Genomic DNA, 71,164 nt, shown 5'->3' on the forward strand with positions numbered 1-71,164 from the left:
ACCAGGGACCCACACCCTCAGATGAGTCCCAAACACCTGAAGGTGGGAGCTGTTCTTTTCCCCAGTTTATGTCTGTCTCCCTTAAAAAGTCGTCACGGTTGCCACCATGACGTTAGGTTTCCACAGCAACTGCGATGCGCAGCCCTGTCCTCCACACTGAAATGCCTCCTATGTTGTGGCCATCATTTGCAGTCTTGAGAGGCTGCATCCTCTCAGCCACACAACACCACGGGTTCTGTCATCTGCATGAGGAGCTCTGCACTGGGACATAAAAATCTGTGAATACCCAGCACATGTTTGACACATCCTCATCCATCCATCTATTCATCCAGTTAACAGGCATTAAGACCAAACTTTACACGATCTCTTTGGTTGAGTTTTAGGCTTCTCCAGAATGGAAACAAGGAATTAAAGTGTGGAAAGGCAGGAGTGGTAAGCTCAGTTGTTAAATCTAGGAAGAGATGGCTCCTTCCCATTAAGATTTCAACCTGCTCAAGTTTCTTATAATTGATGATTTTAAAATATGCTTCAAGCCCTATCCCCCCTCCACATCTCTAGTTACTGTCCTCTTTACATAGATTCTCCCCTCGCACCGAAGTTCTACCAAGAATTCTGCACACTCAGTTCACATCTCCCTGCACCTCCCTCCCAACTCTGTCTTCATCCCTCATCTAACAGGGCTGTGTTCCCCGACGCTTCCACTGACATTACACTTGCCAATTCAACCACCACTTATTTGTCACACTTATACTGTAGATCCAGAATGTGGAAATAATTTTTCAAATAGAGACAGATAGGTATTTCCTCAAGAGGAAAGGATTTCCCTTCCACAGGGCAGAATTCAAATACTTGGGTACAGACAAGGAATTACATTACAGGGCAATCAGTTACCGAAAAGTTCAAGCTGTAACATACCTTCCATGGAGTTAGAGTTAGATAACATGAAGGCTGTGCTTTTGACAATTGGCTTTCAAATGACGCACACATTTTCTCGGACATATCTCATAATTTTACTTCATTGAAATGGATTTTGCAAATATGTTAAGTGAAAGTTAGCAATAATTATTTTTATGGTCACTTCAATAACCTTTGTTTTATCTGTTTCTTTCTTTCTCAAGGGATTACCAAGTATGGAATAAAATTGTCTGAAATTATATTGTTGTTCCAGGCTCTGCCATGAAAATATATTGTCTGAAAGCACTGTGTGATATGCCATATTTGGACAATATATTGGTAGGTATAGGGAACTCTTTTGCAGTTTCCTGACTGATAAGTCAAAATTCTCTTACTGCATTGTAGAAATTATGATGCTTGACTTTCTTTTGGGATGTATCCATTAAGTAAGAAAAAAAACAACCTACAGAATCCATATACATCAATCCATGTGGATATCAATAAATGTTTGAATTAATAAAGAAATGGGTGATGAGAGTAACTGTGTTTATCAAACAATTCCAAATAATACATGGTGATAGCCTGCCTCTGTGAAGTGAACCTGAAATCTGCCTTCCACCTCTGAGAGTAGCGCAGACTTAGTGACTCACTTCTGAAGAACAGAGGAGGAAAATGGAAAACAGTTACTGTACACTGGAGAAACTAGGCAAACAGCACCTTAACCCACTGATGAAGGTCGACATCTCCAGTGACCCAGTGATGTCACGTGTGTACCATGTCCTCCCAGATATGATGTGACGGGAAGGGCACTTCAACTCTGTGGTATTCTTTCTCAAAACCCACAACCACAGGCTAATCACAAGAAAAATAAGACGCTATGCCTGTACTCCTCAAGACTGTCAGGGTCATGAAAACAGTGTGGCAGTTCCTCAGATGGTTAAACAGAGAGTCACCATATGACCCAGCAATTCCACTCCTAGGTACACAGCTAAGAGCAATGACAACATATTTTTACATAAAAACCTGCACACAAATGTATGTAGCATCATTATTCACAGCAGCCAAAAGTGGAAACAATCCAAATGTCCACCAATTAAAGAATGGGTAAATAAAATGTGGTGTACTATTTGGTAATAAAAAGGAATGAAGTACTGATACATGCCATAACATAGATGAACATTGAAAACATGCCAAGTGAAGGAAGCCAAATATGCAAAAGACCGCATAGTATATGATTCTATCTATATGCAATGTCCAGAAAAAGGCAATTAGTATAGCTGTACCCAAGGAATTCCCCGCTTTACACCCAGACTTCCAAAAGGCTCTTTGTTGTGGCTTTTTGCCACAGCCCCTCCCTCCCACTTTCCTGTCCTGCAATGTTCGAGTTGCAGTTCAGGCTTCTGTCACCAGGTGGCACTAAACCGCCATTTGCAAATTTCTTACAAATAAGTTTATTCAAACAGCAACGAAAAATACAGTACCTTCCCTTAACATTCAGCCTATGAATATATGTACAGAATGATTCTAATTCTGTCTGAAAACACTGGTAGGTGTAAATGAAGATTGTGAAAGCATATACTCCAGAGCTTGCACACGATGGAACACCAAGTGGCAGCAGCGAAACTTGTCAGTTGGTGGGCAGGCAAAGGGCAGGAAGGAGGTGACTGAGAGAGGATGGGGCTTTGGATCGTGGTGTGGGCAGCCTGCACAGTAGTGTTCTGTGTCCTGACAGGGGATGACAGAGTGTGTGAGACAAGGACTAGGCAGCCTGTACAGCCTGTAGGGTTATGGGGGTTAACACGTGTTCGCTGGTAGGAACCCTCTGTAGAGTCCACAAAGTACATCAGCAGACATTAATGAGGGAAGAGATAAATCAGTGCACGCGACATAGATTTGCAGTCAACAGCAGATGGAACTGCTTCAACATAAATAGAAATTCTCCGAATAGAACTGCTATCATAGTAAACAGTTTCATATTTTACTCTTTCCAAGTACACGCTTTTTCACTTAAAAAGAACAAAAATGGAGGTGGATATGATGCCACCTGACATCTGTCATCTTCCTCACCCAGAAGGGTTGCTGAGTGAGTACCCGCGGGGCCACAATAGCAGGGAATGTGATCCGACCATTTCTCCAGCCCTGGAAGCCCATCTTCTAAAAGGGAGGCTGCTCTGTGTCCTCTAGGGCGGGTGAGGGCAGGAGCCTCATCCCGTCCTGCCACTTACTGGACAGGTGACCTAGGCTCTGTCAGCCTGAGCTTGGGCATCTGTGACAGGGGACTCACGATACCTGTGTCACAGAGCTGTCCTGAGGGGTGAATGAGAAAACCTGCCCAAAGTATATGGCATACTGTAGAACTTCAAAGGCTCTTTAAAAAAGTCAAGACTCAGTAGCAGGGGCTGGCTGAGCCTTAGGGCTAAGGCAGGCACTGTGGAAAGGTGTTTTTCATTGTTTCTCCTAATGAGCATATAGATATCTTTATGAAGGAAGCAAATCTCTCTTTGGTATGCCTTGAGTTCAAAGTTTTAAAGACAGAAGGATCTCTAGCTTCTTGGGAGACTCAGAAGCTCCTAAGAGCTGCCCAACATCGTGCCTCTGAGCAGACCCTAACCCAGTTCCCCACGCTGGGAAGACAGGCTTGCCTTTGACTCACCTGGTGAGCTCAGTGAGAGATGGCACCAGGGCAGCAAGCCGTAGTGTTTGCCTAACTGCTGCTCCTGGACTGCTGCGCATGTTAATACGTTTATAGGAAAATTCTGAATCCGACCCACAGCCACCAGGACAGGAGTCCTCAGATCATGTCACCCCAGAATTTCAGCCACCCGCTGCCTCCCTGAGAGTCAAAAATCCAAGAAGTACTAGCGTTGTTGGACACAATTGTCCATTCTTTAACTATTAATAACTAAAAATTTATATTATAATCCATCCTGTTTATTGAAAGTGTTTCATTAACTCTATTGTGAAATAAGAAGGTAAGAAGATAAGGAAGGAAATGAACATGTAGGAAAATTCAAGGGTTAAATCTGAGATGAGATTGCTCCTTCATATTAAATTTTAAACTTGCTCAAACTTCATGGCGTTGAAGATTCAACAACAACAACAACAACAACAACAAAACCCTGTTAGGGCCCCTAATCCTTATGCAGACACAGGTGTCTCTCTGTCCTTCTCTCTCTCTCCCTCTTCCCCTTCAAAGTATAAGTTCCACAAAGAGAAATGATTAAGCTTAGCGAGGAAGGCATGTGAAAAGGCAAGACAGGGCAAAAACTAGGCCTTTTGTACCACACAGTTAGTCAAATTGTGAATTAAAATGAAAACTTCTTGAGGGAAATTAAAAGTGCTACTCCAGTGAACACACAAAGGACAAGAAAGGAAACCAACCTTATTGCGGATGTGGGGAGAGTTTTAGTACTCAGGAGAGAAGATGAAAACAGTCACAACATTCCCTTAAACCAAAGCCTAATCCAGAGTGAGGCTTTAATTCTCTGCAATTCTATGAAGGCTGAGAGAGGTGAGGAAGCTGCAGAAGAAAAGTTTCAAGCTGGAATGGGTTGGTTCATGAGGTTTAGGGAAAGGAGCCATCTCCATAACATCAAAGTGTGAGGTACAGCAGCAAGTGCTGATGTAAAAGCTGCAGCAAGCTATCCAGAAGATCTAGCTAAGATAATTAATGAAGGTGCCTACACTAAACAACAGATTTTCCATGTAGACAAAACAGCCTTATATTGGAAGAGGATGCCATCTAGGACTTTCATAGCTGGAGAGGAGACGTCAATGCCTGGCTTCAAAGCTTCAAAGGACAGGCTGGCTCTCTTGTAATGGGCTAATTCAGCTGGTGACTTTAAATAGAAGTCAACACTCATTTACCATTCTTAAAATCCTAGGGCCCTTAAGAATTATGCTAAATCTACCCTGTGCTCTATAAATGGAGCAACAAAGACTGAATGACCGCACATCTGTTTACAACATGGTTTACTGAATATTTTATGTCCACTGTTGGGGACCTACTGATCAGAAAAATAAAGAATTATTTCAAAATATTACTGCTCATAGACAACTCACATGCTCACCCAAGAGTTCTGATGTAGAGGTATAGTGAGACTAATGTTACATCCATGCTGCAACCCATAGATCAAGGAGTAGTTTTAACCCTCATGTATTGTTATTTAAGAAATACATTTCATAAGGCTATAGCTGCCATAGACAGTGATTCCTTTGATGGATCTGGGCAAAGTAAATTGAGAATCTTCTGGAAAGGATTTACCATTCTAGATGTCATTAAGAACATTACTGGTTCATTGAAAGATGTCAAAATATCCACATTAACAGGAGTTTGAAAGAAGTTGATGGATGACTTTGAGGGATGCAGGACTTTAGTGGAAGAAGTAACTGCAGATGTGGTGGAAAGAGCAAGAGAATTAGAATTAGAAGAGGAGCCTGAATACGTGATTGAATTGCTGCAATCTCATGATGAAACTTTAACCGACGAGGAGCTGTTTCTTATGGATGAGAGAAGAAAGTGGTTTCTTGAGGTGGAATCTACCCCTGGTGAAGATGCTGTGAAGATTGTTGAAATGACAACAAAGGATTTAGAATATTACATAAACTTAGTTGATAAAAAAAGTGGCAGGCTTTGAGAGGACAGACCCAATTTTTTTTAAACATGTTTATTGGAGTATAATTGCTTTACAATGGTGTGTTAGTTTCTGCTGTGTAACAGTGAATCAGCTATACATATACATATATCCCCATATCTCCTCCCACGTGCATCTCCCTCCCACCCTCCCTATCCCAGCCCTCTTGGTGGACAAAAGCACCGAGCTGATCTCCCTGTGCTATGCGGCTGCTTCCCACTAGCTATCTATCTTACATTTGGGAGTGTATATATGTCCATAGCACTCTCTCACTTCGGCCCAGCTTACCCTTCCCCCTCCCCGTGTCCTCAAGTCCATTCTCCACGTCTGCATCTTTATTCCTGTCCTGCCCCTAGGTTCTTCATGACCTTTTTTTTTTCTTTTAGATTCCATATATATGTGTTAGCATACGGTATTTGTTTTTCTCTTTCTGACTTACTTCACTCTGTAGGACAGACTCTAGGTCCATTCACCTCACTACAAATAACTCAATTTCGTTTCTTTTTATGGCTGGGTAAATATTCCATTGTATATATGTGCCACATCTTCTTTATCCGTTCATCAGTCGATGGACACCTAGGTTGCTTCCATGTCCTGGCTATTGTAAATAGAGCTGCAATGAACACTGTGGTCCATGACTCTTTTTGAATTATGGTTTTCTCAGGGTATATGCCCAGTAGTGGGATTGCTGGGTCGTATGGTAGCTCTATTTTTAGTTTCTTAAGGAACGTCCATACTGTTCTCCATAGTGACTGTATCAATTTACATTCCCACCAACAGTGCAAGAGGGTTCCCTTTCCTCCACACCCTCTCCAGCATTTAGTGTTTGTAGATTGTTTGATGATGGCCATTCTGACTGGTGTGAGGTGATACCTCATTGTAGTTTGGATTTGCATTTCTCTAATGATTAGTGATGTTGAGCATCCTTTCGTGTGTTTGTTGGCAATCTGTCTATCTTCTTTGGAGAAATGTCTATTTAGCAGACCCCAATTTTGAAAGAAGTTCTACTGTGGGTAAAATGCTTTCAAACAACAGTGCATAGAAATCGTTTCTGCCAAGGAGAGTCCATTGATGCAGCACACTTCACTGTTGTCTCATCTTAAGAAACTGCCACAGCCACCCCAACCTTCAACCACCACCACCCTAATCAGTCAGCAGCCATCAAAACTGACACAAGACCCTCCAACAGCAAAAAGATTATGGCTCACTGAAGTTTCAGATGATTGGTAGCAACTTTCAGCAATAAAGTATTTTTTAATTAAGGTATGTACATTGTTTTTTAGACTTCATGCTATTGTACACTTAATAGTCTACAGTATAGTGTAACCATAACTTTTATAAGAAATGGGAAACCAAAGCACTTGTTTGACTCACTTTATTGCAATATTTGCTATGTTGCTGTGGTCTGCAACCAAGCTCACAATATTTCCAAAGTATACCCGTATCTATAATTGAGGCAAGGCTGAGTGAATCAGTAGGAAGAGTAAAGGCCTCGGGTTCAGAAGACGTGGGTTCCAGTCTGGAATCAGCCAATGAGTAGGAGCATGACATGGGGCAGTGTGGGACATTAAGGTCCCAAACCTCAGGTTCCCCATCCCGGGAGTGAGGATTCTTCCCCTCATAGTGTCCTTGTCAGGATTTATTGAAATCACAAGACAGTGAAGGTCACAAAAGTGCCTTAGTCTCAGCCAGGTCTGAAATCTGAGGCTCGGTTTCCTTATCAGTAAAGAATGAGTCACAATATGGAGTTTGTAGTCATGTCAAAAGGATTAAGTGTTATGTGTAGATTAAAAGATAAGCCAGTGTCCTATTATGCACATAATTAATGAGAATATAAAAATGATGATAACTCATCCTGGGTTAATGGAACGTTTTGCTTCCTTCCTTAATTTTTCTTTTACTATTTTCCAAATTCATTTAAATGTTTTGAAATATATTTAAGAGTATTCCATGCAGCAAATTATTCAGAAACTTTCAAACCTGGAATTTTACCTCTGGAAGGTTCATTTGGTCTTTGCCATGCAAAACTATGCCTGCTAAAAATCACAGCCTCTCGTTGTAGTACTCTCATGGGCTCTTGTAGAGGAAGGAGCATCAATCCACAGCCTCCTCAGCTTCTCTGAACTGCACGTTCCAATTGCTGTCTGTGGAAGAACTCTGCATTTCCGTTGCTGAACTGACCTGTGTCCCCAGCATCCCTCTCAAAAGTGGCAGAGAGAATCTGAGGCAACTCTTCAGACAAGATATTTGAAAATTTCAGCATCTTAAGTCCACTGTGTGATGCTACAGCCTATGAAACATTGTGAGCTCACAGTCTTTGGTCCCCTTTCACATGAAACATGTGTCTGGAGATGGTAAAGGTGGTGGAGTTACTAGATGCCTCGTGGTAATCACACCAGTAGGGTATGTCTGAGACTTCTCACGTGAAGTGAAGTTTAAGCTGAGATCTGAGCCTAAGGAGGCTTTAGCCAGCAGAAGAGGAGAGGGTGGAGACTAGCCAGATATAACAGGAAGGAAATACCCTGTAACCTGGTTCATCCATTTGGAAAATCCAGAGTGGCAATCCCTTACCCAGAAGTTTGTCACGCTGGGAAAAACTTTGTGAAACTTAACAGGACAGTTGTAGAAAGTACCTGAACCCCTTCTGCCCTCCTTGCTCCCACCTCAGGCCTTTACTGACCACCAGCCCTCTAAGAGGAGTCCTATATTATTACTATGATTTCTATCTGTGAAACCATAGAGAAGAAGAAAGTCGTTAGGTAAAACAATTTGAGTATGATTTTATTTTACGTATTCTTCCACCACTCACTATGCAAGCAACTTTTAATAAATTTTTCTTTCCTCTTCCCAAATTTTCCACTGGAGGAAATTCAGAAATTGGCGGTCCATGATAACTGGTGAACATATTGTCAACCAAGAAATGCAGAAGGCTGCAAATAAGAAAAATAGTTTTTACTTAGGGTCTTATGAATTATAATTTGTGAGGCACTGATTTGAGTAGCAACTCAAATGTGCTCATAGGGAAACAAAAATGGCAAGAGTTTATAAAGGTGACATATAAAGACATTCCAGAGAAGTTATATAGGTTATCTTTACAGAACTATGATTGGTGCTGGCAGGCATTCAGTCACTTGAGGCACCAGATTGGTCGCCATGCTCTGGTCTCCAGGGAATAACGAAAACAAGTTCCAGTCGGTCTCAGGTTGGCCAGGTCAAAGGTTTATGTTGCATTTGGGGGTAGAAATATGTAAGTCCTACTTCCTTACTAGCCTCCTGGCTCCATTTTCAATCCCTTTGACTTAAGTAACCACATTTTGTTGTCCATGGTCCACGTGTCTAGAATTGCAGCTTAGACATCACTCAGCAGGAATCTTTGGAAGGATGGAGGGAGCCAGTTCTCATTCAGAGTGACATTTCTGGAAGATTTTGTGGCAAATGAAGCATTAAGGGTAGCCCACGTACATTAAAACTAGTGGCAAAAACATTTCTTCTGCCTCTCCCTCCCAACTATGATGGGCAACCTATATGTGTGTAATTGAGAGACAAAAGTAATGTGAAAAAGCATATAGATGTAGAAATATACCGTTAATCCACACACCTATTATTTTTGTAGTGAAATTCCCAACCAGGTATGTACTACTATGCTATAAAATTTTACATCAGTTATTTTTCTGATTTCAAACTGCTATCTTTATAAACTAATGAAGTGCAAGAATGTGTATTAGAGAAAATATTTTTCTATATTATTTTCATCTTGTTACAGAGCAAGATGTACATCCTTGATAGTTTAGTTTATATTCCCCAGATATATTTCTCTGTGTACAGTACTATATAAACAGGTTTACATGATATATATATTCTTCCAAATTTTTCTCACAGTATGTATACACTTTTCCTCATGTTATGTATGTTTATGTGCATATGTAAATATATGTACACACTTACATATTTTTGTAATTGTTTTTTTACTTGTTTAATCTTTATATGTTTGTGATGTATAGATCTTACTTAATTTTTTTCGATAGACTTTGAAAGACACTCTTACTACTAATCAGATTTATTTATGTACGAGAATATTAAACATTTGCCTATAAAATATTTTTCCTATAATTTGCATTCCTTTCTATGTGACATGTTTGTTTGGGATTGACAAGGTTTTCTTTTTCTAACTTCCCTTCAATTTCTCAAATAAATTTGTAACAGATAAAAGGTTTTTTGGGTCACATATGCAGTTTTGAATTCCCCTGGTGTCAATGCCACGCAGATAGGGTACTCAAACAACCCTCTCACCCATGTCTTGGTCTTGGAAGTTCATGATGGAGATAAAATACCCTCCCTTAAGCCTGGAGTGCCACAGGGATTGAACTGTCTGGGGGCGGGTGTGCTGGGCATGTGGGGCCCAGGTAGAAGCAGAGGAAAGTTAACCTCCATGGAGGGGAGAAAATGATCCCCTCCATGGGATCCCCTCCATGGGAGGGAGAGGCAGAAGAAATGTTTTTGCCACTAGTTTTAATGTACGTGGGCTGCCCTTAATGCTTCATTTGCCACAAAATCTTCATTTGCCACAAAATGATGACTTACAGAATTATTTTAGGCCAGAAGCACTTTACATGGTATCTCCTATAAGCAAACATATGTTCAAATATTTTGGTCTAAAGCCCTTTTCCATTGTGCCCTGAAACTCTCAAGGATTTTTTTTTTTTTCGGTACGCAGGCCTCTCACTGTTGTGGCCTCTCCCGTTGCGGAGCACAGGCTCCAGACACGCAGGCTCAGCGGCCATGGCTCACGGGCCCAGCCGCTCCGCGGCATGTGGGATCTTCCCGGACCGGGGCACGAACCCATGTCCCCTGCATCAGCAGGCGGACTCTCAACCACTGCACCACCAGGGAAGCCTTGTTTGTAGATTTTTTGATGATGGCCATTCTGACTGGTGTGAGGTGATACTGTCATTTGCTCTTTGCCATCTGTATGTCTTCTCTTTTTTTTTTGCGGTACGCGGGCCTCTCACTGTTGTGGCCACTCCCGTTGGGGAGCACAGGCTCCGGACGCGCAGGCTCAGCGGCCATGGCTCACGGGCCCAGCCGCTCCGCGGCATGTGGGATCTTCCTGGACCGGGGCACGAACCCGTGTCCCCTGCATCGGCAGGCGGACTCTCAACCACTGCGCCACCAGGGAAGCCCCAAAATTTCAATTTTTGACTTGACAGTTTATCTGTGTGGTATGTGCATTTCTGTCTTACACTTCTTTTACCCCCAAATGTTCACACACTTATGTGCAGATTTTTCTTCACCTCTCTCAGTGGCTGGACTTTTCTCAGGGCATAGAGATCCAGGAAGGGATTGTGGACATGGTGTGGAAAATTCCAGAAAGTAGTGGAAAATTCCAGAAATGTCTAACTGATGCACTGGAGCCCAATCTCCTCTCTCCTTCCCTCTGCCTTGAAACCTCTCTGGTCTGGAACTTTCAGAGCTACAATTCCGGCTCTGACCACTAGGAGTATCTATCTACATTGAGGACATTTTTTTTTTTTAAAGGAAAATACATGATTTGTTTTCTTTTACTGTCATTACAGTGACCCACAAAACTCTGCTTGCTATTTCGATTATAGTTTTCAGGTCTGTTCTTTGTTGTTTGGTTCTTGTATTTTTTTTTTGTTTTTTGGTATTATCTCTCTGAGGTGGGCTGAGGTTAATTCCAGCCATTTGACTATTTTCAGAAAATTCTGTTACTTTGTACTAACTTAAGACAATCTCCCACACTACAGCAATAACTTAGTAAATCTGTGCTTGGAGAAGTCATCTTCCATTCCGTGGAGCTCAATTTCAGTCTCTGTTTCCCCAGGTAGCATCTGAATGACCCTAGACAAGCTCCAGCACCTCAGTAAGCCTCAGCAACCTTGGAAAGTTGGTGATTCTGATATCAGAGTCCCCTTGTGAGGAATTCATGAAAGAACAGAGGCAATGTAGCAAGTACAGAGTCTGGTCTACAGCTGGCACACAGAGTTATCTGGGTTTGCAGAATGAAGGAACACAATGTAGTGTAGCTGATCCAGAGTCTGGCATACAGAGCTCCCTGTGTTTGTAACCAGAAGTATCAAGGTCCCCTAAGCCTCCTGATTCCAGATGGCCTCCTCTGCAAGGGTGGTACAGTTGGAGAGAGTGCCCTGGGTGTTAGGCTGGTAGCAAACTCAGGGGGCAGTAATTACAGGAAGTTAAGTCTCCTCTGGCCCCCAGGGCTCTCCTCCTCTGTGCCCTTGGGGAAGGGACTTCCTGTTAGGACTCCATCTTGTTTGTGTGGCTCTGACAAAGTGGTTTGGGGCTTGCACTCTCCTTCTTCAGAAGCCCTTCCTGATATTCTCCAAACCTCCAGCTCCAGACCCACAGATTCTCTTCACGAGCAGCCTGTGAGGAGGGTGGTGACAGATCACTGCCTTCAGGCCACCCCATGGGTGAGTTGGTCAGCATGAGACCCTGTCCTCAGATCCCCACAGGGCAGGAGGGGTTCTGGGTTCCCTCCCTAACCCCAACCCCCAGGACCCCCAACAAGCTGACCCCCCCTTTAGAGAAGGCATGCAGAGGGCTCAGGCTCACTATTTCCCACTCTCTTGAGGAAATGGGCCAGGTGGGCTCTGACACACCCGTCCTGATTCCATGTGGAAAACCTCCCCTCTTATGGAAATGGCCATGGCTGAGGTGAATTATTTCCCCTGGCTGAGAAAAAGGCACAAGTCATGTGATCTTCTCAGGTCTAGGATTTGGAGAGTAGGGAGGGTCACCTAGGTGGGCGTGGGATTGTGTAAACTAATATCCCTTGGATTTATACGAGGTGGGGGAGGGGCAGAAAACCCACCATTACCATTGACTATTACATTAACTAGTCAGGGTAAATTGTATTAGTCCATAGAAGCTTACTGAGGCTTGCTTTGTTGCCCAGCATATGATCTATTCTGGAATGTTCGATGAGTAGTTGTTATGTGCATTGTTCTATGTCAATTAAATACATTTGTTAAGTAACATTTTGAAACCTTCTCCCTCTAGCTGAGTTTTTGTCTGCCATTTTGTGCATCACTCAGTGAGCTGTGTTAAAATTTCCCACTGTGACTGTGAATTTGACCATGCTCTATTTCTGTTAGATTTTGCTTTGCATATTTTGGCTCTATTTTAGGACATGCATACAAATTTAGAATTTTATATTAATATCTCCTTATTGCATTGAACCTGTTATCACAAAGAAATCTCCTTCTTTCTCTAGTGATGCTTTTTTCTTTAAAGTGTACCTTTTCTTTTACTAATAGGGTTATACAAGCTTTCTGTAGGTTACTGTGGAAAAGGTATACATTTTGCCATTTTTTTATTTTCAACTTTTCTAGATGATTAAAATTTGCATGTGTCTCTTTTCAGGAGCATTTGATGGAAGGTTTCTTGTCCAGTCTGATAATAGCTGTCTTTCTGTTTGGAATACTAATCTGAAATTTTTAATGTAAAAGTAGATGTAATTTGGTTTATATATACTATCTTACTGTATGTTTATTTTTGCCCCTTCTCAGTTCTTTTGCCTTTCCTCTCCTTTGAAATGATTAACATTTTATAACTATTAAATTGTTACCTCATGTGGCTAGGTAAACATTCTTTTGCCATTCTTGTAGTGTTTACCCTTCAGATTACAATGTACATTTTTGCCGTTTCAGTCTAATGTTAGTTAATTAGTTCTTTAAAACTCCTCAGACAATTAGGGGACCTTGAGACACTTTGATTCCATATACCCTCCAAATTTATTGTCATGCATTTTCCTTCTCTCTGTATTTAAATCCCCAGAAGAAATTACTATCATTGTGTTATATAGTCAACACTCATTTAAATTTGCCTACGTATTCACAAATGTCATTAGTCTTTCTTTCCTGTATCTATGTGCCTCCACCTGGGAGGATATTTCTTCTGCCCAAAGAAGAGCCTGTAACATTTCTTTGAGTTTGAGTCTTCTGGTCACATATTTTCCGAGTTTTTCTTACATGATGATGAAATGAATGCATATTTTAGGACTGTTTTTCCTTAAAGCATACTTTATCTCCTATTACAATAATACTGTTACACTGAGTTGATATCTTGTTACTTTTGGAAACTTCTCAACCAAGATCTCTTCAAATACCACTTCTCCACTCTTCCCTCCTGTTCTTTCCGGGACTCACATTAACCATGTGTTAGGTATGTTCACTGCATCTCCTTTAATTATCTCCCCCTCGCTTTTGGTATTCTCCATGTTATGTCTCTCCAGGCTCCATTCTGGATCTTTTCATCGGACCTATACTTCATATGTCTAATTCTTCCGTCAGGCAGGGAGGTCACCTTTGACCCTTGAACCATCACACCAGGGTAGATTTCAGGGTAGGTTTTATTGTGTCCCAAGAGCCGGGCAGAGAAGAGAGACTTAGAGATGAAAAGCCACTTGTCCCAGGTCACATAACCGGATCCAAGCAGAGCAGGGACTAACATCACAGACTAAACCCTGGGTCCAGATCCTTTCCTCTGAGCTTATTTTCTTCTTGGCTGTGAATGCTGCCCACCTCTCATTTCCTGAGAAGCAGAAACACAGTGAAGTTTCTAAGCCTTGTTTTAGCACTGTGATACATTTCTCTTTAGATTATAAAGCCAGTGATATTTCTTCATTAGCCATGAGAACTTTCCCAGGAATTTTTCTGGTACTGGGCCCATTGATGTGTTGTTCTCAATTTCAGAGAACATTGATCAAGTGAACACTTTACAAAGAAAAGCAAGATGCCGGGGTATTTACCGAAGGAGACACAACTATTGGTCTCAACAGGCCACTTCCCAGCAGCAGCAATATAGAGAATCACTAAGAAGTGATGCTCACGTGGACATCCAAGCAAGATAGTAAGTGACGAGGCAGCATGGCTGACCAGTATCAACCAGTGAAAAACAAAACCTTGTAGTTAAATATGTCATTCTTCTCTCTAACCTGGAAGAGTGAGGAACGATGGGATCAGGTTAACGGTTGAGCAGTCTTTATTGTAGCTCTGCTATCATTGGCGAAAATGTAGGGAAGACTTCCCAAGACTATACGGACCACATTCTTCTCTCCACTTCCCCACAGTGCTCCCTATGCCATTCCATCCTGTCATCGGAGAGGCAATTTTCAGGAACAAGACGAAACCCATGTTAGCAAGGAGACAGAGCAAAAGCCTCCAGAGAGAAGAATGGAGAGAAGCAGGCAGGATGAGACCTTGGGGAGCTGGTTCAAGATCAGAGTGAGTGTGCTGGCTAAATGGACTAACATGTAGAAGAAGATGACAGAGAGAGTCATGTTGGGCGCGTGTAGAGATGCTGGGAACTTTCCTCTCGTGGCAGTGGAGTTGGTAATCTGTCTTGTTATTCCTAGGAGTTAACTTCCTAGATCACGTGAGGGCAGGTTCAGAGAAGCAATATAAAGGGAGCAGACTGACTGCAGGGAGCATGGGAGAGGCTGTCTAAAAGCAAAGGAGGAAACTACTGCCAAGGAGATGGAGCAACTCCACACCAGAAGACACAGTTTGGCTCAAGCTGAGTGCGGGAGGAGTTTGAGTCTCTGGGGTCCTCGTCAGAGGGGCGGGCCAAGTCTGCCTTAGGTAGGATCTCTTAGAACTTTATAAAAGTAAGCACATGTGAAAGATATGAAGTCGATTATTTCAGGAAAAGTATTTAAATGGAAAGAAAGGGTATTTAGGAAGTCCTTGTCTGGTGTAAAAGTTAGCGATAACAGATATTGTCCTATCTTAAGAAAGTACCTAAAGCCTGAAAAAAGGTCCTAAAGCAAGACACAGCTGGGTCTTATCTTAACCTTGGATTCCATTGTATCACTTTTCTTTCCCCAATTATTTCTTTGGCTCCTAGATTCCCTTCGGTATTAAATATGATGAGAAGTGGCTGCTGAATTTGATTCAGAAGCAATGCAGTGTCCCCTTCACCCCAGTCGAAGTAAGAGAGGACATTGAGGCCGATGAGAGGAAACGGGGTAGATGGCAGGCCCAGATGAGAAATGGCTCTGGTCTCATACTGTGCTTCTCTTGTCACTCTCCCTACAGTTTCACTATGAGAAAATGCAGGCCCAGTTCTTCGTTGAGAATGCCAACATTGCCTTCGCACTGAAGAATGTCAACGGCAAGATTTACAATGAGGCTAATGAAAGGGTATGTATCAAGGGCATGAGCAGGGCTAGCTGGGGGCAAGAGGGCAGGACAGGGGCATGGTCTTGCTTGATCCCAGGGCTCAGATTTCCTGGAGCTTACCCAGCCCCTCTTGTGTTCTCAACAGATATCTATCTTTGTTGATCCCTGTGATGCACCCCACTCTGTGCTGAAGGAGCTGAGGTCAGAAAAGGTGGAGCAGATAAAGGTAATGCAGACTCAACACAACCTGTGCACTCACAGCCAGACCCACCTATTGCCCCCGATCACCACCTCAGACTCAGAGCCCCTGAACCCCATCCCTAACTCTGCAGCTGCCCGTGAAGGAACAATATGATGCCTCCCAGCAATCTCTTGACATCCAGAGAGTCCGCTCTGACCCTGGTATGGCTACAGCAGTAATTGTAGAGCAGGTGAGGGCAGAGGGGTCTAGCTGGAAAGGGATACTCAGGAATGGTAACTCGGGGAGGGGTTGGTGCTGGAGCTGTACCAGCCAGGAGCCTCTCAGCCCCTGTTTCCCTCCTCCTGTCTTCCTGGAGACTTGATGACCCGTGATACTGGAATGGCACGAAACCCTAGAACTGGCGTGGCCGCCTCCCTGCAGATCCATCCAGGGAATATGCCCAAGGTGAGGACCTTAGACCCAATGTTGGGGCAGGTGGTGATGGTGGGAGAGATTAGGTAGAAGAGGCAGATTTGTCTCAGGTATCCCCTGCTGGGGTCCTCACTCTAACTCTTTCCTCATCATAGCTTTTGGCCTTGGACCTGAGCAATAAGAAACCCTACCAGCTACACAGCCTGTCCAACACTATGCCGAATGCTTCCAACACCAAGAACTTGAACCTCTCCAACACTGAGGTGAGGTGTGGTACCCAGATCCGTCTTTGAAGGGAAAGTGGGAAGGCGCATGTGGTGGTGACAGAGGAAGGGAAATGGATTTGTAGGAAAAGGAAGCGACTAGGGGTGCACGGCCATCCTGGCTCTGTTTCTCTGGCCCATGTGGTTCCTCCTCATAATCACAGGTGGAGTCTGCAGGGGAGATGGACAAGGGTGAGCGGCTGGAGCCAGAAGGGATGTGTGCAGACAGAAACCCCCTGTGCACCACCTTCCCTGATATGTCAACCAACATAAGGTCAGATGCATCCTCTGTTACCCGGTGGCAGCCTGAGCTACTCCCGAAAGTGCCCGTTTGCAAGGGGCAGCTGACGTGGACCTCAGGGAGGACTACAGGCCCTATGCTCTCCTCTCTGCATCACAAAGCTGCCAAAGTTTCAACCAGCACCCAGTGGGCCCCCAGCCCAACATGTGCATATTTTACATTCTTACGTGCTGTGTCTGAGCCATTCTGGGGCAGGTGAAGAGCTGCAAATGGGGCGCCATTTCCCCTTTCTCCTCTCTTCTTCCCTTACCCTCACCACGGGAAAGCTTCTTTCCCTTCCCTTTGTTTTCTCTCTCTCCCTTGTGTCTAGGCCCATATGTCTCTCTCATCTATCCCCTCGTACCTTCACTCCCTTTCTGTCTTCATCCCCCTCCATCTCCCTCCCTGAGCCCCACCTCACTCACCTCCCTGCCCCAGCACCCTGGGCCATCCAAGGGGGAAGTCCAGGTCTTGGTCCAGGTCTTGGCAGAGTGCTGGACCGCCAGTGAGGTAGCAGAGCCTTGGGCACACACCCCATTCCCTCTTCTCTCCACAGCCTTCAGTGGGGCTCTGGAGGCAGGAAGGGAGGGGAAGAAGCCCTGCAGCATGGGTTTGAAATGCTGGTCCCTGTGGCACTGGAGAAGAGAGTCCAGGCAGTCTGCGGGGGAGCTACCCAGGGGAAGGAGAGGAAGGGAGGGAGGGAGGCGGGGAGGGAGGGAGGGCCTGCCCTCCCTCTGTGTCAGTCGATGGGGGACGTGTTCAGGGCCCTGGAAGCCTGGGACGCTGTGGTGTGGGTGTACTTGCTCCCATGAGGAAGAGGGTCACCGCCACAGTTTCACTGACTTTTCTGTTTTGTCTTGATATTGGCAGCTCCATCCTGGAATTGTTCCCCAAGTTACTAACCTTGGTAAGTGTATTCCTTGTTCACTGACTCCTCTAACTGGCACTGACAGCACCCACATACTACTCTGAACCCCATTAGGTCTTGCCCCAGTTACAGTTTTGAAACTGACCCTTCAAAGTCCTGGGCGGAGGGGGATGGTACAGTCCCTGTGGGAACCTGACAAACGCTCTGGATCTTCTTCAAGCACATTCTTCATAGGCTTTGGGGAATCCACGGTGATGATCCAAACTGTAGTCCTGCCCATGGAATTTCCAGGGCCCTTTCACACCTGACCTCTGACCCTCACCCTCCTGGGCCCATCCTTTTCCCTGATCATCTAGCACCACCTCCTGGTCTGCACTGCTGACATTCTGTTCTCTTCCCCAGGATGACCAGGAGACATCCCCACTTGCTAAGTGTGGTTTTGAAGCCTGCAAGCGCTTACCAACCTGCAAGGTGAGGATGGAGGATCAAGCCAGGTTTTAAGTGGTGCCTGAGAAGGGGGTGTCAGCCATGGTCCTGAGGACTGTTTTGATTCCAGGGAAGCTACTTTGGATCTGATGAGCTGAAGAGCCTAGTCCTGCAATTCCTGAAGCAGTAAGTATCTCTGGGAAGCTGAGCAAGGGGGGCAGGTCTAGGACAGGTGAGGCCACCTAAGCACAGGTCTGCTCAGGGGAGTTTTCAAGTCTCATTTGAGGTCCAGACCACAGAGATAGACTGTCCTCATTGCTCCCCCTCAGGTACTACTTGATCTATGACTATGGAGACAGACAGATTCTCGCGGGTGCTTATCACGAGGAGGCCTGCTTCTCCCTGACGATTCCCTTCCACCCTGAGGACCCAGCCCCGTGAGTATCACAGTACAGCCTCTGCTCCCGGACCGTGTGGCCCCCCAGCAGACACAGGCCAGCTCCTGCAAACACCCACCACCCACTGTTGCTCTTTGTCTCCTAGAAGCAGCTTGTGCGAGTATTTCAAGGACAGCAGGAATATGAAGAAACTCAAGGACCCCCGTGAGTGTGTCATGGGAAGACTGGGTGGGAAAGGGCAGTGAAGGGGTCAATCATAGGGCCCAGGGCGTGGCAGCTCCTGACCTTCGCTCGCTTCCCCTCCCCTCAAAGACCTGCGGGTCCAGCTGCTGAAGCACACAAAACGTGTCATTGTGCACACTCTCTGTGTGTTGCCCAAGACTCAGCATGACTTCAGCTCCTTCGTGGTGGACACGTGGTTCCAGACGGTGAGCGCCTGCTTCCCCCCTCGGGCGGGGCCAGGAAGCTGCAGGTGGGTGGGAGGTGGAGGTGGTGACTGGGCGCCTGGGCTCTTCCCTTTCAGGAAACGATGCTCTGCTTCTCCGTCAGCGGGGTGTTCAAGGAAGGTGAGTGTGTGTAGACCCCCAGCGCAGATGTCCCACTGCTGCCTCCCCCTGGCCAGGCTCACACCCAGAACCACCCAGCGTCCCTGACCCCTTCCCTTCCCTTCGCTTTCTTTCCCCTTCCCTTCCCTTCCCTCCCCTTGTATTCCCTTCTGTTCCCTCCCCTCCCCTCCCCTCCCCCCGCCTCCCCTTCCCCACTGTGTTCTCCTGCCCTCAGGCTTCCCACAGACAACCCAGGTCTGAGCTGTGTCCATGCCTGTTTGCCCTGCACACCCTGGGCGTTGGGGACACAGGCTGTGGATTTTGGTGGCTCTCATCCCAGATCCTTACTCTGAGAACTTGGGCCGTTACTGAACCTCTCGGTTTCCTCATTTGCAAAATGGGGTAGTAGTATCCACCTCTTGGGCGGCTGTGAAAAATGCACCCCGTGAACTTGTGTGGTGGTCGTCAGGGGCCCTGTCACTGGGTGCAGACTGCTCCTATAGTTGCGCTCCCCATACCCAACACCCTGGCCCCCGTGAACAACTGCCCTCTCAGCATGAGTGTCCAGTCACACCCTGACTGGGGACCGCCATGTGAGCGTGTACAGCACGTGCAGCTGTAAGGGGTACTGTGGTTTGTTTGCTGTTGAAGTGGAAGGAAGTTCTCAGGGCTGTTTGCGTGCATTCACCCGGACCTTCACCGCTACCCCTGCCAGCTATTCCAGGTGAGAGCCCTGTTGTGGGTGGGAATGTCCATCCCAGCCTGGGCTCGGGGGCGTGGGAATGTGGTGGTGCAGATCTTAGGTTTACTCGGTATTGTGGAAAGCCAGCAGGGGGATCCCAGGAGCAGTGTAGCCTAGTGGTTAGGAAGAGCGTGGGCTCTGGAATCAGCCTATGCGTTCACTCCTTGACCCAACACTCACTCACTGTGTGACCTTGGTCAATTCCCATGACCTCTGTGTGACTCAGTGTCTTCTTCTGAGAATGGGGATCAGACTGTCCACCCCTTGCACTGTGGTAAAGGGTAAATGCGAAATTGCCCCTGGGTTGGGGATGAACCTATAAATCAAGTGAAGGTGGTAGACAGTCTCTCCAAAGGTGGGCTCTGTAGGGAGGGGCAGAGGTACCAGTCAAGGAACCTGGGAGACAGACACAGGAGGGACGTGGAAGGAATCTGGTTGCTGAGTGCCAGTGGGAGCAGAGTCAGTTTTGGGGGTGTGGGTGTGCATCCACCAGTTGTCTGAGGGCCCATTTTTCCTTCAGTCTGTGCATCGTGAATGACGAGCTGTTTGTGAGGGATGCCGACCCCAGCGAGACCCAGAGTGTGTTCTCCATCCCACTGTCTACACCCACCTCCAGCTCCATGCACCCCTCTCCCAGCAGCAGCAGGACATCATGCAGGCATCCTCCACCCCATCTGAGGTGAACCTCTAGTGGTCTCAGAAGTGAGTGCTGGGGTTGCATGGGGATAGGAGGGAGCTGGGAGGAGTAGAGGAGTGATTAATGGGAATTTTCAGGTAATTATTTTAAATCTATTTTTTCTTACAAACGTTTATTTGTGAGAAATACCCTAATTTCATACTAATACATTTCCATGTATTATAAAATACAGGTATCCTATCTTATATACTGTTTTGAAACTTCTTTTATTATTAGTGCCAGCATAGTTTCTTCTCAGTATATGTGACGCTACATTATTCTTTCTAAGATCAATATATTAAACAATTGAATTCCAGGAAGCCATAAGCTATTATTGATAGGCATTTAGCTTTTCGCCTCTTTTTCAGCATTACATGCAGTGGCATCTGCTCATTCTGGTACATACATGTTGGTAAACTTGAAGGCTTGCTCTTGTAGCATAGATGTAGCAGTGAAGTTGTGTGGTCAAGTGTCTCCAGTTTGGTCCTAAGGGAGGTCATCTATCCTCCCCCACTAGAGGCGCTTTCAGTAAAATGACTAGACTATACCAGAACTAAAAATTTCTTTACTCATCAAAAAGTGAATTCTGAGAATTCAGAGATAAGAAGAAATAGACGTCTAGGGTTTCAGGAAGGTGAAGGTGGACAGAAGTCAGGTGCCCGGGGGTTGACACTCACGGCTGCTGGCTCTGCTGACATCCCAATTCTTTCTCTTTACTTTCTTCAGTCCAAGGGCAAAATTCCACATGTGACCCTCATCCACTGACCTGGGATCTTGAGAACAAAACTCTGCAAATGAGCCTTTAGATGTCATTTTCATCCTCATCATATTTGTCACCTCTCTTCTCTTAACTGAAGCCATATCCATGACTAAGCTTGCAGTCCAGCTAATCAGGAAGCCATTGTTTACCGTGTAGGCCTGCCCGTTGTTTTATATTTTTCCAACGCATGATCCTTGTTTATCTTTATATTAAAGAGTAACATTGCACATTGTATATTGTGTGTCTTGGATTGCTCTTCCCCTGACCCAACCATGAGTTAGTGGGGCCAGGACCAAAAGGTCCCATCTCCCACATCATCCCTGGCAGTCTCTAGCATTTATATCCGACCTACACAGTGCTTGAAAATTATAGAGTAAGGACTCCATTCCTGGACAACCCTAAAATCCAAGCTTTGCCTCCCGATAACCTTCTCCCCACCACTTCAGTATTCACAAGTTGCGACCGTTCTGATGTTCACTTCTATAAACAAATATAACGTATTTAGCAAGTAAAGTACCATATTTACTCCATTAATTATGGATTTCTTAATTATTTAACAGGTCTAAAACTGTGTTAACATATTTATTAGGTTCTTAGGTTCTGTACCTAAGAGTATTTTCCCCACAACTCCAGTGTTTTTTTAACTATTTTATTTTGAAATAATTATTGATTTACCAAAAGTTGCAAAAAAATGTGTAGAGAGGTCATGTATACCCATCACTCACCTTCTCCTAGTGATAACACCTTGTATTACTTTAGTACAGCGTCGAAACTAAGAAATGGACATTGGTACAATCCACTGAGCTTACCACAGTTTCACCATTTTACATGCACTCATTGGTGTGTTAGAACACCTGTGCATAATACTTATATATATATAATTTCATGCACTTTTACCAGCAGTGTAGGTGTTCTAACTATCACCACAAACAAGATCAAAAACTGTTTCATCACCACACGTTTCCCTCATGTTAGCCTTTATAGCCACACCCACCTTCTTCCTGATCCCACATCCCTAAACTCTGTCAAACACTATTATAATTTCCTAAATGTCATAGAAATGGAATCAAATAGTACACTACCGTTAGGAATGGATTTCTTTCACTCAGCATAATTCTCCTGAGATCCATCCAAGTTGTAAAGTGTGTCTATCGTCTGTTCCTTTTTATTGCTGAATAGGATTCCACGGTGTGAATGTACCACAGTTTGCTTACCCATTCCCCCACTGAAAGACATCTGGGCTATTTCCACTTTTTAACTATTGTGAGTAAAACTGTGATGAACTCCATGTAAAGGTTTTTGTGTAAACATAAATTTTCATTTCAGTGGGTAAATTGCCCAGAGTGCAACTGCTGTATCATTTGGTAATCTCATGTTTCGTTTTGAAAAACCTGCCAAATTGTTTTCCAGACGGCCTGTACCATTTTGCATTCCCTTTGGCAATGTGTGAGTGACTCAGTTTATCCAGTGTTGCCTGCATTTGGTTTTGTCACTGTTTTTTTCAGCCATTCTGATAGGTGGGTTTAACATTTCATTGTGCCTTTAATTTGCATTTGCATGATGGCTAAAGATGTTGAATAGCTTTTCCTAAGCCTGTTTGCCCTCTGTTCATGTCTTTCATCCATTTTATAATTGGATTAAGAGGCAAGAAGTTACCTCTAGAGAGCTGCCCTGGCTCTGGCTAACAGGCAGAGTAAGAGAATGTGAGGCCCCTCGAGACTCACTTTTCTTGACAGGGAGGGCAGAAGTGGGGCTGAAGCTATTAAATGTTCCTTAAATTAGGACTGAACTTGGATATGGAACAGGATTAAGAGGTGGGGGCATCTCTGGGTCCATCTGTGGAGATCTGGATAGGGCAGAAGAAGAAGGGGGATATGGGGTAGAGGAAAAACAGTGGAAGGAGGGAGATACGGGGGGATGCCTTCTAAATGATGCTAGATTCATCACTCTCAGCCTGCTCAATGGAGTGCAAAAAACTATTCTTCTAGACATGTGGTTTTCAACTCTGGATATCCATTAGGATCCCCTCGAATGCTCAGATTCAACCAACTGAATCAGAGCCTCTAGGGATAAGCCCAGTCATCAGTATCTTTAAGGTTCACCTCAGTTGTTTCTAATGAGCTGTCAAACTTGAAAACCTTATCTGATGGTGTATTAGTTTGCTATGGCTGCCATAACAAGACACCACAGGCTGAGTAGCTTAAACAACAGAAATTTATTTCTCACAGTTTTAAAGGTTGGAAGTCCAAGATCCAGGTGTCCACAGGTTTGGTTTCTTCTGAGACCTCTCTCCTTGGCTTGCAAATGGCCTCCTTCTTACTCCTTCTTCACATGGCTGTCCCTCTGTGCACACACCCTGGTTATCTCTTTATGTGTCCTAAACTCCTCTTATAAGGAAACCAATCATATTGGATTGGTGTCTACCCTAACAGCCTCATTTTAATTTAATCACCTCTTTAAAGGCCCTATCTTCAAACACAGTCACATTCTGAGGTACTGGGGGTAAAGCTTCAGCATATGAATTTGGGTAGGACACAGTTCAGTCCACAACAGATGGTATGAGAAATACCTTGGTCTGAGAAATTCATCTCCCTTTTAGCCACCTTCCTGGAACTACTATACAACACTTCTGCCATCACCTCAATAGGTAGAAGTCGGTCATGTGACCATTCTTGGTTGCAAAGGAGGCTATAAATGTGGTCTTTTACTGGAAACATTACTGTCCCAAACAAATTTGGGATTCTTTTATTAGGAAAGAAGGAGAATAGGTATAGAACATATGCTACACTTTCATACCCAAGACAGCTAGAAGCACTACCTCAATTATCATGTCCTTTCTACCCAGTTTTCCAACCACAGTTTTCATGGGTTTAAACAAAACTGCTGCTTCAGAGACACCTGAGCTCACTCTCCCATCCTCCCAAATCCCATGTCCCAGACTATGCCTGAGTCCTCACTACTTAGCATACGTAATCTACATCATTCACTCACTCAGTCATTCATTCAACAAATATTTATTGGTTACCAGTGATATGTGAGGCACTGTGATAGGCACTGGAGATAAATCAGAGAACCTGACAGACAGGGTCATGGTTCTCATGGAGCTCACATTCTACAGGGGTTGATACACTCAAGATTTGAGAGCCATTAAGAAAATAATATGGGAAAATGTGACAGAGAATGACTAGGGTGGGGAAGGCAAGGAAGGATTTTCTGAAGACGTAACTTAGATTTAATATTGAAATAACAACAAGTACACAGTCAGCAGTGGGAAGATATAGGAGCTGAGCCCTTGAGGCAGAGGGAAGAGCAAGACGAAAGGCCCTAAGATATGGGCAAGCTTGGCAGTTTTAAGGAACAGCTTGTATGCCAGTGTGTATTGGGAGGACAGTGTTAGAAAATGAGGTGAGAATGGTAGGAGGGGCCCAATAACAGAAGGTCCTGTGGGCCATGGGAAGGACTCTGGGTTTTGTTCTTATTATGATGGAGCCATTGGATTCTTTCTGAAAGGAAGGGAATTATTATTATAATCTACCTTATTAAAGCTCATTCTAAATGTTCCTTGGAGGACAGACTGAAATAGAGCAACTGTAAGATCAAGAGACAAGATTAGGAGGCTACTACACACATGACAGTGAGAGGTTACAGTCTCGTAGACTACAGTCGTAGCAATGGAAGGGGTGAGATGGGGTTTGAGATGAGATGTATCTTGGAAGTACTGAACTTGTTGATGAAGTCCACGTTTGTGGTAAGGATAGAGAGGAATTAAGTGTGTCTCTTGGAATTTGGATTTTTGCAGCTGGGTTAGGGTGGTTTTCTTCGATGGGGAAATGAATGGAAGACCAGCTTTGGTGCAATGCCAGGAAACTGACCGTTGTGTTTTGACCATGTCGTTTGTGGAGCCTATGAAAAATCTGGGTGGGGAGCATGTGGTTGGATGTATAAGTCAGGAGATCCTGAGAATATTCTTGGCTGTGGCAAAAAAAAAAAACCCAAAAGAAACAAAAAAAACAAGCATGCAAGCAAGCAAACGAAAAACCCAACTGTACAGTTCAATCTGAAAATACAGGTTGATTCCACATATGAGCATGACACAGCTCTAGATTCTGGAAGGGATACAAAGACATATTAAGTCCAACTTCACTGAGCTATAATTTGTGTTCAACATAATGCATCCATCTTTTTTTATTATTTTATTTTTTGGCTGTGCTGCGTGGCTTGCAGGATCTCAGTTCCCCATCCGGGGATCGAACCTGGGCCCCTTGCAGTGAGAGCACCGAGTCCTAACCACTGGACTTAGTTGTAAGCCTAAGGCTCTGACCTGCCAGGGGCTACGAACTGTCAGACAAGAAAGATGTATGTGTGGAATATAAATATCATTCATCCACTTATTCATTCATTCATGCACCTAGTGCATGTCAAGCGAAGTGCTAAGAAGGGAAGATAGGACCAGGAAAAAATTCAGACAGTGTCTCTGTCTTCTGGAAGATTAGGAGTCAAAATAGGGAACTGCACGTGGCTCTGGTTGCTAAATAGTAAGGGAGGTATTTGGTGAGATAATTGGGGCCCCAAAAGGTCTAACCCCAGTGCACAGACACAACTCTTCCCCTTCTGCATGTCTCATTGACAATGCTGTGGCATGACCTAGAACATAGAGCTGTTAGAATAGAATGAGCCTGAATATTCTGTGCATAAATGGCTGAGGAAGCAGCTTTCCAAACCTTCCACCCAGCAATCAGCCCTGATTATGTGCAGAAGTAGATCTCAATTTCATTTAATTCTCACAGTTGGAGTTGTATGACTAATTATTTTTTCTCTGTATCTAATTAAGAAGCTGAGGTTAAGAAGGGTCAAGTATCTTGGAAGAAAATAGCAGATCTATTGATAAGAGGAAAGTGTTAGATTTTAAGCTGAGCTATTAACTAGTGTGGAATACTAGTTCCCATCCCTTAGGTCCAGGCTGAGGTAGTAGCAATGCAAATTTCTCAGTCAAATGCCTGGGATTCATTGGCCATTTGAGAATTTTAGGAACTGGAGAAGCTATAGGAAAATGAAAGCCTAACATACCATCCTCCTGCCTGCTCCGCATCATTGCTCCTGCCTCTGCTCTCTTGTTTTCTATGATAACGTCATCTTAACATTAGGTTTTGTTATTGACTGAACTGTGTTCTCCCAAAATTCATATCCTGAAGCCCTAACTACCAGTGCCTCAGAATGTGACTGGATTTGGAGATAGGACCTTTAAAAGGTGATTAAGTGAATTTAAGGCTGTTAGGGGATACGTTAATCCCATCTGACTGGTGTGCTTATAAGAAGAGGAGTTTAGGACACACAGAGAGACAGCAGAAGTGTGTATACAAAGAGGGACAACAAATTTCTGTTGTTAAGCCACTTAGTCTGTGGTATTTTTGTTGTGGCAGTCTGAACAGTCTAATACAGGCATTATGAACGTGTTTCAGTAGTTCATGAAGCAGGTAGAGTAGACTGTCAGAAAGGATGAAAATAAAGTGATGGTAAAAAATACCAATGATCAGTAAAACTGAAAGAAACGTGGTTAATTTGTATTACTATCAGGCAAAATAGACATCAAGCGATTGCAACCAAGAAGGCTACTATCAAATCATAAAAGAAAATGTATTAAGAAGATAACAAATTCTGAACTTACATTCACCTGATAACATATCTTCAAAAACATATATAGCAGTAAGTAACAAAGTTACAAGTAATAGAAAGTAAAATCCACTTTTGTGTATACGATAAGGAAAGATACTTGCTTATATAACTGAGAGCCCAGAGGTAGAGGAGACTTTAGGTTAGTTGATCCAGTGGCTCAAAGATATAAAGACTCAGGCCCAATCTTGAACCAATGACTGTGACTAGGGACATAGGATTATTGCGTGAGATCTAGAGTAACTCTGGTCTCACCCTTGGAACTAGCAGGCAAATTCCCCCCAAACATGTGACTGTATGAGGGAGGAAATGCACTAATGAAAATTTGAGACCACTTAGGAATGTATATTGCATAGGTAAAGAAAAATATTCACCTTCAGGCACCATTTGAAAGCACAATTATCAGTATGAGCATAATACCCACAGTACTCAAGCTCAAATGGTTTTCAACTACTATGTCTTTCCAGGTAACAAATACTTCTATTCAGGAAATACCTACATTGAATTAGTGAATGGGGAGCTAGAAAGCACTAGAGCTCTCACCCCTGCAGTAAGTTTAGGAAGGACCACAAAGACATCCATGGTAGCGTACTGAAATCTCTTTTTCTTTCTCAAATTTTTGGCAAAGCTTTCTCTTTACTATCGTACTTTGATATTATTGTGTCAGGATAGTTTGACTAGAAGGGAATGGATTCTTTATAGTTACAATTTCATCAAGTATTACCATTCTGTACACATACAACACAGAGTTCATAAAGGTATGAAAGGTGAGAAGCAAGAAAATTGTCAACATTTATGATCAGCAACAATTTTCTTTAAAGAGCACCATTAAATTTCAATATGGAATATCTTTAAAAGCTTCAAGCTTTTAGAAGAAATTCAGTCTCATGAAAATGTAATAAAATTAAAGAACATCTTCTGTTAATGTACATATTTGTAAATATGCAAAAAGGAATAGTCCTCTGGGAACACTAGCCCAAGAACCACCGCAGCCCTGCCGCCTGGCATACCAGGACCCAGCCCATAACACCAACAGGCTGGCACCAGCTCTTCACGTGTAAGTGGTCTTCACGTGGATGGGATTTTCAAAGTGTATCAGAGAATCATACCATCACAAATGACATAGTTTATGAGCAAAAACCCTGTAAGGAATCCCTGCCTTCTCGCCCCTTTCCATTCTTTGTCCTCAAAAGAAGTTTTCACGGTGGATGTAATTTTCTGTTTCCAGGCTGTGGTACTCCCCATGAATGAGCTCATCACCTAGAGCTGTTAAAATTTACACTGTGCTGGGGGAAGGGAGCACACTGAGTACTCTGACAGGGAGCACTACCTACAATTGTTTCTCTTCTTTCCCATTGCTTGACACTGACAGTAAAGTCACTTCTAGTTAATTAATGAGCTTCTTAAAGGAACAAAGAAAAACATGTTTCGATTACCATTTCTATAAAGGCACAGCAATATCTCATAAGTTCTCTTGGGTAATGTTACCAGATTAAGTCAATTTTACTTTCTGAAAGTAAATTCACATAGGATCTCTACTTGAGTTGTACATATTTGTGTTTGAACCAAAAGCATTTGAGTATTTGTGTTTAATTTAGCAGCATCACAAATGTCTGCTATTCTCCTTTCCCAAGTCTCTGTGTTAAACAAAGCCACTAGCACTGACCTCCTAAACGTCCACCCCAAAACAGAAATATAAACGAGTAAAAGTTGTTCCCAGTAAACCTTGCCAAACAACATTCAAGAAGAATAGCTTATCAGCCTGCCTCACCTAAACAGACACAGCACCTGATACATGCAGTGAGTGCCGAAACTGCCTAGCTCACATAAGCTGTGTTCATACAGGTGTTTACCCATAGCCTTAGCATCCCTTCCCCAATGTATGTTATAAAGAGCTGACAGGCACCCACTGGTGTAACTAAATATATTTTTTAATCCTAAAATAACGCCTGATAATCATCGCAGGGAAAGAATAAATGATACGACCATTAGTTCTGGCAGGAGAATATCTGACCCTTCCCAAGAAAAGTTATAATTAGAACTCCAGGGTTTGTCTTTTGGTTAAAGAAGTTGACCTCAATCACCATTAGTGGATTTGTCCATTAGAGAAACTACAGTTGGGACAGACATCAGGTCTTGATGTCAGATTCCATCCAGTGATTGTATACAGATGCTTCCTAAATGCATCTTGAGGTTTCATAATAGGCTCTACTTTAAACACGTGGCTCCATTTTCATACCGTGCATTTACATGTGTCCCATAAATAATTTTCCAAAATTATCCAAGTAACAGCAATGTGCCCAAACAGAGTCACTCCAAAAAATCACTACTTCCTTCAACAGGCTTAGAACTACAAACACAGTCTGTTATCGTTACTAGTATATTCAAATTTAACGATGGTGCAAAATTTGGTCTGTTGTATTTTCTTCAGGTTATTTATGTAGCCATGCCACGTTGCAGGGTGCCGGCATAATAATCCCACTGCTTGTATAGCATTAAGTTTGCCTAAGCCAGCAAACGGGCAAGATCACATCAAATCTCTTTTGGATATACAGACAGATCTTCAGTTTTCCGCACCAATCAGCAAAAGAGGCGTTTGTAAAACTGCAATTAAAAAAAAACCCTAAAACTATATTGTATATTCTCCTTTCTCTGTCCTTTCTAGGAAGATGCAAACAAAATATAAGTGCAGTAATATCTAATTCAGATTCTGCTCATTTTTAACCTTTGAATTCCGTTAAGAGCCATAAAGTCTGCAATATTTCTCTTAGAATGTTTAAAAATAAAAGAAGGAAATGTTTTCAAAAAACGTATAACATTTTATACCACCTTTTATATACACAAATACTTCACTTATTAAGGATAAGTTTATATTTATACCTTAAAATGAATCCGAGGGCCTTAACTGGCTTCTGCTTTGATTAGTGAAAACTGGAATAATAATCATAGTAACTAGTCTATAGAATTGCCAGTATTAAAGGAGTTGACGTTTTAAAGTGCCTGACACATAGTAATCATTATATACATTTGTTTTTCAAATTAACAGCTAAAATTCACTTATTGAGTTTGCTTTAATTTCTCTTAGACTTGCATGAAATTACGGCAACAAAGCTTACCTGTACCCACCGCTTAGGTTTTTGAAGCGGTCCCTAAAATATGGCAATGGTTATGGATTTAGGGAGGACCTAGTCCATTGCTATGTGTTAATTTATGTGTTAAATTTCACGTGTTATAGGGAATCAGAATTAGCACACGAAAGAAGCACATTAGCACATTAAAAGGGGGCTGGGGCAGGTGAAGCCAGCCTGTGTTCTGAGGAAGATCATCGGGAGGCACCACCATCAACGGGAAGCCCAGGAATGTGGGCAATCTCAGGTCTCCAGGTCTCGTGAAGAGAACGGCCTCCTGAAACATGCAGCCGGGAGAACCCTGCTGTCACTATCCTACACTCAGGAGGCTGACGCAGCTTTTGAGCACCGTGGGCTCCTAAGGCTATGGTCACGCGGATGCGGCCATCAAGTGGCAGGCCCTGACAGTTATGAGGCAGGCCCAGACCTACTGGCCATGTCAGCACCATGAGCCCTTAAACCCTGAGCTCGTGTAGTCTCTCTGGACCTATTGCCACTATGATCATGTGGTAGATCCAGCTTTTCAAGTCGCTAGAGCATGGCAGACTCCTAAACCCTGCCCATCATGTGGGTTCATCCTGTCATGTGGCCCTCACTAGCTAGTGGCATGTGGAAGCCTCAGCCCTCCAAGTCACACAGGTGACCTGCTTCTGAGAGTCGTATGGATGCTATGGTCGGTCACACTTCCCCCTTGGTCACACATCAGGCTCAGCCATCTCTGTCTCGTGAAGATTGCTGGCTACCAGAATCTTCAGATCCCTGAGTCAACACGGATGTGGCCGCTACCATCACATGGCAGGCAAAGCGCCTGCCGTCATGTGAACACCGCACCTACCCTTCGGCTGTTGGTTGTGTATATTCTACGGTCATGGGACATGCTGTGGTCTCCTGAGGCTCACTTCTCTCGGTCACAGTTCACGATAGAGGGCTCCTGAACCCTGAGGTCACCTGCGTCCTTCTACTCTGTGGCCTCTGCCAGCCAAGCCCCTGGAAGTCAGGTAGGGCCCCACAGCAGCGCGTTGCGTTACGTCACGTCAGTCACGTGACGCCGTAAGGTCGCGACCGAGGGGGGCGCCCTTTCAGCGTGTGGAGAGCCTGCCGAACGGTGGGTAGCTCGGCTTAGCCTTCTGAGGAGTCAGACCGAGAGGTGAAGAAGACCTTTAGAATTAAGGTACTTGTCCTGGCTGAGGGGGAACTTTGATGAGGCTCTGGCTCCGATGCCAACCTTTCCACCGACTTTCATATTCTGCCACGGTAGACGGTAGGCGGTAGTTGGGGAGGAGGGGCACCCGCCGGTACTAGAGGTTTACTCAGAATTGGCGGGACAGCGGGCGGCAGGCGTTCATGGGCTGCTCTCGGCAGCTAGGCTCGGGAAACTGGGTGGACCCCTCCCTTCCCCCTTCCTTCCCAACCCCCACATTAAAGCCCTACTCTTATCTCTCTTCCATATTCGTATTCACTGCCTGCCATGTGATGGCGTCCTCTGCGCTCCTCAGACCACGTTTGTTATTAGGGACACCAGAGAACTCCTAGATGCCAGTTCGTATCGATGATTTCAAATCTGATCTGAATTTCTGTCTCTTAATTTGTTCTGTAGAGAGAGGCAAGGAGAGAGACTTTGTTTAATTTGATATTTTTTCAGTAAAAGTGTGAAAGTAGCCAGCACGTTAAGGTTCAGAATTTGTTTTCTGTCTTTGCTTTGCCGATCAGTAGCTTTGCAAAGTGTGTGGGGGGTGGGATGCCATAATCTTTTTCTGCTTGGACTCTCTAAATGGCTTAAATTAGTCCAGCCAGACACTATTGGCTTCTGATTTTCCTCCTGATTTTCTAACCCTTCCTTGTTACATTCCTTGAAAGCTCTCCCCTTTCCTTCATGTGGGAAAAAACAGTGAATTTATTTAAGAAAACCATATTAAGTAAAATTATAGATGATACATTTCATAAAAATCACATAGATGGTACTTAATGAGTAAAATGCAGCAAGTAAAAGATGGTGTTTACATTTGTGAGGGATTTAAATATGGTTTGAGAGATGGTTAAAGGGGTGATATATATATTTTTTCTTATATAATATCCATTTCTTTCCTCTCATTTCAGCACTTTCAGGTTTGCTCTGCAAGACACTATGTCTGAGAGACAGCAGCAACAAAAATGTTTTTATCCATTGAAGAAATATGGGACATACAATAATGAAGGTACAAAGGATTTCTGTATTGTCATATTTTTAAGATAATATGCCACTTGAATCTCAAAGAATAGGATAGTGTCTTGGCTTGTTCAGGCTGCTGTAGTAGAACACCGTGGACCAGGTGGCTTACAAATTACAAGAATTTATTTTTCATGGTTCTGGAGTCTGTGAAGTCCAAAATCAAGGCACCAGTAGGTTCAGTGTCTGGTGAGAGCCTGCTTCCTGGTTCATAAAGGGCTGTCTTCACGCTGTATCCTCACATGGCAGAAAGGGCAAGGGAGCTCTCTGGGTCCTCTTTTGTAAAGGCACTAATCCCATTCATGACGGCACCTCCCTCATGACCTAATCACCTACCAAAGACTTTACCTGCAAATACTGTCACCTTGGAGACTAGGTTGGTACATAAACATTCAGTCTGTAGCAGGTAGTTTCCTCAAGCTATGTGGGAAAGGAACATTTTTCCACAGACCACTGGAAGTACTAGTGTTCCTCAGAAAACATTTTGGGAAAGCCTGTTCAAAGTAAATCTCTTCTGCCGCATTAATACCTTGTACCTTTGTTTACTAAGAAGAATGTATGCTTACTAATAATTAAAATCTGTTCTTCTCATTAAGAAACCACTTATTGCTAACTCATTTTATCTTATGTCATTAGTCATTCTCTCTTTTGCTTAATCTTTCCACTTTTTCATTCTTTACATATAACCTCAATTTATGTTTCTGATATCAATACGGCAAGAAATAAGTGCATGAGTGCTAGTCATTAGGAAGTCTTAAAAATAAAATAAAATGCCCCACTCTTGAAGCGATGATACAACTTACCCGTAAGGATGAGTGGATGAAATAGCTCTCATTTTATACCAATTTTCCACACTTTTTCAAAACTAGTTTGTTATTATTATTTAATCATTATAGCTGCCATTTTTTGAGTTCCTGTTTTATGTCAAGCACTGTGGCAACCTTGTCATACCAGTTTTCTCATGTAATCCTCAGAAAAATCCTGAGAGGATGTTATTTTAATTCACAGATAAGATACAAGAGTCAAGATAGGCTAGATTATGCTGTGGTAATAGACAGTCCCCGTATCTCAGGGGCTTATTCCTCACTTCGACTACATGTCCATGGCAGGTGCATGCCCCTCACAGGATGGTGGACTTTCGGGGTCTGAGCCATTCTTACTGGAATGACTTGAAGACCCAAACTGACGGAACAGCCATCATCTAGAAAGTTGTCAGTCTCTGTGCCTGAGGGGAAGAGGACCCTGCAAGGTCTCAATCCAACAAGCATATGTTCTGGCCCAGAAATAGCACATGTCACTCACAACCCATTAGCCAGAACCAGTCACATACACAGCCCTGTCCAAACAAAGGAGGTCAAGAAGTACAGCTCTTCCAGGTCGCCGGAACAGGGACAAATGGAAACACATGGCAAACAGCACTACCGCACGATGGAACTGAGGCTCAGAGAGGTAAAATACTCGCCTAAAATCACGTACGCAGTAAGTGACAGAGCTTCACTGGATTATTCTATCAAATACTTGACAAGTCGATGTCTGAGATTGCTTGTGTCTGAATCACCTTGATGAGGGAGGTCTCTAGCCCTGTTCAGGCACCCGACGTAGTTGGTCAGCCGGGGGACTGCGGTAGCTGTTATATAGCTCCCTTTTACGCTTTCCCCTCGGCAACGTTACTTCGGAAGGAAAGTGGGTTCTTACAAATGACTCTGACTCTTCCTATACACCGTACGTAGACCACATGCCCTTACTGCTCCCTTTAAAATGTGAATTTTTCCCTTTCATTGCTGGATTTTCCTGAAAACGAGTTGGTTGCCCGGCATTCTCCAAAGGTCACCAGTAAGGTTCCTCTTTGTTGTTGTTATTGTTGATGAGTGTCATTATGAACTCCTGGCTTTTGAACATGTTGGTGGGCTTCAAACCATCGTTATGTGGTGTTGAGCAGAGGAGTGAAATGATTTGACTTGCTCTCTGCTGCTGGGTTGAAAAGAGACAGGTAAGGGAGCCAGGATGAAAGCAGAGGGGCCAGCTGGACAGCAGTACAGTCCAGGAGGTAGCTGTTGGTATCTTGGCCAGGGTGGTGGTAATGAAGGTGGTGAGAAGTGGCCGGCTTCTGGACATACTTTGAGAGAGGGGCCGAGAGAATCTCCTGACCAGTTGGATGTGGAGTGTGGGAGAAAGAGAGCACGCCAGGCCCCCTCCGAGGTTTGGGGACTGAGCAAGTGGCATTTGTGGGTCAAATGCCCTATCTGTGTTTCCTTTCACTTCCAGTGCCACACAGGGAAAGTCCCAAGGTTGTGAGTAGCAGGATTGTCCTGACAGCGGGCCACACAGGGAAAGCAAGGGCTCCCCAGAGGAGTTCATCTGAGGCCTGGTCGTAATCAGTCCATCGTGGAGTGATCAGCAGTGGGCGGATCTTTACTCATAAGCGTGCCCTGAGACAACATGGAATAGTTAATGTACAAAAGGCACAGCACACAAACCTAGAGAACCTTAAGTATTACAACCCAACGGAAGCTGGTTTCTAACAGTGTAATTACCATAATCCTCCCTCCCCACAAGCCACTAGTATGATTATCTGCTGGTTCACTGTTTCAGTGGAATGTGTTAAAAATAAAATACCCTTAGTGAATCCACCCATGGGGAAGAGAATTGACACGATCTTATTTTGCAGGTGCGGAAAAACTTCCAAATCTTTTGACATGGTGAATTAGATATGCTGGAGGGGAGAATTTGTGGGTGGAGGGGTGAACAGCAACACAACTGCTAGGAGTGAATACAAGGTGAGGTATACCCAGGACACTTTCTAAGCGTGGCTGTAGCTTCAGTATCCAGTACAGTAGATGTCAGAGTAAAGAAAATGAGCAAGAGCCAAAGAGAGGCCTTACAGAATGATGAAAGGATCAGGACACCAGGGAGACATAAAGTTCCTAAATGTGTACGCACCAAACAACAGAGCCTCAAAGTACACGAAGGAAAAACTGGTGGAGCTGAAAGGAGAAAGAGCCAGATCTATATTTATAGTGGGGGCCTTCTACACCCACCTCCCTCTTAGCAAGTGACAGAATTACTAGAGAGAAAATCAGCAAGGATATAGGAGTCCTGAATAACACAGTAAACTAACGAGATCTGCATGACATAAAGAGAACAGTCCGCCCACCAACAGCAGAGAAGAGGTTTTTCCCCGAGGGTCTCTGTAACATTCACCAAGTTAGACCATCTCCTCGACCATCAGACAAGCATCAGTAAACTCAGAAAGAATTGAGGGACTTCCCTGGTGGTGTGCTGGTTAAGAATCCGCCTGCCAGTGCAGGGGACAGAGGTTCGAGTCCTGGTCAGGAAGATCCCACATGCCGCGGAGCAGCTAAGCCCGTGCGCTTCAACTACTGAACCTGCGCTCTAGAGCCCTCGAGCCACAACTACTGAGCCCGCGTGCCTAGAGCCCAAGCTCCGCAACAAGAGAAGCCGCCGCAATGGGAAGCCCGTGCGCCACAACGAAGAGTAGCCCCCGCTCGCCGCAAGTAGAGAAAACCCGTGTGCAGCAACGAAGACCCAACGAAGCCATAAATAAAGAAATAAAATTATTAAAAAAAAAAAAACAACACTTGAAATCTCCCAGAGTGTGTTCCCTGGCCATGATGGAATCAAATTAGCCACCAGTAATAGAAAGCCAAAAGAAGAATCCCTAAACACTGGGAAATGGTGGTTGACACATCATTCCAGGTTATCATTCACACCCTTGTTATAAAAGGGCTGAAGTTAGGAAGAGTTGCCTGCTGAGCTGAAAGGCATTTCAGGCTGGCCCAATAGAGAGGTCACTCTGGCTCTTTCCAACAGAGTATTGTTCAGGGCAAGGCTGGAGGGAGGGAGACAGTTCAGGAGGCCGTTACATCAGTGCCACCTGACATTAAAGCTCCAAGTGCACTGGCAAAGGAAGTCCAGCTAGCTTGCTGGTTGTTAGTGGAATCGGTATGGTGGTTCATTGGATTTGGGAAGCATGAGAGAGGTATTGGTGTGGTTGCTGGAAAGTCCTGAGAGAAGGCAAGATTCGGGTGCCTTCCTGGTATATATGACTGGTGTCCAGTCTAGCCCATGGACGCATACACCTCGGTTCTTTATCAGTCCTGCTCCACTGTTTTAAAAGTTTCAGTGCAGTTGTCCTCTGCTCCTTCCTCCCTCTTTGTCCTCCTTGTCGTCCTCTTCCTCATCCTGCTCCTCCTCGATTCTTCCCCTGATAGTGCCATCTGTCGGATAAGGCTGTCCTCTCTGGACAGGCAGAAGAGTGTCCTTTCTGAGGCTTGTGGGACTGGTCCCTTAGGCCACGTTGGCACTTGGCCTGCCCTACCATGCTGTTAGCCTAAGACATGGTACGTGGTAAGTGGACCACAGATGTGTCTGCAAACTTGTATTTTTGTTCCTCTTTTCAGAATACAGTGATGGTGGTAGATCACCTCAAGGAAGAAAGAAAGGTTGGAGTTCTTTCCCAGGTAATTCTGGCGAGAGGAGCCCTCGTTATGAACACGATGGGTGTGAGCCTCAGCCCTCACACCTCCAGAAGGATGATGGAAACGTGGTGAAGAGGGATGTCCAGGAGGACCCCGAAGTAAGACAGTAAGTGGCCAGGCAGCTGGGTTTGTACACAGCAGCCCCTGGGACTATGCACCTCTCTCACTCTCCGTGGACTTGTTTTTCTTCTCTCACTGCAAAACTGAAGCATGCTAGAAGTGAAATAATGGTTGAGCAATCCTAATTGTAGAGCTGGTGTCAAAGACACGAGGGTGTACAGAAGACTTTCTTAGCACTTATGGCCACTCACCGTCCTTCTCTCCACGTCCCCCCTGCAGCTCTCCTTGTACCATCCGAGGCAACAAGAGAGGAGTGAGATGGCAAAGTGAAGGCCACATGCATACTACTGTGTGGAGAAACAGAAAACCTCTGGAGAGGGAAATGGGGGAGAACACACAAGATGGAACCCCAGGGAGCTGGTTCAGGGTCACAGTGAGTATCCTGTAAAATGTACGGAATGTGCAGGAGAGAAAAGGCAGGGGGAGCTGTGTTGGTCTCATGTAGAGATGCTGGTTTCTTTCACTGGGGACAGTTTGTAATCTGTCCTTTTTATTACCAGGAGTTAACAGTCTTGTTCATCTAAGGGCAGGTTCAGAGAAGCAATGTACAGGGAGCAGGCTGACCGTGAGGAGAACGGAGGAGCCTGTCTCAAAGCAAAGATGGAAACTACTGCCAAGGATATGGAGCGACTCCACATTGGAGGTCTCAGCTTGGCAAGCTGAGTGTGGGAGACAGAGGGTCGAGCCTCTGGAGACCTTGTCTGAGGGGCAAGCAGTGTGTGCGCTGGGTAGGATCTCCTGGAAATTTATAAAAGGAAGATCATCTCTGACACCTTGATTATGTGGAAGAGAGTTTGACTGGAGAGAAAGAGTACTTAGGAAATCCATATTACTCACACCCGTAAGAAATCATGCCAGTGGTCCCTTCTTTACAAGCCCTTTCAAGCTCAGTAGAAGGCCGGGAAAGAACAGGAAAAGGTTCGTCCTCCAGCCTAAATTCCCTGTTGTCTGTCCTCTCTCCCATGCCTTCTTTTCATCCTTAGATTCCTTGTGGGGTAAAGTATGACAAGACATGGCTAATGAAGTCAATCCAGAGCCATTGCAGTGTCCCCTTCACTCCAGTGGACGTAAGAGAGGATGCCGAAGCCAGACGCGTGGGCACAGGGAAGGGGGAGAGAGAGACCTGGTTCAGCAGGGTCTGTTGGCTTCTGATTCTATTGCTGTTGCATTCAATCCCTGTAGTTCCACTTTATGCAAAATGGGGCTCGGTTCTTTGTCCAGGAAGCTAGCACTGCCTCTGCATTGATGGATGTCAGCTACAAGATTCGTGACGAGGAGAGCCGAAAGGTGTGTGTCGAGGGCGTTACGTGTACCTCATCCTGAGGAAGGAGTACAGGCCAGGGGCTGGTTGTCTTCTTTGGAACTAGAGTTCCTGGTGCTTACCCCACCTCTTCTTCCTGCAGATACCTGTCTTTGTCAGCCCCTCCGCTGTTCCCTACTCTGTGCGGGATAAGTTGAAGCCAGAAGAAATGGAGCAGCTAAAGGTAATGGAGACTCACGGCGAGTAGTGTGCCAGTGCTCAGACCCACCTCTCCTTCTTCCAGTCCCCCGTCCCGCTCGCCCCCGATTTCCCTGCCACCACCACAGCCTCAGAGCGGCTCTCTCCATCTCTCTCTCCGCAGCTGACCTTGAGCAAACGATTTGATGTCTCCCAGCAAGCTCTTGACCTCCAGAGGCTCCGCCTTGACCCAGGTACGGCTGACAGCAGTAATTCTAGGGCGGGTGAGGGCAGAGGGGTCTTCCTGGAGGGAGAACTTAGGGATGGTAACGTGGGGAGGGGCTGGTGCTGGCCCCACACCCCACTCAGCCATCCTATTCCCTCCCCTCTCCTTCCTGAAGACTTGGTGGGCTATGATATTGATATATTTCTGAATCGAAGAAGCTGCATGGCTGCCACCCTGCAGGTCATCGAAAAGTATTTCCCTGAGGTAAGGCTGTAGGCCCAGTGCTGGTATTAGGGTAGGGGGTGGAAGAGATGGGGAGGAGGGCAGATTTGTCTCCAAGGTCCTAGATAGTAACCTTCACTCTACCTCTTCTTGCCCCAAAGCTGTTGTCCTTGAACTTGAGCAGCAACAAACTGTACCAGCTGGATGGCCTGTCTGACATTATACAGATGGCCCCCACGGTCAAGATCCTGAACCTCTCCAAAAATGAGGTGAGAAGAGGGAGCCAGGTCAAAGTTGGGTTGAGAGCGGGGGGTGGGGCATGTTAGTGGCCATCAGAGTGATGACAGGAGGCAGGTGAAGGTACCTGTGTGGGAGGGAGGGGTCTGGGGGTGCCGGGATCCGGATGTCCCTCTTTCCCTGGGATTCCTTTTCCCACTTCTGCCCCATATTTCTCAGCTGACGTCTGTGTGGGAGTTGAACAAGATGCAAGGGCTGAAGCTTGAAGAGCTGTGGCTGCAAGGGAACCCATTGTGTGACACTTTCCCAGACCAGTCCACCTATGTAAGGTCAGTGTGAACACCCTGTCACCCTTCTTGGTGACCTTCACCCATGGGAGCCTAGACTATCTGTGACAGTGCCCCTTTGCCAAAGGTGGCAGCCCTGGTCTTCTGGGAGGATCACAGGCCCCACCTTCTGCTCTCTCTGTGCCTATCACCGGTGAGGAGTTTCCTTCCCCTGACCTGCTCACCTCTGCAGGCGCTCTGGGGTCTGTTTCCAGCTCTCTGCGCCCAGATATATTCCAGCAAGACCTCCCAAGAGTGTGCCCCAGGAAGCAGGGCTTCTCCTCCTCACCAGGACCAGGAGCGACCATCCTTGATCCAGATGCTGGCGCCCTGGACTGAGAAGGGTCCTCCAGTCCAGGGCCTCTTGCTGAGAGAAGCCTTCCTTCTTCGTGCTGAGATGGGGTTTGCCTCCCCCGTTCTGAGAGGGGCCCTCTTCCCCTTCCTCCAAAGGGATCCCCCCTCCTCTCCCATGTTGACATGGGGGCTTTCCTGTGCCATGCTGAGGGCTGAGGCCATGGGTGGCTGCTGTCATGTCATCCATTCTGCTGGCCCAGTGCCAGGAACTGGACCCTCCTTGGGAAAAAGCAGGGCTCCCTGAGTCAGGGGCCAGACGTGGGCCCCCGCCAGTGATCAGAGGGCTTCCTGAGGCAGGAGTGGAAGGCAGAGGGCAGAGGTGGTAGAGGAGACCAAAGGACAGGCCTCTGAGGGGCACTTCCCATCCCTCCCTGCACACGTCACATTATCCCGCCTGGTCCTTCACAGGAGCCCTGGGCAGCCTGAGACAGGTATGATTCCTCAGATAAAGAACCAACTCAGAGAGGTGCAGGGGTCATCGGGAGAGAAGACAGTGATCATCAGAGGGGGCCACGGATCCTCAGCCCCATACTGAGCTGGGACCTGACCCTTTCCTCTTTCTGGGGAAGATCTGCCCCCATGGCTGCTCGGTTTCCCATGCCCAAGTCTGGCTGAGCTCACACAGGTGACAAGGTTTCAGCCAGCATCCAGTGGGCCCCCAGCCCAACACGTGCATATTTTCCATTCCTACCTGGTGTGTCTGGGCGATTCTGGGGCAGGTGAAGAGCCGCAACAAGTGTGCCGTTTCCCCTTTTTTCTCTCTTCTTCCCGGACCCCGACCACGGGAGAGCTTCTTTCCCTTCCCTTTGTTGTCTCTCTCCCCCCTGTCTCTGTGCCCCTATGTCTCTCTCATCTCTCCCTTCCTACCTTCACTCCCTTTCTGTCTTCATCCCCTCCATCTCCCTCCCTGAGCCCCACCTCACTCACCTCGCTGGCCCAGCATCCTGGGCCATCCCTGGGGGGTGTCGGGGTCTTGCCAGAGTGCTGGACCCCCAGTGAGGTAGCAGAGCCCCGGGCTCCCACTCCATCCCCTCTTCTCCCCACAGCCTTCAGTGGGGCCCTGGAGGAAGGGAGGGAGGAGAAGGAAGCCCTGCAGCACGGGTTTGAAATGCTGGTCCCTGTGGCACTGGAGAAGGGAGTCCGAGTAGTCTGGGTGGGAGCTACCTAGGCGAAGGAGAGGAAGGGAGGGAGGGAAGGAATATTAAAGTGAAGGTACTGAGAGAGATGAGGAGACAGTGCCTTTCAGACAGTAAGATGACAGATGCTCAGTGCTCAACAGGCAAGTGGACCGAAAACCCTTAAAATCAGGAGCAGAGGTGGGCAAAGGGTGCTGCTGGATTGGCCAGAACACACTGATCTCTGTTTATGGTATTACTGTTTTAACTCAAAGGAAGCATTGCAACCTTGAACTATCAACCACCTCTTCTCTATTTTTGGTTTTGGACAGGGCCATCAGAGAATGTTTCCCGAAGTTGTTACGCCTGGTAAGTGCCTACGTAAATCATTGTCTCTTACGAATGTCGGTGGCCTCTGCACCTGCCCTCAAGCCCTTTGGGTCTTGCCTAGATCACATATTAGCATCAGAACCTTAACCATTTGGGGGGACATGGACTCCTGAAAATGACATGGATATACTTGCTGGAAAAATGCCCATAAATACACACACGCACGCACACAAGTTGAATATAACACTAGAGACTTCCAGGACCTCATGATGAAGACATCCACTGTAAGCTTTCCCATGGAATTTCCAGGGCCCTTTCACACCTGACCTCTGACCCTCACCCTCCTGGGCCCATCCTTTTCCCGGATCATCCAGGGCCACTCCCCTGGTCTCCACTCCTGACTTCCTCTTCCCTTCTCCAGGATGGCCAGGAGTTACCGTCACCAGTGACCGTTGACGTTGACACTCCCTACATAGTAAAGCTCTGCAAGGTGAGGAAAAGGATCAAACAATATTTGGGGTGTTGCAGGGAGGCTTTATCTACTGCATAGTCTCAAGTGCCATTTGATTCCAGGGAAGCTACTTTGGATCTGATGAGCTGAAGAGCCTAGTCCTGCAATTCCTGCAGCAGTAAGTACCTCAGGGAAGCTGAGCAACGGGGGGAGGGCTAGGACAGGTGAGGCCACCTGAGCACAGGTCTGCTCAGGGGAGTTTTCAAGTCTCATTTGAGGTCCAGACCACAGAGATAGACTGTCTTCATTGCTCCTCCTTAGGTACTACTTGATCCATGACTATGGAGACAGACAGGTTCTCGCGGGTGCTTATCACGAGGAGGCCTGCTTCTCCCTGACGATTCCCTTCCACCCCGAGGACCCAGCCCCGTGAGTATGACAGTACAGCCTCTGCTCCCGGGCCGTGTGGCCCCCCAGCAGACACAGGCCAGCTCCTGCAAACACCCACCACCCACTGTTGCTCTTTGTCTCCTAGAAGCAGCTTGTGCGAGTATTTCAAGGACAGCAGGAATATGAAGAAGCTCAAGGACCCCTGTGAGTGTGTGATGGGAAGACTGGGTGGGAAAGGGCGGTGAAGGGGTCAATCATAGGGCCCAGGGCGTGGCAGCCCCTGACCTTCGCTCGCTTCCCCTCCCCTCACAGATCTGCGGGTCCAGCTGCTGAAGCCCACAAAACGTGTCATTGTGCACACTCTCTGTGTGTTGCCCAATACTCAGCATGACTTCAGCTCCTTAGTGGTGGACACGTGGTTCCAGACGGTGAGCGTCTGCTTTCTCCCTCGGGCGGGCCCAGGAAGCTGCAGGTGGGTGGCAGGTGGAGGTGGTGACTGGGCGCCTGGGCTCTTCCCTTTCAGGAAACGATGCTCTGCTTCTCCGTCAGTGGGGTGTTCGAGGCAGGTGAGTGTGTGTAGACCCCCAGCGCAGATGCCCCACTGCTGCCTCCCCCTGGCCAGGCTCACTCCCAGAACCACCTAGCTTCCCTGACCCCTTCCCTTCCCTTCCCCTTCTCTTCTCTTCCCTTCCCCTCCCCCTCCTGTGCCTTCCCTTCCCTTCCCTGCATTCCACCCCTCCCCTCCTCTCCTCTCCCCTCCCCTTCCCCACTGTGTTCTCCTGCCCTCAGGCTTCCCACAGACAACCCAGGTCTGAGCTGTGTCCATGCCTGTCTGCCCTGCACACCCTGGGCGTTGGTGACACAGGCTTGTGGATTTTGGTGGCTCTCATCCCAGATCCTTACTCTGAGAACTTGGGCCGTTACTGAACCTCTCAGTTTCCTCATTTGCAAAACAGGGTAGTAGTATCCACCTCTTGGGCGGCTGTGAAAAATGCACCCCGTGAACTTGTGTGGTGGTCGTCAGGGGCCCTGTCACTGGGTGCAGACTGCTCCTATACTTGCCCTCCCCATCCCGACACCCTGGCCCCCGTGAACAACTGCCCTCTCAGCATGAGTGTCCAGTCACACCCTGACTGGGGACCGCCGTGTGAGCGTGTACAGCACGTGCAGCTGTAAGGGGTACTGTTGTTTGTTTGCTGTTGAAGTGGAAGGAAGTTCTCAGCGCTGTGTGCGTTCCTTCGCCCGGACCTTCATCGCTACCCCTGCCCGCGACTGCAGGTGAGAGCCCTGTTGTGGGTGGGAATGCCCATCCCCGCCTGGGCTCAGGGGCGTGGGAATGTGGTGGCAAAGACCTTAGGTTTACTTAGTATTGTGGAAAGCCAGCAGGGAGATCCCAGGAGCAGTGTAGCCTGGTGGTTAAGAAGAGTATGGGCCTGGAATTGGCCTATGCGTTCACTCCTTGACCCAACACTCACTCGCTGTGTGACCTTGGTCAATTCCCATGACCTCTGTGTGACTCAGTGTCTTCTTCTGAGAATGGGGATCAGACTGTCCACCCCTTGCACTGTGGTAAAGGGTAAATGCGAAATTGCCCCTGGGTTGGGGATGAACCTATAAATCAAGTGAAGGTGGTAGACAGTCTCTCCAAAGGTGGGCTCTGTAGGGAGGGGCAGAGGTACCAGTCAAGGAACCTGGGAGACAGACACAGGAGGGACGTGGAAGGAATCTGGTTGCTGAGTGCCAGTGGGAGCAGAGTCAGTTTTGGGGGTGTGGGTGTGCATCCACCAGTTGTCTGAGGGCCCATTTTTCCTTCAGTCTGTGCATCGTGAATGACGAGCTGTTTGTGAGGGATGCCGACCCCAGTGAGACCCAGAGTTTGTTCTCCATCCCACTGTCTACACCCACCTCCAGCTCCATGCACCCCTCTCCCAGCAGCAGCAGGACATCATGCAGGCATCCTCCACCCCATCTGAGGTGAACCTCTAGTGGTCTCAGAAGTGAGTGCTGGGGTTGTATGGGGATAGGAGGGAGCTGGGAGGAGTAGAGGAGTGATTAATGGGAATTTTCAGGTAATTATTTTAAATCTATTTTTTCTTACAAACGTTTATTTGTGAGAAATACCCTAATTTCATACTAATACATTTCCATGTATTATAAAATACAGGTATCCTATCTTATATACTGTTTTGAAACTTCTTTTATTATTAGTGCCAGCATAGTTTCTTCTCAGTATATGTGACGCTACATTATTCTTTCTAAGATCAATATATTAAACAATTGAATTCTAGGAAGCCATAAGCTATTATTGATAGGCATTTAGCTTTTCGCCTCTTTTTCAGCATTACATGCAGTGGCATCTGCTCATTCTGGTACATACATGTTGGTAAACTTGAAGGCTTGCTCTTGTAGCATAGATGTAGCAGTGAAGTTGTGTGGTCAAGTGTCTCCAGTTTGTTCCTAAGGGAGGTCATCTATCCTGCCCCACTAGAGGTGCTTTCAGTAAAATGACTAGACTATACCAGAACTAAAAATTTCTTTACTCATCAAAAAGTGAATTCTGAGAATTCAGAGATAAGAAGAAATAGACCTCTAGGCTTTCAGGAAGGTGAAGGTGGACAGAAGTCAGGTGCCCTGGGGTTGACACTCACGGCTGCTGGCTCTGCTGACATCCCAATTCTTTCTCTTTACTTTCTTCAGTCCAAGGGCAAAATTCCACATGTGACCCTCATCCACTGACCTGGGATCTTGAGAACAAAACTCTGCAAATGAGCCTTTAGATGTCATTTTCATCCTCATCATATTTGTCACCTCTCTTCTCTTAACTGAAGCCATATCCATGACTAAGCTTGCAGTCCAGCTAATCAGGAAGCCGAAGTTTACCGTGTAGGCCTGCCCGTTGTTTTATATTTTTCCAACGCATGATCCTTGTTTATCTTTATATTAAAGAGTAACATTGCACATTGCATGTTGTGTGTCTTGGATTGCTCTTCCCCTGACCCAACCATGAGTTAGTGGGGCCAGGACCAAAAGGTCCCATCTCCCACATCATCCCTGGCAGTCTCTAGCATTTATATCCGACCTACACAGTGCTTGAAAATTATAGAGTAAGGACTCCATTCCTGGATAACCCTAAAATCCAAGCTTTGCCTCCCGATAACCTTCTCCCCACCACTTCAGTATTCACAAGTTGCGACCGTTCTGATGTTCACTTCTATAAACAAATATAACGTATTTAGCAAGTAAAGTACCATATTTACTCCATTAATTATGGATTTCTTAATTATTTAACAGGTCTAAAACTCTGTTAACATATTTATTAGGTTCTTAGGTTCTGTACCTAAGAGTATTTTCCCCACAACTCCAGTGTTTGTTTAACTATTTTATTTTGAAATAATTATTGATTTACCAAAAGTTGCAAAAAAATGTGTAGAGAGGTCATGTATACCCATCACTCACCTTCTCCTAGTGATAACACCTTGTATTACTTTAGTACAGCGTCGAAACTAAGAAATGGACATTGGTACAATCCACTGAGCTTACCACAGTTTCACCATTTTACATGCACTCATTTGTGTGTTAGAACACTTGTGTACACTTATATATATAATTCCATGCACTTTTACCAGCAGTGTAGGTGTTCTAACTATCACCACAAACAAGATCAAAAACTGTTTCATCACCACACGTTTCCCTCATGTTAGCCTTTATAGCCACACCCACCTTCTTCCTGATCCCACATCCCTAAACTCTGTCAAACACTATTATAATTTCCTAAATGTCATAGAAATGGAATCATATAGTACACTACCGTTAGGAATGGATTTCTTTCACTCAGCATAATTCTCCTGAGATCCATCCAAGTTGTAAAGTGTGTCTATCGTCTGTTCCTTTTTATTGCTGAATAGGATTCTACGGTGTGAATGTACCACAGTTTGCTTACCCATTCCCCCGCTGAAAGACATCTGGGCTATTTCCACTTTTTAACTATTGTGAGTAAAACTGTGATGAACTCCATGTAAAGGTTTTTGTGTAAACATAAATTTTCATTTCTGTGGGTAAATTGCCCAGAGTGCAACTGCTGTATCATTTGGTAATCTCATGTTTCGTTTTGAAAAACCTGCCAAATTGTTTTCCAGACGGCCTGTACCATTTTGCATTCCCTTTGGCAATGTGTGAGTGACTCAGTTTATCCAGTGTTGCCTGCATTTGGTTTTGTCACTGTTTTTTTCAGCCATTCTGATAGGTGGGTTTAACATTTCATTGTGCCTTTAATTTGCATTTGCATGATGGCTAAAGATGTTGAATAGCTTTTCCTAAGCCTGTTTGCCCTCTGTTCATGTCTTTCATCCATTTTATGATTGGATTAAGAGGCAAGAAGTTACCTCTAGAGAGCTGCCCTGGCTCTGGCTAACAAGCAGAGTAAGAGAATGTGAGGCCCCTCGAGACTCACTTTTCTTGACAGGGAGGGCAGAAGTGGGGCTGAAGCTATTAAATGTTCCTTAAATTAGGACTGAACTTGGATATGGAACAGGATTAAGAGGTGGGGGCATCTCTGGGTCCATCTGTGGAGATCTGGATAGGGCAGAAGAAGAAGGGGGATATGGGGTAGAGGAAAAACAGTGGAAGGAGGGAGATACGGGGGGATGCCTTCTAAACGATGCTAGATTCATCACTCTCAGCCTGCTCAATGGAGTGCAAAAAACTATTCTCCTTGACCTGTGGTTTTCAACTCTGGATATCCATTAGGATCCCCTCGAATGCTCAGATTCAACCAACTGAATCAGAGCCTCTAGGGATAAGCCCAGTCATCAGTATCTTTAAGGTTCACCTCAGTTGTTTCTAATGAGCTGTCAAACTTGAAAACCTTATCTGATGGTGTATTAGTTTGCTATGGCTGCCATAACAAGACACCACAGGCTGAGTAGCTTAAACAACAGAAATTTATTTCTCACAGTTTTAAAGGTTGGAAGTCCAAGATCCAGGTGTCCACAGGTTTGGTTTCTTCTGAGGCCTCTCTCCTTGGCTTGCAAATGGCCTCCTTCTTACTCCTTCTTCACATGGCTGTCCCTCTGTGCACACACCCTGGTATCTCTTTATGTGTCCTAAACTCCTCTTATAAGGAAACCAATCATATTGGATTAGTGTCTACCCTAACAGCCTCATTTTAATTTAATCACCTCTTTAAAGGCCCTATCTTCAAACACAGTCACATTCTGAGGTACTGGGGGTTAAAGCTTCAACATATGAATTTGGGTAGGACACAGTTCAGTCCACAACAGATGGTATGAGAAATACCTTGGTCTGAGAAATTCATCTCCCTTTTAGCCACCTTCCTGGAACTACTATACAACACTTCTGCCATCACCTCAATAGGTAGAAGTCGGTCATGTGACCATCCTTGGCTGCAAAGGAGGCTATAAATGTCGTCTTTTACTGGAAACATTACTGTCGCAAATAAATTGGGGATTCTTTTATTAGGAAAGAAAGAGAATAGGTATAGAACATATGCTACACTTTCATACCCAAGACAGCTAGAAGCACTACCTCAATTATCATGTCCTTTCTACCCAGTTTTCCAACCACAGTTTTCATGGGTTTAAACAAAACTGCTGCTTCAGAGACACCTGAGCTCACTCTCCCATCCTCCCAAATCCCATGTCCCAGACTATGCCTGAGTCCTCACTACTTAGCATACGTAATCTACATCATTCACTCACTCAGTCATTCATTCAACAAATATTTATTGGTTACCAGTGATATGTGAGGCACTGTGATAGGCACTGGAGATAAATCAGAGAACCTGACAGACAGGGTCATGGTTCTCATGGAGCTCACATTCTACAGGGGTTGATACACTCAAGATTTGAGAGCCATTAAGAAAATAATATGGGAAAATGTGACAGAGAATGACTAGGGTGGGGAAGGCAAGGAAGGATTTTCTGAAGACGTAACTTAGATTTAATATTGAAATAACAACAAGTACACAGTCAGCAGTGGGAAGATATAGGAGCTGAGCCCTTGAGGCAGAGGGAAGAGCAAGACGAAAGGCCCTAAGATATGGGCAAGCTTGGCAGTTTTAAGGAACAGCTTGTATGCCAGTGTGTATTGGGAGGACAGTGTTAGAAAATGAGGTGAGAATGGTAGGAGGGGCCCAATAACAGAAGGTCCTGTGGGCCATGGGAAGGACTCTGGGTTTTGTTCTTATTATGATGGAGCCATTGGATTCTTTCTGAAAGGAAGGGAATTATTATTATAATCTACCTTATTAAAGCTCATTCTAAATGTTCCTTGGAGGACAGACTGAAATAGAGCAACTGTAAGATCAAGAGACAAGATTAGGAGGCTACTACACACATGACAGTGAGAGGTTACAGTCTCGTAGACTACAGTCGTAGCAATGGAAGGGGTGAGATGGGGTTTGAGATGAGATGTATCTTGGAAGTACTGAACTTGTTGATGAAGTCCACGTTTGTGGTAAGGATAGAGAGGAATTAAGTGTGTCTCTTGGAATTTGGATTTTTGCAGCTGGGTTAGGGTGGTTTTCTTCGATGGGGAAATGAATGGAAGACCAGCTTTGGTGCAATGCCAGGAAACTGACCGTTGTGTTTTGACCATGTCGTTTGTGGAGCCTATGAAAAATCTGGGTGGGGAGCATGTGGTTGGATGTATAAGTCAGGAGATCCTGAGAATATTCTTGGCTGTGGCAAAAAAAAAAACCCAAAAGAAACAAAAAAAACAAGCATGCAAGCAAGCAAACGAAAAACCCAACTGTACAGTTCAATCTGAAAATACAGGTTGATTCCACATATGAGCATGACACAGCTCTAGATTCTGGAAGGGATACAAAGACATATTAAGTCCAACTTCACTGAGCTATAATTTGTGTTCAACATAATGCATCCATCTTTTTTTATTATTTTATTTTTTGGCTGTGCTGCGTGGCTTGCAGGATCTCAGTTCCCCATCCGGGGATCGAACCTGGGCCCCTTGCAGTGAGAGCACCGAGTCCTAACCACTGGACTTAGTTGTAAGCCTAAGGCTCTGACCTGCCAGGGGCTACGAACTGTCAGACAAGAAAGATGTATGTGTGGAATATAAATATCATTCATCCACTTATTCATTCATTCATGCACCTAGTGCATGTCAAGCGAAGTGCTAAGAAGGGAAGATAGGACCAGGAAAAAATTCAGACAGTGTCTCTGTCTTCTGGAAGATTAGGAGTCAAAATAGGGAACTGCACGTGGCTCTGGTTGCTAAATAGTAAGGGAGGTATTTGGTGAGATAATTGGGGCCCCAAAAGGTCTAACCCCAGTGCACAGATGCAACTCTTCCCCTTCTGCATGTCTCATTGACAATGCTGTGGCATGACCTAGAATATAGAGCTGTTAGAATAGAATGAGCCTGAATATTCTGTGCATAAATGGCTGAGGAATCAGCTTTCCAAACCTTCCACCCAGCAATCAGCCCTGATTATGTGCAGAAGTAGATCTCAGTTTCATTTAATTCTCACAGTTGGAGTTGTATGACTAATTATTTTGTCTCTGTATCTAATTAAGAAGCTGAGGTTAAGAAGGGTCAAGTGTCTTGGAAGAAAATAGCAGATCTATTGATAATAGGAAAGTGTTAGATATTAAGCTGTGAGCTACTAACTACTGTGGAATACTAGTTCCCATCCTTTAGGTCCAGGCTGAGGTAGTAGCAATGCAAATTTCTCAGTCAAATGCCTGGGATTCATTGGCCATTCGAGAATTTTAGGAACTGGAGAAGCTATAGGAAAATGAAAGCCTAACATACAGTCCTCGTGCTTGCTCCGCATCATTGTTCCTGGCTCTGCTCTCTTGTTTTCTATGATAACGTCATCTTAACATTAGGTTTTGTTATTGACTGAACTGTGTTCTCCCAAAATTCATATCCTGAAGCCCTAATTACCAGTGCCTCAGAATGTGACTGGATTTGGAGATAGGGCTTTTAAACGGTGATTAAGTGAATTTAAGGCTGTTAGGGGATACGTTAATCCCATCTGACTGGTGTGCTTATAAGAAGAGGAGTATAGGACACACAGAGAGACAGCAGAAGTGTGTATACAAAGAGGGACAACCATGTGAAAAAGCAGCAAGAAGATGGCCATCTTCAAGCCAAGGAGAGAGGCCTTAGAAGAAATCACCCCTGCTCACACCTTGATCTTGTACTTCTAGCCTCCAGCACTGTGAGAAACAAATTTCTGTTGTTAAGCCACTTAGTCTGTGGTATTTTTGTTGTGGCAGTCTGAACAGTCTAATACAGGCATTATGAACGTGTTTCAGTAGTTCATGAAGCAGGTAGAGTAGACTGTCAGAAAGGATGAAAATAAAGTGATGGTAAAAAATACCAATGATCAGTAAAACTGAAAGAAACGTGGTTAATTTGTATTACTATCAGGCAAAATAGACATCAAGCGATTGCAACCAAGAAGGCTACTATCAAATCATAAAAGAAAATGTATTAAGAAGATAACAAATTCTGAACTTACATTCACCTGATAACATATCTTCAAAAACATATATAGCAGTAAGTAACAAAGTTACAAGTAATAGAAAGTAAAATCCACTTTTGTGTATACGATAAGGAAAGATACTTGCTTATATAACTGAGAGCCCAGAGGTAGAGGAGACTTTAGGTTAGTTGATCCAGTGGCTCAAAGATATAAAGACTCAGGCCCAATCTTGAACCAATGACTGTGACTAGGGACATAGGATTATTGCGTGAGATCTAGAGTAACTCTGGTCTCACCCTTGGAACTAGCAGGCAAATTCCCCCCAAACATGTGACTGTATGAGGGAGGAAATGCACTAATGAAAATTTGAGACCACTTAGGAATGTATATTGCATAGGTAAAGAAAAATATTCACCTTCAGGCACCATTTGAAAGCACAATTATCAGTATGAGCATAATACCCACAGTACTCAAGCTCAAATGGTTTTCAACTACTATGTCTTTCCAGGTAACAAATACTTCTATTCAGGAAATACCTACATTGAATTAGTGAATGGGGAGCTAGAAAGCACTAGAGCTCTCACCCCTGCAGTAAGTTTAGGAAGGACCACAAAGACATCCATGGTAGCGTACTGAAATCTCTTTTTCTTTCTCAAATTTTTGGCAAAGCTTTCTCTTTACTATCGTACTTTGATATTATTGTGTCAGGATAGTTTGACTAGAAGGGAATGGATTCTTTATAGTTACAATTTCATCAAGTATTACCATTCTGTACACATACAACACAGAGTTCATAAAGGTATGAAAGGTGAGAAGCAAGAAAATTGTCAACATTTATGATCAGCAACAATTTTCTTTAAAGAGCACCATTAAATTTCAATATGGAATATCTTTAAAAGCTTCAAGCTTTTAGAAGAAATCCAGTCTCATGAAAATGTAATAAAATTAAAGAACATCTTCTGTTAATGTACATATTTGTAAATATGCAAAAAGGAATAGTCCTCTGGGAACACTAGCCCAAGAACCACCGCAGCCCTGCCGCCTGGCATACCAGGACCCAGCCCATAACACCAACAGGCTGGCACCAGCTCTGGGACACATTGGGCCCCTCAACCAGCTGCTCCTGGATCTGGCCCCACTCACCAGTGGGATGGTGCCAGCTTTGGGACACCCCATACCCAGCCATATCAGGAACTGGCCCCACACACCAGCAAACCGGCACCAGCTTCAGGAATCCAAGGCCCTGCAGCCAGAGACCCAGGGACCTGGCTCTGCCCACCAGCGAGCCAGCACTAGCTCCAGGACTCCCTGGGCCACAGCCCCACCCACCAGCAGGCCAACACCAGTTCCAAGACACCCCTCAGCCAGCTGTCCTGGGATCCAGCCCCACTCAACAGTGGGCCAACACCAGCTTTTGGACACCCCCAAACCCGGAAGCCAGCCATGTGGAGCTGGCCCTGCCCACCAGCAGGCTGACACTAGATACAGGACCTCTAGCCCCACCACCACCCACTGCAGAGCCTAGCACCACCCACCAGTGGGCCAGCGCTAATCCCGGGACTTCATGGGGCACTTCAGCCAGCAGCCTCATGACCCAGCCTCACTCGCCAGTGGCCACCAGCCTCTGCACAAGGCAGGGCCTGGCAACCCACTGGACCAGGGGCCAGCCACACCTACCACACCACCCACAGTAGTGTGCTGGTCACAGCAGAAGGACACATGCAGCCCTAACAGGGGGCACCCTTAGAGCATATAGCTCTGGTGACCAGAGAGGAGAGCTTGGCTGGGACACACAGCACGTCTCCTACAAAAAACCACTTCTCTACGGTTGGGAAATGGAGCCAACCTACCAGACACAGAGAAATAAAATAGCAAATTGGACAAAATGAGGCAACAGAGGAATCTATTCCAAACAAAGGAACATGATAAAACCCCAGAAGAAGAACAAAGTGAAGTGGAGATAGGCGATCTACCTGATAAAGAGTTCAGGGTAATGATCATAAAGATGTTCAAAGAACTCAGGAGATGATTGGATGAACAGAGTGAGAAGTTTTTAACAAAGATTTAGAAAATATGAAGAAGTACCACACAGAGAAGAATACAATAACAGAAATGAAAAATACACTACACGGAATCAACAGTAAATGAAATGATGCAGAGGAATGGACGAGCAAGCTGGAAGACTGAGTAGTAGATATAACTGAAGCAGAATTGGAATAAAGAAAAAAGAGAAAAAGAAATAGGACAGTTTAAGAGACCTCTGGGACAACAGCAAGTGTACTAACATTTGCATTATAGGGGTCTGAGGAGAAGAGAAAGAGAAAGAGAAAGAGAAAGGAGCAGAGAACATATTTGAAGACGTGATAGCTGAAAACATCCCTAACCTGGGAAAGGAAAGAGATATCCAGGTTTAGTAAGCACAGAGAGTCCCAAACAGGGTCAAGCCAAAGGAGACCACACCAAGACACACTGTAGTTAAAATGGCAAAAATTAAAGGTATCAGAGCAATTGGAATGAATCCAACTGGATCACAGAGTATGATCCTTTTTAATGTAGCGTTGGATTCAGTTTGCTAATATGTGGTTGAGGATTTTTGCATCTATATTCTTCACAGATATTGGCCTGTAATTATCTTTTTTGGTAGTATCTTTGTCTGCTTTTGGTATCACGGTGATGGTGCCTTCATGGAATGAATTTGGGACTGTTCCCTCCTCTTCAATCTTTTGGAAGAGTTTGAGAAGCATAGGTGTAATTTCTATGTATGTTTGGTAGAATTTACTGGTGAAGCTGTCTGGTACTGGACTTTTGTTTGCAGTGAGGTTTTTTTGTTTTGTTTTAATAACAGATTCTATTTCACTTCTAGTGATTGGTCTGTTCAAATTATCTGTTTCTTCTTGACTCAAATTTGGCAGGCTGTATATTTCTAGACACTTGTCCATTTCTTCTTGGTTGTCTAATTTGTTGGCATGACACTGTTCATAGTATTCTCTTATGTGTTTTGGTTTTTGTGGCTTTTTTTTTGTTTTTTTGTGGTATTGGTTGTTGCTTCTGTTTCATTTCTTATTTTGTTTATTTGGGCCCTTTCTCTTATTTTCTTGGTGAGCCTGGCTAGAAGTTTGTCGATTTTGTTTGTCTTTTCAAAAATCTAGCCCTTGGTTTTATTGATCTTTTCTATTTTTATCTCTATTTTATTTCTTTCCCTCTGATCTTTCCCAAAGAAGTGACTTTGGGATTTTTTTGGTACTTCCTTTTCTAATTCTTTTTCTCTTTCTGTTTATTTGAGATTTTTCTTGTTCCTTGAGGAAGGCCTGAATCGCCATGTACTTCCCTATGAGAACTGCTTTTGCTGCATCACATAGATTTTGGACGGTTGTGTTTTCATTGTCATTTGTTTTGAGGTATTTCCTGATTTCTTTGATTTCATCATTGACCCACTGATTTTTTGGTGGCATGTTGTGCAGTCTCCATGTATTCGTTGTTTTCCCATTTGTCTTTCTGTGGTTGATTTCTAGTTTCATAACACTGTGGTTATAAAAGATGCTTGAAGTCATTTCTATCCTCTTAATTGTGTTGAGGTTTGTTTTTTGACCTAGTATGTGGCCTCTCCTAGAGATCGTTCCTTGAACGCTTGAAAAGAATGTGTATTCTGTTTATGGGGGTGATGTAGTGTCCTGTAGATATAAATTAAGTCCAAGTGGTCTACTGTGTCATTTAGGGTCTCTGTTGCTGTGTTGATTTTCTGTCTGGAAGATGTGTCCATTGATGTCAGTGAGGTGTTAAAGTCTCCTAGTATCATAGTATTCCTGTTAATTTCTCCCTTTATATTTGTAACTATTTGTTTTATATATTTAGGTGCTCCTATATGGGCTGTATATATGCCAACTAGTGTAATATCCTCTTCTTTATTGATCCCTTTATCATTATATAATGTCCTTCTTTGTCTTTGTTTTAAGTCTATTTTGTCTGATATCTGTACTGCTAAGCCCGCTTTCTTGTTGTTTCCATTTGCATGAAATAGCTTTCCATCTCCTCACTTTCAATGTGTCTGTGTCTTGTGCCCTGAAGTGAGTCTCTTATAGGCAGCATATTGTACATTCTTGTTTTGTTTTGTTTTTTTATCCATTCAGCCACTCTGTCTTTTGATGGGAGCACTTAGTCCACTGATATTTAAAGTAATTATTGATAAGTATGTACTTACTGCCATTTTAAACCTTGTTTTCCAGTTGACTTTGTAGTTCTCTATATCTTTCACTTTGGCCATTTTAATTATGCTACGTCTTGGTGTCACTCTATTTGGGTTCTTCTTGTGTGGGACCCTCTGTGCTTCCTGTACCTGGATATCGGTTTTCTTCTTTAGGTTTGGGAAGTTTTCAGCCATAATTTCTTCAAATACTTTTTCTATCCCCTTTGCTCTCTCCTCTTCTTCTGGTACCCCTATTATGCATATGACTGTGCACATTATGCATATGATTATGCATATTACGCATGCTTTATATTATCCTATAGATCTCATATGTTTTCTTCATTTTTTAAAATTTGTCTTTCTGTCTGCTGTTCTGATTTGGTGATTTCCATTATTCTATCTTCCAGATCACTTACTTATTCTTCTGCTTTGGTTAGTCTGCTATTTATTGCTTTTAGTTTGTTTTTTATCTCGGCAATTGAGTTGTCTAGTTTTGATTGATTTCTCTTTAGAGTTTCTAGTTCCTTGTTGCAGGGATCTGCATTTCTATCAATAATCTTTCTTAATTTCTTTAGCCTTTTTCTTACCTCCTTTCTGAATCTGGGGACTAGTAGACTGGTGAGGTCTCTTTCATTATTTGTTCCTTCAGGGGATTTCTCTTGTTCTTTTTGTTGGGAAGAGTTCTCTGTTTTTCATTCCACTCAACTTTCTTTCTCTCTGAATTTAGGAGAAGCATGAATCTACTGTGTTCTTGAAGGGGTGTTTTTAGGTTGGAGGATCCCTGTGTAGACGGTATGAGTCCAATATTTTTTGTGCAAGGGCTGGTTTTGGTGTGGGTGCGTGCCATGTATTTCCTTAAAGTGTGCTGGCCCTTGTTCCCTTGATAGGGGGTGTGTTTGAAGTTGTGTTGACCAGAGCCTGCACTGGTTGTTGGCTGGGGCCTCCTCTTTGCTCGATGGGTGTCACAGCCCTGTTGGGGCTGGGGTCTGCTTCCCAGCTGTTGGAGTAGAAGCCCTGAGGTTCAGGTTCAGTCAGGTTCCCTTGCCCCTGAGCACATGCCCTGATGCAAAGAGGTGACCACTGAAGCTAATGAGGTCCGTGTGGTCACCGCAAACCTATGTGCCTCCCCTGCAGGCATCTATCTATGGTCCTGCCCAGAAGCAGCCCAAGGTTGCATCCCTTTCTCTGTTGTGTTTTCATCCCAGACCTAGTGCTGGGCTGTGGTGTGGAGTAGGCTGGTGCTGGCGGCCGCGGCCCTGTGGCTGCAGGAATTGAGGTGGTTGTGCCGCTGCCTGGAACCTGGGCTGCCTCTGTGGCAGACCTCTCCCAGGACCTGTCAGCTCCAGATCTGGCTCCAAGCTATGGTGTAGTGTGAGCAGAGCAAGTGTACTCCCACCGTGAAATGAACGGCTGCATACTCCTGCACAGAGCCCGTCCAACCGAGATGCAGTGCCCAGCTGCTGTGCCGTTCCATGGTGCCATCTGGTGCATGTGCTGGCAAAGTCCACCACGGCCAGACCTGCCCCCACTGTGTGCACACTGACAATGGGCACTGTGGCAGGACCTGCCCCCACTATGTGCGGTCTCACCATGAGCTCCTTGGTTTGGCCCAGACCGTACCCCAGGCCCTCCGGGCTGTGTCGACACATCTAGATCAAGTCCTCTCCCTGGACCTGTGTACCTATGATTCAATGCTCAGCTGCTGTGTGCATCTGAGGCCCCACCACCTTGTGTGTGCTTTGGGTTGGGAAGTGCAGCAAGGCAACAGCTGCCAGTGCCAGTCTCTCTCTGCCCTGATTGTTAGCAAGCCAGCATCCATGCATTCCTTGTGAGTAGAATTTAGGCTTTTGCAGCCCCTCCAACTATCCCAGGGCTTTTCTATCAGGCAAGGGGGATCCCCAGGGCAAGTGTCTGCCTATGTGTATCTTTCCTCCTTTACAGATCTCTCCCAGGGGTGCCAGGACCGTCCTCATGCCTTTAAAATTATTTTCTGTCCTTCCTGGATACGTAGAGATATTCCTTGCAGCTTTGGTTGTGTAGGAGATCTTCTGCCAGTTTCCAGTTGGCTTTCTGTGAGAACTGCCTCACATGTAGGGGTATTTTTATTGCGTTTGTGGGGAGAGGTGAGCTCCACATACTCCTACTCCACCATCTTGATCCCCCTCCCTATTTGGGAGACTTTGAATTGCATCAAAGTGTCCCATATAAAAACAGATACACTAGACTAAATTAGAATTTCAGAATCCAGTGATAGTCAACTATTGCAAGTGCCTGTCAGTTTTTAGAGAGCACAGGATATGCCATGTTTTTCCAGATTTTGTGGGGAAAAAAAGGTAGAGCATCATGTACATTTTAGATTATCATTGGACCCAAACAGGCTACATGAAGTAGATAATTAAAAATCATCTGGTGATGTTATGGAAATGCAAAGTTCATTGATAGAACTTAGTCCTCAAAGCCTGCTTTTATTCTAAAGAAAACTGGCAAAGGTCACTCATTTACATCATATGGGAACATATCCACCAGCAGTAGATGGCAGTGTGATATCGTAACAAGAAAACAATGTGGCTGTTTATGTAAAAACCCATCTCACAATACTTTCAAAGACTATAGTTAGAATTATTTTGGGGGTTTGGAAAAAAATAGTTACAATGAGTGGATAACAAGAGCCAAGCTAGGACCACTTCAATTCTCCCTGTCTAATAATTTTTAAAGCCTTGAAACACACTTATTTAATTTTTAAGTGGTCTTCATGCGGATGCGATTTTCAAACTGTACCAGAGAATCATACCATCACAAATGACATAGTTTATGAGCAAAAACCCTGTAAGGAATCCCTGTCTTCTCGCCCCTTTTCATTCTTTGTCCTCAAAAGAAGTTTTCACGGTGGATGTAATTTTCTGTTTCCAGGCTGTGGTAGTCCCCAGGAATGGGCTCATCACCTAGAGCTGTTAAAATTTACACTGTGCTGGGGGAAGGGAGCACACTGAGTACTCTGACAGGGAGCACTACCTACAATTGTTTCTCTTCTTTCCCATTGCTTGACACTGACAGTAAAGTCACTTCTAGTTAATTAATGAGCTTCTTAAAGGAACAAAGAAAAACATGTTTCGATTACCATTTCTATAAAGGCACAGCAATATCTCATAAGTTCTCTTGGGTAATGTTACCAGATTAAGTCAATTTTACTTTCTGAAAGTAAATTCACATAGGATCTCTACTTGAGTTGTACATATTTGTGTTTGAACCAAAAGCATTTGAGTATTTGTGTTTAATTTAGCAGCATCACAAATGTCTGTTATTCTCCTTTCCCATTTCTCTGTGTTAAACAAAGCCACTAGCACTGACCTCCTAAACGTCCACCCCAAAACAGAAATATAAAAGAAGTAAAAGTTGTTCCCAGTAAACCTTGTCAAACAACATTCAAGAAGAATAGCTTATCAGCCTGCCTCACCTAAACAGACGGAGCACCTGATACATGCAGTGCCTAAACTGCCTAGCTCATATAAGCTGTGTTCATACAGGTGTTTACCCATAGCCTTAGCGTCCCTTCCCCAATGTATGTTACAAAGAGCTGACGGGCACCCACTGGTGTAACTAAATATATTTTTAAATCCTAAAATAACTCCTGGTAATCATCACAGGGAAAGAATAAATGATACGACCTTTAGTTCTGACAGGAGAATATCTGACCCTTCCCAAGTAAAGTTATAATTAGAACTCCAGGGTTTGCCTTTTGGTGAAAGAAGTTGACCTCAATCACCATTAGTGGATTTGTCCATTACAGAAGCTACAGTTGGGACAGACATCAGGTCTTGATGTCGGATTCCATCCAGTGATTGTATACAGATGCTTCCTAAATGCATCTTGAGGTTTCATAATAGGCTCTATCGTAAACACGTGGCTCCGTTTTCATACCCTGCATTTACATGTGTCCCATAAATAATTTTCCAAAATTATCTAAGTAACAGCAATGTCACAACAGAGTCACTCCAAAAAATCACTGCTTCTTTCAACAGGCTTAGAACTACAAACACAGTCTGTTATCCTTACTAGTATGTTCAAATTTAACCATGGTACAAAATTTGGTCTGTTGTATTTTCTTCAGGTTATTTATGTAGCCATGCCACGTTGCAGGGTGCCGGCAAAATAATCCCACTGCTTGTATAGCATTAAGTTTGCCTAAGCCAGCAAACAGGCAAGATCACATCAAATCTCTTTTGGATATACAGACAGATCTTCCGTTCTCCGCACCAATCAGCAAAAGAGGTGTTTGTAAAGCTGCAATAAGAAAAAAAACACCAAAACTATATTGTATATTCTCCTTTCCCTTTCTCTGTCCTTTCTAGCAAGATGCAAACAAAATATAAATGCAGTAATATCTAATTCAGATTCTGCTCACTTTTAACTTTTGGAATTCCGTAAAGAGCCATAAAGTCTGCACTTTTTCTCTTTAGAGAAAAAGAGCCATAAAGTCTGCAATATTTCTCTTTAGAGTGTTTAAAAATAAAAGAAGGAAACGTTTTCAACTAACGTCTAGCATTTTATACCAACTTTTATATACAGAAATACTTCACTTATTAAGGATAAGTTTATATTTATACCTTAAAATGAATCCGAGGGCCTTACCTGGCTTCAGCTTGGATTCGTTCTAATTACTGGTAGTACTGGAAATTATTTAAATGGCACTTTAAAGAGGTCCTCTATGATCTCAACTTTTCAGTAACTGCGGATGGCTTTCCAGTTAGTCTGAATAAGGAAGGCTGAATTATTCTTAATTTTCTTTGGAGACTCTTGTGGGTGATCAAAACACAAAGTCTGGAGCCAGGGTGCCTGGGAGTAAACCCTGGTTTGGCACCTATAGGTTCAGTTACCTCTTAGGCAAGTGACTTAACACATCTGTGCTTCCACTTTCTCATCGGTGAAAACTGGAATAATAATCATAGTACCTCGTTTATAGAATTGCCAGTATTAAAGGAGTTGACGTTTTAAAGTGCCTGACACATAGTAATCATTATATACATTTGTTTTTCAAATTAACAGCTAAAATTCACTTATTGAGTTTGCTTTAATTTCTCTTAGACTTGCATGAAATTACGGCAACAAAGCTTACCTGTACCCACCGCTTAGGTTTTTGAAGCGGTCCCTAAAATATGGCAATGGTTATGGATTTAGGGAGGACCTAGTCCATTGCTATGTGTTAATTTATGTGTTAAATTTCACGTGTTATAGGGAAACAGAATTAGCACACGAAAGAAGCACACTAGCACATTAAAAGGGGGCTGGGGCAGGTGAAGCCAGCCTGTGTTCTGAGGAAGATCATCGGGAGGCACCACCATCAACGGGAAGCCCAGGAATGTGGGCAATCTCAGGTCTCCAGGTCTCGTGAAGAGAACGGCCTCCTGAAACATGCAGCCGGGAGAACCCTGCTGTCACTATCCTACACTCAGGAGGCTGACGCAGCTTTTGAGCACCGTGGGCTCCTAAGGCTATGGTCACGCGGATGCGGCCATCAAGTGGCAGGCCCTGACAGATATGTGGCAGGCCCAGACCTACTGGCCATGTCAGCACCATGAGCCCTTAAACCCTGAGCTCGTGTAGTCTCTCTGGACCTATTGCCACTATGATCATGTGGTAGATCCAGCTTTTCAAGTCGCTAGAGCATGGCAGACTCCTAAACCCTGCCCATCATGTGGATTCATCCTGTCATGTGGCCCTCACTAGCTAGTGGCATGTGGAAGCCTCAGCCCTCCAAGTCACACAGGTGACCTGCTTCTGAGAGTCGTATGGATGCTATGGTATGTCACATTTCCCCCTTGGTCACACATCAGGCTCAGCCATCTCTGTCTCGTGAAGATTGCTGGCTACCAGAATCTTCAGATCCCTGAGTCAACACGGATGTGGCCGCTACCATCACATGGCAGGCAAAGCGCCTGCCGTCATGTGAACACCGCACCTACCCTTCGGCTGTTGGTTGTGTATATTCTACGGTCATGGGACATGCTGTGGTCTCCTGAGGCTCACTTCTCTCGGTCACAGTTCACGATAGAGGGCTCCTGAACCCTGAGGTCACCTGCGTCCTTCTACTCTGTGGCCTCCGCCAGCCAAGCCCCTGGAAGTCAGGTAGGGCCCCACAGCGGCGCGTTGCATTACATTACGTTACGTAGGTCGCGCAGTCACGTGACGCCATAAGGTCGCGACCGAGCGGGGTGCCCTTTCAGCGTGTGGAGAGCCTGCCGAACGGTGGGTAGCTCGGCTTAGCCTTCTGAGGAGTCAGACCGAGAGGTGAAGAAGACCTTTAGAATTAAGGTACTTGTCCTGGCTGAGGGGGAACTTTGATGAGGCTCTGGCTTCGATGCCAACCTTTCCACCAGCTTTCATATTCTGCCACGGTAGGCGGTAGACGGTAGGCGGTAGTCGGGGAGGAGGGGCACCCGCCGGTACTAGAGGTTTACTCAGAATTGGGGGGACAGCGGGCGGCAGGCGTTCATGGGCTGCTCTCGGCAGCTAGGCTCGGGAAACTGGGTGGACCCCTCCCTTCCCCCTTCCTTCCCAACCCCCACATTAAAGCCCTACTCTTGCTTATCTCTCTTCCATATTCGTATTCACTGCCTGCCATGTGATGGCGTCCTCTGCGCTCCTCCGACCACGTTTGTTATTAGGAACACCAGAGAACTAGATGCCAGTTCGTATCGATGATTTAAAATATGATCTTAACTTCTGTCTCTTAATTTGTTATGTAGAGAGAGTCAAGGAGAGAGATTTCTTTAATTTGATATTTTTTCAGTAAAAGTGTAAAAGTAGCCAAAACGTTAAGGTTCAGAATTTGTTTTCTGTCTTTGCTTTGCCGATCAGTAGCTTTTCAAAGTCTGTGGGAGGTGGGATGCCATAATCTTTTTCTGCTTGGACTCTCTAAACGGCTTAAATTAGTCCAGACAGACACTATTGGCTTCTGATGTTCCTCCTGATTTTCTAACCATTCCTTGTTACATTCCTTAGAAGCTCTCCCCTTTCCTTCATGTGGGAAAAAACAGTGAATTTATTTAAGAAAACCATATTAAGTAAAATTATAGATGATACATTTCATAAAAATCACATAGATGGTACTTAATGAGTAAAATGCAGCAAGTAAAAGATGGTGTTTACATTTGTGAGGGATTTAAATATTGTTTGAGAGATGGTTAAGGGGGTGATATATATATTTTGTATTATATAATAGCCATTTCTTTCCTCTCATTTCAGCACTTTCAGGTTTGCTCTACAAGACACTATGTCTGAGAGACAGCAACAACAAAAATGTTTTTATCCATTGAAGAAATATGGGACATACAAAAATGAAGGTAAAAAGGATTTCTATATTGTTATATTTTTAAGATAATATCCCACTTGAATCTCAAAGAATAGGGTAGTGTCTTAGCTTGTCCACGTTGCTATAGTAGAACACCATGGACCAGGTGGCTTACAAATTACAAGAATTTATTTTTCACGGTTCTGGAGTCTGTGAAGTCCAAAATCAAGGCACCAGTAGGTTCAGAGTCTGGTGAGAGCCTGCTTCCTGGTTCATAAAGGGCTGTCTTCACGCTGTATCCTCACATGGCAGAAAGGGCAAGGGAGCTCTCTGGGTCCTCTTTTGTAAAGGCACTAATCCCATTCATGACGGCACCTCCCTCATGACCTAATCACCTACCAAAGACTTTACCTGCAAATACTGTCACCTTGGAGACTAGGTTGGTACATAAACATTCAGTCTGTAGCAGGTAGTTTCCTCAAGCTATGTGGGAAAGGAACATTTTTCCACAGACCACTGGAAGTACTAGTGTTCCTCAGAAAACATTTTGGGAAAGCCTGTTCAAAGTAAATCTCTTCTGCCGCATTAATACCTTGTACCTTTGTTTACTAAGAAGAATGTATGCTTACTAATAATTAAAATCTGTTCTTCTCATTAAGAAACTACTTATTGCTAACTCATTTTATCTTATGTCATTAGTCATTCTCTCTTTTGCTTAATCTTTCCACTTTTTCATTCTTTACATATAACCTCAGTTTATGTTTCTGATATCATGACGGCAAGAAATAAGTGCATGAGTGCTAGTCATTAGGAAGTCTTAAAAATAAAATAAAATGCCCCACTCTTGAAAAGATGATACAACTTACCCGTAAGGATGAGTGGATGAAATAGCTCTCATTTTATACCAATTTTCCACACTTTTCAAAACTAGTTTGTTATTATTATTTAATCATTATAGCTGCCATTTTTTCAGTTCCTGCTTTATGTCAAGCACTGTGGCAACCTTGTCATACCAGTTTTCTCATGTAATCCTCAGAAAAATCCTGAGAGGATGTTATTTTAATTTACAGATAAGATACAAGAATCAAGATAGGCTAGATTATGCTGTGGTAATAGACAGTCCCCATATCTCAGGGGCTTATTCCTCACTTTGACTACATGTCCATGGCAGGTGCATGCCCCTCACAGGATGGTGGACTTTGGGGGTCTGAGCCATTCTTACTGGAATGACTTGGAGACCCAAACTGACAGAGCAGCCATCATCTAGAAAGTTGTCAGTCTCTGTGCCTGAGGGGAAGAGGACCCTGCAAGGTCTCAATCCAACAAGCATATGTTCTGGCCCAGAAATAGCACATGTCACTCACAACCCATTAGCCAGAACCAGTCACATACACAGCCCTGTCCAAACAAAGGAGTTCAAGAAGTACAGCTCTTCCAGGTCGCCGGAACAGGGACAAATGGAAACACATGGCAAACAGCACTACCGCATGATGGAATTGAGGCTCAGAGAGGTAAAATACTCGCCTAAAATCACGTACGCAGTAAGTGACAGAGCTTCACTGGATTATTCTATCAAATACTTGACAAGTCGATGTCTGAGATTGCTTGTGTCTGAATCACCTTCATGAGGGAGGTCTCTAGCCTTGTTCAGGCACCCAACGTAGTTGGTCAGCCGGGGGACTGCGGTAGCTGTTATATAGCTCCCTTTTACGCTTTCCCCTCAGCAACGTTAATTCGGAAGGAAAGTGGGTTCTTGCAAATGACTCTGACTCTTTCTATACACCGTACATAGACCACATGCCCTTACTGCTCCCTTTAAAATGTGAATTTTTCCCTTTCATTGCTGGATTTTCCTGAAAGTGAGTTGGTTGCCCGGCATTCTCCAAAGGTCACCAATAAGGTTCCTCTTTGTTGTTGTTATTGTTGATGAGTGTCATTATGAACTCCTGGCTTTTGAACATGTTGGTGGGCTTCAAACCATCGTTATGTGGTGTTGAGCAGAGGAGTGAAATGATTTGATTTGCTCTCTGCTGCTGGGTTGAAAAGAGACAGGTAAGGGAGCCAAGATGAAAGCAGAGGGGCCAGCTGGACAGCAGTACAGTCCAGGAGGTAGCTGTTGGTATCTTGGCCAGGGTGGTGGTAATGAAGGTGGTGAGAAGTGGCCGGCTTCTGGACATACTTTGAGAGAGGGGCCGAGAGAATCTCCTGACCAGTTGGATGTGGAGTGTGGGAGAAAGAGAGCACGCCAGGCCCCCTCCGAGGTTTGGGGACTGAGCAAGTGGCATTTGTGGGTCAAATGCCCTATCTGTGTTTCCTTTCACTTCCAGTGCCACACAGGGAAAGTCCCAAGGTTGTGAGTAGCAGGATTGCCCTGACAGCGGGCCACACAGGGAAAGCAAGGGCTCCCCAGAGGAGTTCATCTGAGGCCTGGTCGTAATCAGTCCATCGTGGAGTGATCAGCAGTGGGCGGATCTTTACTCATAAGCGTGCCCTGAGACAACATGGAATAGTTAATGTACAAAAGGCACAGCACACAAACCTAGAGGACTTTAAGTATTACAACCCAACGGAAGCTGGTTTGTAACAGTGTAATTACCATAATCCTCCCTCCCCACAAGCCACTAGTATGATTATCTGCTGGTTCACTGTTTCAGTGGAATGTGTTAAAAATAAAATACCCTTAGTGAATCCACCCATGGGAGAGAGAATTGACACGATCTTATTTTGCAGGTGCGGAAAAACTTCCAAATCTTTTCCCATGGTGAATTAGATATGTTGGAGGGGAGAACTTGTGGGTGGAGGGGTGAACAGCAACACAACTGCTAGGAGTGAATACAAGGTGAGGTATACCCAGGACACTTTCTAAGCGTGGCTGTAGCTTCAGTATCCAGTACAGTAGATGTCAGAGTAAAGAAAATGAGCAAGAGCCAAAGAGAGGCCTTACAGAATGATGAAAGGATCAGGACACCAGGGAGACATAAAGTTCCTAAATGTGTACGCACCAAACAACAGAGCCTCAAAGTACATGAAGGAAAAACTGGTGGAGCTGAAAGGAGAAAGAGCCAGATCTGTATTTATAGTGGGGGCCTTCCACACCCACCTCCCCCTTAGCAAGTGACAGAATTACTAGAGAGAAAATCAGCAAGGATATAGGAGTCCTGAATAACACAGTAAACTAATGAGATCTGCATGACATAAAGAGAACAGTCTGCCCAACAACAGTAGAGTACAGTTTTTTCCCCCGAGGGTCTCTGTAACATTCACCAAGTTAGACCATCTTCTCGAACATCAGACAAACCTCAATAAATTCAGAAGGAATTGAGGGACTTCCCTGGTGGCGCAGTGGTTAAGAATCCGCCTGCCAGTGAAGGGAACACAGGTTCGAGCCCTGGTCAGGAAGATCCCACATGCTGCGGAGCAGCTAAGCCCGTGCGCCGCAACTATTGATTCTGCGCTCTAGAGCCCGTGTGCCACAACTACTGAGCCCACGTGCCACAACTACTGAAGTCCGCGCACCTAGAGCCCAAGCTCTGCAACAAGAGAAGCCGCCACAACGGGAAGCCCGTGCGCCAAACGAAGAGTAACACCGCTCGCTGCAAGTAGAGAAAGCCCGTGTGCAGCAACGAAGACCCAACGAAGCCATAAATAAAGAAATAAAATTATTAAAAAAAAAAAAACAACACTTGAAATCTCCCAGAGTGTGTTCCCTGGCCATGATGGAATCAAATTAGCCACCAGTAATAGAAAGCCAAAAGAAGAATCCCTAAACACTGGGAAATGGTGGCTGACACATCATTCCAGGTTATCGTTCACACCCTTGTTATAGAAGGGCTGAAGTTAGGAAGAGTTGCCTGCTGAGCTGAAAGGCATTTCAGACTGGCCCAATAGAGAGGTCACTCTGGCTCTTTCCAACAGAGTATTGTTCAGGGCAAGGCTGGAGGGAGGGAGACAGTTCAGGAGGCCGTTACATCAGTGCCACCTGACATTAAAGCTCCAAGTGCACTGGCAAAGGAAGTCCAGCTAGCTTGCTGGTTGTTAGTGGAATCGGTTTGGTGGCTCATTGGATTTGGGAAGCACGAGAGAGGTATTGGTGTGGTTGCTGGAAAGTCCTGAGAGAAAGCAAGATTCGGGTGCCTTCCTGGTATATATGACTGGTGTCCAGTCTAGCCCATGGACGCATACACCTCGGTTCTTTATCAGTCCTGCTCCACTGTTTTAAAAGTTTCAGCGCAGTTGTCCTCTCCTCCCTCCTCCCTCTTTGTCCTCCTTGTCGTCCTCTTCCTCATCCTGCTCCTCCTCGATTCTTCCCCTGATAGTGCCATCTGTCGGATAAGGCTGTCCTCTCTGGACAGGCAGAAGAGTGTCCTTTCTGAGGCTTGTGGGACTGGTCCCTTAGGCCACGTTGGCACTTGGCCTGCCCTACCATGCTGTTAGCCTAAGACATGGTACGTGGTAAGTGGACCACAGATGTGTCTGCAAACTTGTAATTTTGTTCCTCTTTTCAGAGTACAGTGATGGTGGTAGACCACCTCAAGGAAGAAAGAAAGGTTGGAGTTCTTTCCCAGGTAATTCTGGCGAGAGGAGCCCTCGTTATGAACGTGATGGGTGTGAGCCTCAGCCTTCACACCTCCAGGAGGATGATGGAAACGTGGTGAAGAGGGATGTCCAGGAGGACCCCGAAGTAAGCCAGTAAGTGGCCAGGCAGCAGAGTTTGTACACAGCAGCCCCTGGGACTATGCACCTCTCTCACTCTCCGTGGACTTGTTTTTCTTCTCTCACTGCAAAACTGAAGCATGCTAGAAGTGAAATAATGGTTGAGCAATCCTAATTGTAGAGCTGGTGTCAAAGAGACGAGGGTGTACAGAAGACTTTCTTAGCACTTATGGCCACTCACCGTCCTTCTCTCCACGTCCCCCCTGCAGCTCTCCTTGTACCATCCGAGGCAACAAGAGAGGAGTGAGATGGCACAGTGAAGGCCACATGCATACTACTGTGTGGAGAAACAGAAAAGCTCTGGAGAGGGAAATGGGGGAGAACACACAAGATGGAACCCCAGGGAGCTGGTTCAGGGTCACAGTGAGTATCCTGTAAAATGTACGGAATGTGCAGGAGAGAAAAGGCAGGGGGAGCTGTGTTGGTCTCATGTAGAGATGCTGGTTTCTTTCACTGGGGACAGTTTGTAATCTGTCCTTTTTATTACCAGGAGTTAACAGTCTTGTTCATCTAAGGGCAGGTTCAGAGAAGCAATGTACAGGGAGCAGGCTGACCGTGAGGAGAACGGAGGAGCCTGTCTCAAAGCAAAGATGGAAACTACTGCCAAGGATATGGAGCGACTCCACATTGGAGGTCTCAGCTTGGCAAGCTGAGTGTGGGAGACAGAGGGTCGAGCCTCTGGAGACCTTGTCTGAGGGGCAAGCAGTGTGTGCGCTGGGTAGGATCTCCTGGAAATTTATAAAAGGAAGATCATCTCTGACACCTTGATTATGTGGAAGAGAGTTTGACTGGAGAGAAAGAGTACTTAGGAAATCCATATTACTCACACCCGTAAGAAATCATGCCAGTGGTCCCTTCTTTACAAGCCCTTTCAAGCTCAGTAGAAGGCCGGGAAAGAACAGGAAAAGGTTCGTCCTCCAGCCTAAATTCCCTGTTGTCTGTCCTCTCTCCCATGCCTTCTTTTCATCCTTAGATTCCTTGTGGGGTAAAGTATGACAAGACATGGCTAATGAAGTCAATCCAGAGCCATTGCAGTGTCCCCTTCACTCCAGTGGACGTAAGAGAGGATGCCGAAGCCAGACGCGTGGGCACAGGGAAGAGGGAGAGAGAGACTTGATTCAGCAGGGTCTGCCGACTTCTGAAACTATTGCTGTTGCATTCAATCCCTGTAGTTCCACTTTGTGAAAAATGGGGCTCGGTTCTTTGTCCAGGAAGCTAGCACTGCCTCTGCATTGATGGATGTCAGCTACAAGATTCGTGACGAGGAGAGCCGAAAGGTGTGTGTCGAGGGCGTTACGTGTACCTCATCCTGAGGAAGGAGTACAGGCCAGGGGCTGGTTGTCTTCTTTGGAACTAGAGTTCCTGGTGCTTACCCCACCTCTTCTTCCTGCAGATACCTGTCTTTGTCAGCCCCTCCGCTGTTCCCTACTCTGTGCGGGATAAGTTGAAGCCAGAAGAAATGGAGCAGCTAAAGGTAATGGAGACTCACGGCGAGTAGTGTGCCAGTGCTCAGACCCACCTCTCCTTCTTCCAGTCCCCCGTCCCGCTCGCCCCCGATTTCCCTGCCACCACCACAGCCTCAGAGCGGCTCTCTCCATCTCTCTCTCCGCAGCTGACCTTGAGCAAACGATTTGATGTCTCCCAGCAAGCTCTTGACCTCCAGAGGCTCCGCCTTGACCCAGGTACGGCTGACAGCAGTAATTCTAGGGCGGGTGAGGGCAGAGGGGTCTTCCTGGAGGGAGAACTTAGGGATGGTAACGTGGGGAGGGGCTGGTGCTGGCCCCACACCCCACTCAGCCATCCTATTCCCTCCCCTCTCCTTCCTGAAGACTTGGTGGGCTATGATATTGATATATTTCTGAATCGAAGAAGCTGCATGGCTGCCACCCTGCAGGTCATCGAAAAGTATTTCCCTGAGGTAAGGCTGTAGGCCCAGTGCTGGTATTAGGGTAGGGGGTGGAAGAGATGGGGTGGAGGGCAGATTTGTCTCCAAGGTCCTAGATAGTAACCTTCACTCTACCTCTTCTTGCCCCAAAGCTGTTGTCCTTGAACTTGAGCAACAACAAACTGTACCGGCTGGATGGCCTGTCTGACATTATACAGATGGCCCCCACGGTCAAGATCCTGAACCTCTCCAAAAATGAGGTGAGAAGAGGGAGCCAGGTCAAAGTTGGGTTGAGAGTGGGGGGTGGGGCATGTTAGTGGCCATCAGAGTGATGACAGGAGGCAGGTGAAGGTACCTGTGTGGGAGGGAGGGTTCTGGGGGTGCCGGGATCCGGATGTCCCTCTTTCCCTGGGATTCCTTTTCCCACTTCTGCCCCATATTTCTCAGCTGTCGTCTGTGTGGGAGTTGAACAAGATGCAAGGGCTGGAGCTTGACGAGGTGTGGCTGCAAGGGAGCCCATTGTGTGACACCTTCCCAGACCAGTCCACCTATGTAAGGTCAGTGTGAACACCCTGTCACCCTTCTTGGTGACCTTCACCCATGGGAGCCTAGACTATCTGTGACAGTGCCCCTTTGCCAAAGGTGGCAGCCCTGGTCTTCTGGGAGGATCACAGGCCCCACCTTCTGCTCTCTCTGTGCCTATCACCGGTGAGGAGTTTCCTTCCCCTGACCTGCTCACCTCTGCAGGCGCTCTGGGGTCTGTTTCCAGCTCTCTGCGCCCAGCTATATTCCAGCAAGGCCTCCCATGAGTGTGCCTCAGGAAGCAGGGCTTCTCCTCCTCACCAGGACCAGGAACGACCAGCCTTGATCCAGATGCTGGCGCCCTGGACTGAGAAGGGTCCTCCAGTCCAGGGCCTCTTGCTGAGAGAAGCCTTCCTTCTTCGTGCTGAGATGGGGTTTGCCTCCCCCGTTCTGAGAGGGGCCCTCTTCCCCTTCCTCCAAAGGGATCCCCCCTCCTCTCCCATGTTGACATGGGGGCTTTCCTGCGTCATGCTGAGGGCTGAGGCCATGGGTGGCTGCTGTCATGACATCCATTCTGCTGGCCCAGTGCCAGGAGCTGGACCCTCCTTGGGAAAAAGCAGGGCTCCCTGAGTCAAGGGGCCAGACGTGGGCCCCCGCCAGTGATCAGAGGGCTTCCTGAGGCAGGAGTGGAAGGCAGAGGGCAGAGGTGGTAGAGGAGACAGAAGGACAGGCCTCTGAGGGGCACTTCCCATCCCTCCCTGCACACGTCACATCATCTCGCCTGGCCCTTCACAGGAGCCCTGGGCAGCCTGAGACAGGTATGATTCCTCAGATAAAGAACCAACTCAGAGAGGTGCAGGGGTCATCGGGAGAGAAGACGGTGATCATCAGAGGGGGCCACGGATCCTCAGCCCCATACTGAGCTGGGACCTGACCCTTTCCTCTTTCTGGGGAAGATCTGCCCCCATGGCTGCTCGGTTTCCCATGCCCAAGTCTGGCTGAACTCACACAGGTGACAAGGTTTCAGCCAGCATCCAGTGGGCCCCCAGCCCAACACGTGCATATTTTCCATTCCTACCTGGTGTGTCTGGGCGATTCTGGGGCAGGTGAAGAGCCGCAACAAGTGTGCCGTTTCCCCTTTCTTCTCTCTTCTTCCCTGACCCCGACCACGGGAGAGCTTCTTTCCCTTCCCTTTGTTGTCTCTCTCCCCCCTGTCTCTGTGCCCCTATGTCTCTCTCATCTCTCCCTTCCTACCTTCACTCCCTTTCTGTCTTCATCCCCTCCATCTCCCTCCCTGAGCCCCACCTCACTCACCTCGCTGGCCCAGCATCCTGGGCCATCCCTGGGGGGTGTCGGGGTCTTGCCAGAGTGCTGGACCCCCAGTGAGGTAGCAGAGCCCCGGGCTCCCACTCCATCCGCTCTTCTCCCCACAGCCTTCAGTGGGGCCCTGGAGGAAGGGAGGGAGGAGAAGGAAGCCCTGCAGCACGGGTTTGAAATGCTGGTCCCTGTGGCACTGGAGAAGGGAGTCCGAGTAGTCTGGGTGGGAGCTACCCAGGCGAAGGAGAGGAAGGGAGGCAGGGAAGGAATATTAAAGTGAAGGTACTGAGAGAGATGAGGAGACAGTGCCTTTCAGACAGTAAGATGACAGATGCTCAGTGCTCAACAGGCAAGTGGACCGAAAACCCTTAAAATCAGGAGCAGAGGTGGGCAAAGGGTGCTGCTGGATTGGCCAGAACACACTGATCTCTGTTTATGGTATTACTGTTTTAACTCAAAGGAAGCATTGCAACCTTGAACTATCAACCACCTCTTCTCTATTTTTGGTTTTGGACAGGGCCATCAGAGAATGTTTCCCGAAGTTGTTACGCCTGGTAAGTGCCTACGTAAATCATTGTCTCTTACGAATGTCGGTGGCCTCTGCACCTGCCCTCAAGCCCTTTGGGTCTTGCCTAGATCACATATTAGCATCAGAACCTTAACCATTTTGGGGGACATGGACTCCTGAAAATGACATGGATATACTTGCTGGAAAAATACCCATAAATACACACACGCACACACACAAGTTGAATATAACACTAGAGACTTCCAGGACCTCATGATGAAGACATCCACTGTAAGCTTTCCCA

At 45.5% G+C, this 71,164-nt stretch overlaps 3 protein-coding genes across 3 annotated transcripts in view; all 3 read left to right on the plus strand.

Annotated features, from left to right (window-relative positions):
* The first annotated feature begins 5,240 nt into the window (after positions 1 to 5,240).
* Positions 5,241 to 20,529, plus strand: LOC132418111 (nuclear RNA export factor 3-like). The gene is given in 19 exon segments (XM_069540338.1): positions 5,241 to 5,442; positions 14,261 to 14,417; positions 14,638 to 14,791; positions 15,414 to 15,497; positions 15,605 to 15,709; positions 15,834 to 15,914; positions 16,021 to 16,090; positions 16,246 to 16,334; positions 16,729 to 16,838; positions 17,715 to 17,751; positions 18,115 to 18,183; positions 18,269 to 18,324; positions 18,468 to 18,575; positions 18,682 to 18,740; positions 18,849 to 18,964; positions 19,060 to 19,102; positions 19,733 to 19,805; positions 20,344 to 20,444; positions 20,447 to 20,529. Coding segments are annotated over 19 exon segments (1,797 nt in total).
* Positions 20,530 to 36,771: 16,242 nt separating this feature from the next.
* On the plus strand, positions 36,772 to 43,972 carry LOC132418646 (nuclear RNA export factor 2-like). Its single transcript, XM_060002644.1, is given in 19 exon segments — positions 36,772 to 36,868; positions 37,102 to 37,255; positions 37,866 to 37,949; positions 38,065 to 38,169; positions 38,286 to 38,366; positions 38,505 to 38,574; positions 38,722 to 38,810; positions 38,930 to 39,037; positions 39,225 to 39,334; positions 41,133 to 41,169; positions 41,552 to 41,620; positions 41,704 to 41,759; positions 41,903 to 42,010; positions 42,117 to 42,175; positions 42,284 to 42,399; positions 42,495 to 42,537; positions 43,177 to 43,249; positions 43,787 to 43,887; positions 43,890 to 43,972. Coding segments are annotated over 18 exon segments (1,488 nt in total). The 5' UTR covers positions 36,772 to 36,868; positions 37,102 to 37,159.
* Positions 43,973 to 61,891: 17,919 nt separating this feature from the next.
* LOC132418935 (nuclear RNA export factor 2-like) overlaps positions 61,892 to 71,164 on the plus strand; it is an 11,818-nt gene continuing 2,545 nt past the window's right edge. Inside the window, 11 exon segments of the mRNA XM_060003017.1 lie at positions 61,892 to 61,967; positions 66,421 to 66,604; positions 66,838 to 66,991; positions 67,602 to 67,685; positions 67,801 to 67,911; positions 68,022 to 68,102; positions 68,241 to 68,310; positions 68,458 to 68,546; positions 68,666 to 68,773; positions 68,961 to 69,070; positions 70,870 to 70,906. Coding sequence (XP_059859000.1) covers positions 61,898 to 61,967; positions 66,421 to 66,604; positions 66,838 to 66,991; positions 67,602 to 67,685; positions 67,801 to 67,911; positions 68,022 to 68,102; positions 68,241 to 68,310; positions 68,458 to 68,546; positions 68,666 to 68,773; positions 68,961 to 69,070; positions 70,870 to 70,906 — 1,098 coding nt within the window. The 5' untranslated portion in view covers positions 61,892 to 61,897.

This window comes from Delphinus delphis, chromosome X (assembly GCF_949987515.2).
Source record: "Delphinus delphis chromosome X, mDelDel1.2, whole genome shotgun sequence".
NCBI lineage: Eukaryota > Metazoa > Chordata > Mammalia > Artiodactyla > Delphinidae > Delphinus > Delphinus delphis.